A 72,089-nucleotide genomic window follows, 5' to 3' on the forward strand; every position below is an offset into this window, starting at 1 on the left:
TATTTTGAAGGGAAATTAATCATTAATTTACAGATCAGTGTAATACATTGTTTATCCCCCAATCTTTGTTGATGCAGCCTGACTAAACTTCATAAGTATGTAGAGCTGAATTAACAACTTTCTTCAAAGGGAAATGGGAAATCTACGGTCTTTGAACTTAAAAATCTATGGCTTTTGGAGTTTTTGCTCTAAATAAGGATGTGGGACCCAAGGGAACAAAAGTTCCTTTGTTTATCCAGCCCAAACTGCTACTTTAAACACTTGTGCAGAACACTTAAACCTTACTGTAGTTTTTAAAACCCATTTACAGTGGCTTCCTATTCTTGGCAGTGTTAAAAAAACTGCATGAAGCTTGACCTTAAACCTCAGCAGTTTCTCAAACCAGACCTGCTCTCACTCCACCTCTGGGGCTCTGTATAATAGGTATCTTCAGGCCCCAGCTGGCAAACAGCCATCCAAACTGGTTAAAATATGATTTTGGAGATTTTCTGGGTATGTGTCATGTTGGAAGTACAAGGATTGAAGGGCTGAGGCTTTGGGTTTGGGAAGCTGTGTTTTACATCCCTATGCTTGGACTTGAATTTTGTTTCACAAGCTGCTGCTACTGCACTGGTTTAAGAATGCCTTTCTTCCTGTTTTCATAAGAAGGGTCTGATTTAACTCAGGCTACTAACCCAGAAGATGATCAGTGGTTGAAGCACTCCACCTCAGCATAACATTCCTGTCTGACAAAAATTAAATCCTAGCACATACACTAGAAAACCAGCCCAGCTCTCTTCAGCAGCAGACTTTCAGCACAGCTTTAAAAGTGTATTTATTTTGTATTTCTCACACACTTCAAGAAAGGCTATGAATAAAACCTGCTGGGCTACTCTTTACTATAGCATCTGATTAAATCCTTCAACATTAATGGTACTACAGAGGACCGCAGAGGTTACCTCCAAAGACAGACACCAACTGGCTCACCTTCCAGACTTTCATATAAGCCAGGAAGGAGTCTGATCCCCATCCATGTCTGACTTGAAAGCCCAGGTCTTTAAAGTCATCTCCTGCTCTAACTGTTCTACCTCTAGCAGAGAGAAATGTCAAACACTTGCACTTGGGTTGTCTTCATCTTGTGACCTCAGAGGTTTCTGCTGCTGTGTAAAAATATTGTCTAAGTTGGCACGTTAAGCCCCCTTCTCAATTCTTCCTCTGGTATAAAGTTTTTTGGAAGAACTTGCAACTCCAACACGTCTGAGAATGTATCTGTGAGCATCACACTGATGCCCAGCTATATTACCTGAACCATGGCTCACACCATCATTTGGGTGGCAGCTGTACAACAGATAGGGCTGGAATTAAAGTCAAGTCCCAGTAATGTACATTCACACTTTAACTGCTGTCTTCAGAAAGTTCTGTCAAGCAGCTGTGTCTCATGATACAGAAGAATTGCAAACTTACTACTTTCTTCTACTTTCTCTTCCCACAAAAGTAAGGCAGAATCACTAATCCATTCATTGGGTAAAGATCACTTTTCCTAACAGACATTTTAAAAAGTAGCTTTAAGCACATATAAGTAAGGCAGATTAACATATGTATGTATGTACAAGACATTGTCAAACACTTCATGTTGCCCTTGTAATATGTTCTTTTGATTCTTTATCATCATCTATGATATATTTTATTTATATCTTTCTCAGTCTCTGCCAAGACCATGGGTTTTCTGAAGTAGTTTGGTCCCAGGCCATCTGACCACATGACAAGATTAAAGGCATGTGCGATTGAAACAGAAATTGGGAGTAACTCCTCATGACTGATTCCCTCTGGTGGAACAACAGACATCGATGCAACAACTTTCAAGTGCTAAAATGAATACACAAATACATGGTATATGATGAGTGATGGGTGGGATGTTAATCCTGATTTATTCATTAATGACATATAGATAATATACTACACCTTCTCCCATTTGCAGTACTTGTTGAAAAGTGGTTTGTCAGCTGGCAATTCATTTAAGGAGGAAGATGATCTCCTGGGAAGTTAATGAGGTTGCCATATTTTACATTATTTCTAATGTATTACACAAAATCACCAAACTTATGAATATTAAAAATACTAGGACTGGTAGCACAGCAGCTCTTCTACACCTCAATCCCACAATGTGTTGCTAGAAAAGTTAAATTGTTCCTCACAAACATAACAAAATGGGACTGTTGTTGAATGCACCAAAGCTCACAGATGTCCATGACCAATGTGAGTGTTTAACACATGCAACACTGTGCCCCAAGCAGACATGCCCCTACTTAACTTCCCATTCAGAGCAGAAAGAGCTGGTTTTGTGAGTCAAGAGACTGAAAATATGAGGTCAGAGCAGAATGAGGTCAGGAATGGAGAGGCAGCGAAACGGATATGAAAAGACCTAGTAAATTGAAGCTATTTTTAAAGAAGATTAAAGGAAAAACATATCATCTAGGAACATTTATTTAATATCTAGGAAATTTAAAGAAGTGATTTTTTTTTTAATAGTATGTCTGGAGATTTTATCTGTGAGATTCAACTTGAAGCTAATTTTATACTGATCAGCTCAACTCCAGTGGTAGGTGTGCCATAATGACTTTAGAAGAAAGATAGAAATTCTTTTTGCTTTCAGATGGATGAATATTTTGCTGTGTAGGAAATAAAGCCCGGTCTGCTCTTCAGCTTTACCTGTCAAAACAGTCATAAAGACTTCATATTTTAAGCCATGTAATCTATTCACTCCTTCTATCATGTTCATGATATTAATAGGTCATATTATTCTCTTTGTCTTTCTGTGTTTAGGATAGAAAATTTTCCCAGCCTCTCTCAAATCTGTAAATTGCCTTTCAAATAGGTGCATATGCTGTATTTTATAGGAAAATAAGAACGTGACTCTATTTTCTCACTGAAAGCTGAATTCTCACGCACTGCATAACAAGAGTAAGATTGAGTGAGAAAAGGCTAAAAACTGTAAGAAGAATTTGTGACAATCACAAAATGTATTAAGCAGACAGGTAGACTGTACCAGAACCAGGTTTAAAAGTTGAATTCCTATGCCCCAGGAAAGATTGGTATTAAAAAAAAGCCAGCAACACAACACTTCTTGACTTTGAACAAATGCCTTATATTTAGATATTTTTAATGTGACAAATTCTGGAAAGATCTGATTTTGAAAATAAACTATATCTTTGCTGTATGAATAGAGATTGATCTCATTCTGAAAGTATTTATTTCCACAGAGAGTTATAATGTTAACCTTGGTTTACTTTTTCAGATGTTCAAACCCACACTATAAGTCTGCTTCAAGCCCACATTATCTACAAGTGGGGTAGACAAATATCTGCCCAAGATAGTTAGCTTTGACTAGATGTTTAACTTCTAAAAAGCTAAAACTAGAAGAATTGAGTCCTCTTTAAAGTATCTTGATGTTATGACATGAAAAGGAGTATTGAAATACATCCACTGAAAACATCAGAATTTATAAGTCTAAAAAAAAATCTTTTATTTTTGCTAAACATATTTTTCAGTCTAAAATTTTTCTATTGATTTTTAACTAATATTAGTCTCTTTTAACATCGATAACCACTGTAAACAAGTTAATATAAAGGGAGACTTTCTATTAGTACTGTGTGGAAGCAGGTTTTTCTTTTTATATTTCAATTATGCAGTTGGATATTTAGAGAAGCTTCTCTCCAGCCATCCATTCCTTTAAGAATGAATTAAATATTGACTACAGAAAATTTTGCCTTTCCTTTCTGGACATTTTCTCTACAAAAAGGACAAGCAAACAAAAAAGTCGATGTAAGCATTTTGAAACATTCTCAATGAGTGACTTCAAAGTGAATTCTAATAATTTGTAAACAGTGAAATCCAAGTATCTGTAAGTACTATTCTAGTCCCCGAAAATAGCTTCCATTTTTTGCCACTTTAAAATTAATTTATTTTAGAAGTGTCCCTGTCCCTTTTTCTGGGGTGAAAGGTCTCCCACATCAACAGATGTTTGTTTCAGCAGTATAAATGACCGTGAGTATAGAGGAAGTGCTATGAAGTGGAGTATAAAAAAAATGTGAAAACAGAGAACAATTCTCTTTACTTTCAGTAATTCTATTCTAAGATTCTCCCCCCCCCCCCCCCCCCTCTAACAACTGACAGCTAATTGTGCTTTAGACTTTGGGGGCTATCACAAACCTCAAGAGATCATCTAGTCCAGCCTCCAGGATGGAGGAGTACTGAGGCTATTCTCACTGGATGTTTATCAAAACTCTACTTCAAAATTAACCATTATAATACTCCATAACCTGACTCATTAATCTATTCTGCATCTTAATTATGCTTAGCACCATCATAAATTGCAGATGAAATTTGGACCTTACTACTGAAGAAAAGGAAAGAACATTTATCCATGGTAACAATCTACATGCATTTAGGGACTGATATGATATTGGATAAGATGGGTATTGGATAAGTAGAAAAAAAATCTTTTCTTCCATTGAGACTGATGAGCTGCCAGGGTCCATAACAAAATACGGTGGAGAGCTACTTATACAACAAAATAGAGTGCAGCTGCATTGACCTGGCTTACGAAGCTGATGAAGAAAATAAGTATAAAGTTTTTACACAATTGTTTCAGCTAATTAATACAAGATATACTTTACAGGTCTATTTATTAGAACTGAGAAGAAATGAAAATGAACAACGAAACCTGCCTATATTGTAAATCTTTCTCTGCAAATTCATCTCTATTGAAACATCCAGGAAAATTTTTAGTAAAAATAAATTTCGGGAAAAAAAAAAAAATCAATTTTAGCCATCTGTTGTCTTACTGGAAAGCCTATGTGCAACTTGCAGTTATCTGTATTTAAACATGATGATTCAAATCATTTAACTCTTTAAACATCAGCAATTCTGTATTATTTTTTACTTCTGCAAAAATGTATAAAACCATAGGCCGAGCACTGTGTATCCTCTCCTTCCTTCAGTATTCTCTGCCCAGGGAGGCATGACACAAGCAGTTTGCCCTCGTAATGATGGGGATAGATTTTACCAGCTTGCGAGAGGTTGTCCTCCCAGCGTGACTGCTTACGCTGCACTGCCAACCCCACATTCTCACATTGGTGAGTCAGCACTTAAAGCAATTATAGCTGTTTTTTTAAAAAAAATCTTTAATATTTGTGCTTGCTTGTTTTTTAGTTAAAAGCATTCATTTTCTCTGCCTGTACAAGTCTTTTTGATTAACCCTTAGTGCTCTGGTTCTTAAAGCTAATTTTGGAAATAAACACTTAGATTTCTCTTGAGATCTAGTAGGGATCCAGGAGCTGGTTCTGTGAGAAACCTAACACATATAGTGACATGCACAAGACAGTCTTGTGAACGGTAACACTGTGTAGTGTGTTTTCCAGGGTTTTCAAATTTGATTTGTGGGTAGAATATTCTGGCTAACATTTCTCAGCTCGTTTCCTGATAGACAGACTACATTTTCCTTTCAACTTAATTATAGCCCCATGTATCACCCTAAGTAATCTTCTCAGTTGGTAACAATTTACATTTTACACACCTCTCCCTTTTAACTTCAGACTCCATTCAGTTCTGTGCCTGGAGTGACTACGATATCAAAGTCAGCCACATGTTCCACATTTTGAATGGAAAATAAATTAGCAATATCAAACCTGAAGGCAGCTTTGATTCTCTTTGCCACCACTGGTGCTTTTTGGCTTTACCACTTTGTTCCGGCACTGTACCCTTTACCCACTGTATGCTTTACCACACTGTACCCGCTCAGTTCCAGGGGTATCTTAGAGAAAAGAGAGGTTATAGAATCCAGACCTATTAAATAATTAAAAATGTGTTGTATGGGTAATTTTCATGGACACATGACACAGCCTTTAGAGAGGAAAACCAGTTCCTGTCTTCCTGGATCATGGAGCTCTGTTGGTCAGAAATGGGACCATAATAGAGACAGAAGGAAAGAGTTCATGATTATTGTTCTTTGAGAACTTTTACCACTGCCCATTTAAGCATCTTGAATATTTTTTTAAAAAAAAAATCTGACAGCAGCAGACTTTAGGGACCATCTGGCAATACCTGGTATCTCTCTTTCTGAGGAAAATTCTTGCTTGAGGCTTGGGGTTTTTTTGCTTGAGATTTCTTTAAAAAGTCTTTTATTTCTCACAGAAGAAACATATTTTTGAGGAGAAAGGTTATGTAAATTGTTCTATGGCTATGGACTCACTAGACTCCTTGGGACTTCAGCTGAATCTCCTGAAATAGGAAGCTGTTTAGCTAGAGGGGAATTTATGTGAATGCATGTGTATGAGGAACATGCAAAACTCACACAATACAGCTCCAGCTCATTGCTTTCCTGGGAAATAAAAATCTCAGGAAGTAGATCTTAATTTCTGGGAGTAGGTAAGATAGCTGTTTCTTTCTCCCCACAGTTACTGGCTGTGTCTTTATCCTTGCATCTCTTTTTATACCTATCTGAGAAAGATCTGGCATCTCTCTGACTCCATCCCAGCACTGCCACAATCCTAGATCCAAATCTACCTCTCCAATATAATTTGTGGAATTCCTAAAAAGCTTCAAGAATTGTTTGTCTTGCAATAACTCTACTCCCACAGGACCATCCCCATCTGCCACATTAGGGTCAGGCTGATTTCTTCATGAATAACCCATGCATCATTGTGGCTGTTCAAGCAGCAGGTAGAGATTTATGTGAACATGACTGCAGGATGAGCACGTTACAAACATTTCAATGTACTGAAATTTCTTGGCAAAAATTCAAGCCATGTCTTGGTCTAGTTATATGGCTTTGTGAGTGCTCACTTCTTGTACTTTTCTTCTCTTTACCAGAAGTATGTTTTTCTGTAGTACAACACACATTATGCACAGTACTATAGTGCAGAGAAAGGATCCATTAGTTTTATTCCTCTCAGCTTTTTACTGAAAGAAAAAGAAACACAGAAAGTAATTTCCTTCTAATACAGAAAAAGAAGCTACAAGAAAACAGTAAGATCTTTAGAGTTTCTTTCCCTGCTTTGCTACGGATCTTCTCCCTAGAACTTATTAGCTGCCCTGTAACCTGATTTCTTGCAGTGTTTCTGAGGAACTAGTACCTTTTATGGGGTTTATTGGGAAAATCCACAGGTAACATTAAAGATAAATGTACCTTAGTCCCTCCAGTGCTGTTTACAGAATCACAGAATCATCTAGGTTGGAAAGGACCTTGAAGATCATCTAGTCCAATCGTTAACCTAGCACTGACAGTTTCCAACTACACCAGATCCCTAAGTGCTATGTCGACCCTACTCTTAAACACCTCCAGGGATGGGGACTCCACCACCTCCCTGGGCAGCCCATTCCAACACCTAACAACCCGTTCTGTAAAGAAATACTTCCTAATATCTAGTTTAAACCTTCCCTGGCACAACTTGAGGCCATTACCTCTTGTCTTATCGCTTGTTACTTGGTTAAAGAGACTCATCCCCAGCTCTCTGCAACCTCCTTTCAGGTAGCTGTAAAGGGCGATGAGGTCTCCCCTCAGCCTCCTCTTCTCCAAACTAAACAACCCCAGTTCCCTCAGCCGCTCCTCATACAACATGTGCTCCAGACCCTGCACCAGCTTCATTGCCCTTCTCTGGACACGCTCGAGTAATTCAATGTCCTTTTTGTAGTGAGGGGCCCAAAACTGAACACAGTAATCGAGGTGCGGCCTCACCAGTGCTGAGTACAGGGGTAAGATCCCTTCCCTGTCCCTGCTGGCCACGCTATTTCTGATACAAGCCAGGATGCCATTGGCCTTCTTGGCCACCTGGGCACACTGCTGGCTCATGTTCAGCTGGCTGTCAATCACCACCCCCAGGTCCCTCTCTGACTGGCAGCTCTCCAGCCACTCCTCCCCAAGCCTGTAGCGCTGCTGGGGGTTGTTGTGGCCCAAGTGCAGCACCCGGCATTTGGCCTTATTGAAGCTCCTACAGTTGGCCTCAGCCCATCACTCCAGCCTGTCCAGGTGTCTCTGCAGAGCCTCCCTACCCTCGAGCAGATCAACACTCCCACCCAACTTGGTGTCATCTGCAAACTTACCGAGGGTGCACTCAGTCCCCTCGTCTAGATCATCAATAAAGATGTTAAACAGGAGTGGCCCTAAAACCGAGCCCTGGGGGACACCACTCGTGACCGGCCGCCAACTGGATTTAACTCCATTCACCACAACTCTCTGGGCCCGGCCATCCAGCCAGTTTTTTACCCAGCAAAGCGTGCGATCATCCAAGCCTCGAGCAGCCAGTTTTGCCAGGAGAATGCTGTGGGAAACGGTGTCAAAGGCCTTACTGAAGTCAGGGTAAACAATCCACAGCCTTTCCCTCATCCAATAAGCAGGTCACCCTGTCGTAGGAGGAGATCAGGTTTGTCAAGCAGGACCTGCCTTTCATAAACCCAATCTGACTGGGCCTGATCATCTGGTCGTCCCACATGTGTTGTAAGATGGTACTCTGGATGAGCTGCTCCATCAGCTTCCCAGGCACCGACGTCAAGCTGACAGGCCTGTAATTTCCCGTATCATCCCTCCTACCCTTCTTCTATATGGGCGTCACATTGGCTAGTTTCCAATCTGTCGGGACCTCCCCGGTCAGCCAGGACTGCTGGTAAATGATGGGAAGTGGCTTGGCCAGCACCCCAGCCAGCTCCTTCAGCACTCTTGGGTGTATCCCATCAGGTCCCATAGACTTGTGTGTGTCTATGTGATGCAGTAGCTCACTGACTGTCTCCTGGATTGCAGGGGGGTCGTTCTCCCAGTCTCTGTCCTCTGGCTGAGGAGGCTGGATTCCCTCAATACAACTAGTCTTGTTATTAAAGACTGAGGCAAAGAAGGCATTAAGCACCTCAGCCTTCTCCTCATCACTTCTTACCATGTTTCCTCCTGCATCTAGCAGGGGATGGATACTCTCCCTTGTCTTTCTTTTGCTACTGACATACTTATAGAAACATTTCTTGTTATCCTCGATTGCTGAAGCCAGGGTAAATTCCAGCTGGGCTTTAGACCTCCTGATTTCCACCCTGCATAGCTTCACAGCCTTTTGTAATCACTGTGAGTGGCTAGTCCCTTCTTCCAAAGGCTGTAAACATTCCTTTTCTCCCTGAGTTGCAGCCAAAGCTCCCTGTTCAGCCAGGGTGGTCTTCTCTGTTGCCGACTTCTCTTACAGCACCTGGGGACTGCCTGTTCCTGAGCCATTAACACTTCCTTCTTAAAGAGAGCCCAGCCTTCCTGGACCCCTATACCCTTCAGGATCGTCTCCCAAGGTATCCTTTCAAGCAGGTGCCTAAACAAGACAAAGTCAGCCCTTTGGAAGTCCAGGATGTCAGTTCTGCTTAGCCCTCTCCTGGCATCTCTAAGAATAGAGAACTCTATTATTCCATGATTTTATATTTAATTTCTGCTATTTAAAATTTCCCTTTGTTATTCAAGGAAAACCAAAGACATTTTTGTTATATCTGCATTTGATGCAGAGATCAGGGATTAAGGAAAAGTTCTACCAGTCATGCATTTTTTTATACGGTGGGCTTCAGACTACTTCACTGAAGCACCTAATGTATTCCTAATTCTAATATACCTGGCAAAATAATCCTTCCGAAGCACCTTACTTTCTTATGTAGACAGGGAAAATCTCTTCATGGGCAGCTAAACTTAAGCAAGAGAATCTTCCTCTATTACAAGAGAACAACTTCTCTTCATTGACTACCAGGGGACACTCACTTTAGGAAGATTGTTAAGAAGATATCTGACTCTGAAGTATAAGATATGGGCAGAGGGAATCCCATCTCCTGTGTTTCTCTGAAGGACTTCCAAAAGAATTCTCTTTGGGAATGTATCTGCCATAGGGAAATCTGGGTAAGCAGAACAAAAGAAAAAATAAACAATTTCCAAAATGAGATGAAGAATCCTACCTTAGGACATCATAGATGAAAAAGATGTAAAAGTGAGATTTTTATATGGAATTATAAAAATTTATTATGCATTATTAAAATTTCCCTATTCTTTATTATAAACACCTTCAAGACCTATAAAAGGGGAATAACTATTGAGTTTAGATCTTTTGAAAGGGAACAATCCTTTTTAGTCTATAATATAAAGGAAACCTTTTCAAAAGAGGCCTTGAGACAGGCAAAATAATGAAGATTAACAGTCATAAATTCAATTTAAGCATCACTACACTGCTATTCTCTTCAATTCATCATGATTAATCTATGTCCTCTTTCCAGGAACATAGAAACCACCCAATCTGGTTCTTACAAGGCAAGTTGTTGGTATTTTGAATGTCAATAGCATTTCAGTAACTCATTAATATTATTGCAGAGAAAACTGAAATCTGGACTGCTAGTGGTGCTTTTCCAAAATCCTTTTACCAAAGTTAAAGTCTTGTTAATGTAATGCTACAGAGTTAGCTCTGAGCTGTAATACCACTTCTTTGTATCCAGTTTTATAGCTTGTTCTTACTGTTGCGTTGCTGATGTTAGCTGATTTTGAAACGTTATTGGATTTTTCTTAGTAGAGGTGATAGGAGCACAGGCTGAGCAGGCTGGTTACTGCTGCTCCTAGTTCTGTGCTTGAAGAGCTTCATATGGCTCTCTGTGACCACAGTGATGACAGGGACACATCTCTTTCACTGGTTTGGTTTAAAATACTGGCTGCTGTTGACTGTAATTGAATAAGCAGCTCCATGGGATGCTCTTTGTATTCATGGGCTAAATATTCATTTGCTAATGCATATAAAACAGAGTTGTAATTGCTTTTGCCCTTGTGATAGAGAACCCTCCACCAGTGTCTTTAAGGGTAGTTTCAACCTTTTTTTATGCAATCCTTTTCCTCAGATGTTTTCTCAGTCCTTGGAGGGAGAAATAGGAACTGAAATTCCATTTTAAATGTGACCAAAAGTCAATAAAACAAAATGGAATGTGACAAGACAAAAGGAAGCTTATTTTACTTTTGAAAAAAAGCCTAAATATTTAAGAAAGTATCTCAAGTGACATCTGAGTGAATATTTATTGTATAATTGTAATATCTCATTCTTCAACTGGCAACATTATTACATGAAATTTTGAGTATTTATTTGATTTGCTAATATGCAAAGGCACATTTCTAATAACTTTAATAAGGACTGATGATTTGTTGTTAATGTATTTTTATAGCTACATTTTTTACTTTATCCCCACAGAAAGCAGATGTGCAGAGGTGGAAAATATGAGCAACAAATATCTCATTTCTATCCATATGGAAAATGATCTTAACAGAACTCAGTTTTCATGAGATTCCTATATGTGTACCTATATGACCTTCTTTATTCCTGAGGATGTCATGTTTGATCAGTTCTGGAAAGCATCTGTACTCATTTCAGAAAAAAAAAAAATCTTATTAATTGTCAACTCATACTTCTTAATTCAGTTATTTCTAGAGAAAATTCTTTCTCAAATGAAATTCAAGTGCATTAATTCAGAGCTACTTCTTTGTGTTGGGTTTGTGTGTGACAGGGTTTTTGGCAGTGGGGGAGCGGGCTACAGGAGTGACCCCTGGTGAGAAGCTTCTTGGAGCTCCCTCAGCTCCAAGCCAGACCCACCTCTGGCCAAGGCCAGGCCAATTAAAGACAGTGGTTGCACCTCTGTGATAGTATATTTAAGGGGAACATGGGAGGAGGAGGAGTTGTGAGGGAAATACTGTTACAGAGGCTCTCAAATAAACCACCAAAAATTAAAAATTTATTATTAACAGAATTAACTAGCTCTCCATAAGTTATAGGTTTGAATGTCTGTGAGAGGAGAGCAGAACAACTTCCTAGGGTTTAAGGGCAACCCAAAATGCATAACAAAGCACAACTCTATAGGGTTTAAGCAACCCAAAACACACAACAAAGCCCCACTCCCTAGGGTTTAACAGCTACCCAAAACGCTTTATCACTCACCTGACAAGTGAGGGCTCCCAACCTCAAGGATCTGCTCAGGGCAGCATCCCAACCCACACTGCCTCGAGGAGTTTCCTTGGACAGCACCCCAACCCAAGGGGAGAGTCCTTGACCACAGCATACTACTCCAGGGGATGAGCTCAAAATGGCTCCCCCAGGGGACTCCATTTATACCCAGGCCCAATCTGACTGTAGTCAATAGCAGCTCTTATTGGCCAAAGGCCCCAATTACCGCGTAGCCCTGAGAACGAAGGCAGTTAGGAGCTGCTGCACTTCAGCAGCCAAGAAGCTCTGCTTTCACTGGACAGATGCACCTGCCACAAATACCTATGCAAACATTAAGGTCGGTGGAAAAAAAGAAGGGAGTGGTGGGAGGTCCACTGGACCAGAGACCCCCCTGCAGCCCATGGGGAGAGGGCAGGCTGTCCCTCTGACACCCATGGAAGTCACCAGTGGAGCAGATGGCCACCTGCAGCCCGTTGAGGACCCCACACCAGAGCAGGTAGCTGTGCCCAAAGAAGGCATTGTTGAAACATTGTTGAAATTAGTGGTGTTGTCGTTAGTGTTTGAATTAAATTTATGTTCTTTTTCTTACCCTAATGAGTCTGTCTTTTGCCCATGACTGTACTGGGTGACTCATCCCTTTCTGTCCTTGTGTCTATGCCTAAGCCTTTTGTTTTATTTTCTTCTCCCCATCCTTGAGAGGGAAGGAGTGAATGACTGGCTGTGTGGTGCTGTTTCCCTCTGGGCTTAAACCATGATGTTCTTGAAGAATAACATTTCCTTGAGGAAGCTGATATGCAAGTAAAACTCTAAATAGCAGTAGAAGATGGATTGCATGAAATGTCAATTCACTTTATTAAATATGTGTAGTAGGTTACTTCCCCACAATTGTTCCCAAAGAGAGTCTTTCACATCATGTCTATGAGAAGCTGTTATTTCATATATGCTAACTGGATGTAAGATACCTTTGAAAAACAAACAGTTAATATATCTTCTATTTTTTAATATTGTATTTTTATTATTATATTATTCTATTTGTAGCTACCTGCTTTTCTATGTACAATCATTTTCTGAAGGAACTTGGGAAAGAAAAAAGCACAGAGGAAGGGATGGTAGCTAACAAGGTGGCAACTTTGTGGTTAGGGCAGTTGCTTGGAAAAAATGTGAATCTCATTTCTTTAAGGAGGGATTTGAATAAAAAACTCCCTTTATGTCTTGGTTGTCTACTGCATGCATTCAAATATTATATGGGAAAAATAAGAATCTTCTGTGGACTTGTTGAAAAAAAATATTTCAGCTGCAATAGCATTCTTGGAAATCCTCATGTGCCATGAACAGTGTTTATTTCATATGTCACATTGCTTTCTTCAGAGTGGTTCATTTTTTATCTCATTTGGATTTAGTAGTCCTAGACATGAGCAGGACTGAAACAATTGATGCTGAGGGACATTTCCAGTTAGACTGGGTTGTACCTGGTGAATTTAACTTCCCTCTAAATGATGCAAGAACTGAGCATGTGTTTTCTGGACCATGACTGTGGACAGAAGTAACCAAATTTTGTCTATGTCCTTTTTTTTTTTTTTTTGCTGCTGAACTTTTTTTTCACATCCAACCATTAAGTTCATGAAACATGTAATATCAAATACCTGAATTTAGAGGACATTAAGGTGGAAGATGAAGCTGCCTTTATGGTCAAGAGAAGTCTCTGGAAGACAAATCAGGGTGCCTAAATTTGGAAGTAGTTAGTTTTCTAATTTAGGAGCTCTAATTTCTGTGTGGAAGCACACACTTCTCTCTACTGACTGTAGAGGGAACCTGGGCACCAAAGGTAGGTGCTTGCAGAGGTGGTGTCAGTATTCTCCATTTTCTGTAGACTGTATGGAATGGCAATTAAAGTGTATGGTATATCTTTGTTTTCTGGGTTATTCTGAAGTGTGCAGCAGTAAGATCTTTCCTGTACCTTTTTCTGTCAGTTTACTTCAGAAGTAGAATTTGCATTACACACAAACAGGTACCCATGTGTGCTCATTGTTTGCAACTTTTAGAATGAAACATTCATCTTAGAAGCTAATTATTAAAATTATGTTTTAATATTATAAATTAGTGTAGCTTCTCTGTCTGCAGGTTTGTTTGGAAGGTTTGGCCCTTATTGTAAGTGGTAATAGAAAATGTATTTTTCTTAATTTATATTTCCAATACATGTGTACAGGCTAAAAATGTGCACAAATAAACTAAAAAAAAAAAAAAATAGTCTGACACTATTTATTTAGTGTTACAGCTACAAAAACTTTCCATGATATAGACATGTCATTAGTATGACTGTGGTCATATTAATCAGAGAAAGAATAACTTTTTCTTTTACCACTGAATAGGGAATTATTAAAAAGTAGCCTTTCCTCTAAAAATATTGCTTCCCTTTCATTTGCTGCATATGAACATGGATTTGCCTGGATTTTTGTTATAGATTTTTTTTTTTTAATTTACACATATTTCTTCCTATCTTCCACTTTTCTCTATGTACACAGCATTTCATGGAAATGGGTGAATCCAAGTCCCATTCCCCTAGATTTAGTTAGATTTGTGTCTTGAGGACAGATCTTGCCAGCTTATTCTCTTGGCTCCAGCAGTATTTTTCAGGTCAAAGTCAGCTTGCTGTGCTCATTTTTTGAGCCAACCAGAGTCTGTGAAGCAGCAATATTCTTGCACTGAACTGGAGCTAACAAATCCCATGTTTCAGCAGGATTTGTTTAGTCTGAGGGGTTTTACTCCCCACTAATGCAACTTCAGCCTTTGACTAGTCAGCAGGAGAGAACCAGAAAAAAAACAAGCCCATAAGCCTTAAGACATTCTTGCTGAATCTTGCTCAGCAACATGCAAGCTGATGTAGTGTCTTTGCCCCATGATTAGCTGAGTGGATCTCCCTCCTTAAAGAATTAAAAAGACTCTCTAGACATGATCCTGGGCAATTGGCTCTAGGTGACTGTGCTTGGGCAAGAAGGTTGGACAAGATGATCTCCAAAGGTCCCTTCCAACCTCAACCATTCTGTGAATATCATGTCAGTGCATTTTTTACTTTTTTTCATGGCATGAAAGATCTGTTTTCTTGATAGGTCAAGTGTAATAATAACGAAAAGGTGGCTTAATTATTTGCTAGGGGAATTAGTTATGCATGGTGTCTATATCTTGACCTTTGGTTTGAGCTACAGGAGCTTATACCTAGGGCAAAATGAAATTTACAGTTAACATCAAGAGTAACAGCCTTTGATAAAATGGAGAAGTAAGTCTTAATAATTAAGACCATGTACTTGTTTTGTTTTACTGTTACTTGTTCTTTCATAAATGTTAAAGAGTCATCTGAGAAACCTTCAGGTTCCCAGTTATCTCTAAATAACTGATGGAACACAAAATGATTTGAATAAGAACTGTCAAACTCAATTAATTGGACATGGCTAATATATAATGTAATACAACAGCAAAATATTTGCAGGCTATGCCAGATAGCTATCTAAAAGAGCCACTTACACAGAACTTCTTGGAGAAATGACAGTTTGGCCTTCCTCTTGTAAAGTCTTGCCAGTCTGCTTGGGTTTCAAAGCACACTTCTGAGTAGACCTGGATGTGACACCTTTGATGGGTAGAGCAAACATGCCTCCCAAACACCCAGAAAATGCAAGGATCTTTTGAATTTTAGTCACTCACAGAAAATGGTTTTGTGAAGGCCAGATGAAAGCCTTCATATTCAGAAGAGATTAGAAAGACCTGTGCTAATTTTCTGCAGATTCAAGACAGCAGCTAATGGACAAGGAGCAAGGAGTGTGTCAGAAATCAGGTAACTATCCAAGTGAGGTGGAGGGGTTGAGTGAGCAGTAATCTATAAGGGGATATACAGGTGCATCACAGTCTTTCTGTCATGTGCTTGCAGAACAGTTTGGGTGAGATTCAGTTCCTGATTCAGACAGCTAAATACAGGGGTCAACATGTAGGGGTTCACATCTAAGATGCTCATTCACCTGCAGTAGTAGGTGAATTTAATCTCGACTAGATCTCTGCTGACTGCAATGGCAGTTTAGGCACCAGTATGACCACAGATATTTACATTCAGCTCCAAACTTGAACTGAAATCTTGCCTTTTGTGTCTGAGATGCAGATGTCCCCAGCACTGGGAGAGGACAGCTGTATTTTGGTAGCTGTTATGGACTGCCCTTGTGCATCAGACATCTGTCAGTCATTACTCCCATAGCTACCTATGAAACCCGACATGGGGTGCTCAGTGTTGTCTGCAAGAGTCAATAGCAGCATCCTTCTTTGAAGAGCTTACTGCCATAGCTGTGAAGATTACACAACTTCTCAGTTTCTGACAACCCATCTCTTTTACTCTGGTTCATTGTGCTCCCGCTGGTGGCCTCTCTGCCAGCTCTGTTTCAGGGGAGTCTTCTGTCTGGCCCATGCTGTCCCCTTGGTTCTTTTTGCATTGGAACAGGAGGGAAAGGAGAGCATTGAGCAGTGGCCATGGGCCCCATAGTGACTTGGGGTTTCTTAAAATGCTGGTTTTCACTGGGAAGTTCAGCTCCAGCAAGGTGCCATCCTGCCTGTGAAGGAGAATGGCCTGGGGAACCTTGAGAGCAACTTGTGGGAGCTGGGAGCTGGCTGCAGCCCAAAGCCTGTGTATGACTCTCAGCACTGAAAAGGTTATTCCTGCTGTGGTTGGTTTGTAAAATGCTCTTGGAGATGATGGCTGCTATACAAATGGCAAGTAATAAAATACCGTTATAGTGTAATTAGCTATTATTACCTCAGATGGCTAAGATTTGCCTTCTTAATCCCTCCTGCCACAGCTTATTGTAGAATAGGAAAATACATGGAAGGAGAAAGTGGGAGACAACAACAGTGACAGAGCAGCATCACTGATAATATAATATTTCTAAAAAGAAGCAGGAGTTGAGGCAGCATCAAGACAGATACACCAGAAATGGCCAAGACTGTGCAGAAGAAACTTTGGGATTAAACTGTGAACAAACATATAATTTAATTGAGAACTTTCTATCCAATTCTTGAGAGGCCTTACTACCTCACTCAACTCATTCTGTAAAACGGTTGTATTTACTTCATTTTCTAGAAGAGTGACAACAACTTTATTTATTACAACAAGGAAGAAATCTAATGCAGCTTTGATTGATTTGTTCATGTGCTGTCTTTGGTCTACTAATTGTGACTGTACCAAGGAGGTGGGTACATGAGGCTCGCTGCTCCCTTTCTGAGGCCAGGACTGGAAGAAGGCACTTGTCTCATCGACATGTTTGTTCTTTGGCAGGCTTCTTTATTCTAGCAGCTTCAATCAGTGCTAGCTCACTGATTGGTGCTTTATATTGGGGCAATTTTTAAGCAGGTTACTATTAAAAGAATGGAGGATTATTTATTTGGCAGGTTCTTTGGAATAAGCACTATGTTATGGCCTGTTAATTTTCATTCTCTTCTCGTGCACATCAAATTGCAAAGTGCACTTGCAAGATGTAGTTCTCCTTCCATTGTTACTGAATCTAAAGATAAAAAATTTTCTGGCTTTGTTGGAAAAGATTGGGAACCATTCGAAATTTAACTCTACATACTATTATCATTCACAGGACAAGTTCCCGTTAGAGGTTATAGTCTGAGTGTGAAGATGAGTTCACCTGAAACTGAGTGTCTTACTGTATGCTATAAAATCTCTGAATATGGTGGGCAGCATGCATTTGAATATGTGGTTAAGTGCATAGAAAAAATGCCAGGTAGTAAGCAATCATAACTTGTTGTAGTTTTTGCTCCATGTGCCTAGATGATGCCCAGACTGATGCACAGCTCTATGTGCAGAGGCTAGAAGTCATCACAGTACTGAATACCTAGTATCTACCAGTATTTGGGGAACTTCCTTCGAGGAGAGCTGAATAGTGAACTTGTGCCATCTTTAGGGAAAGCTGAGGACAATCTGTGTAAAAGCAGTTTAAGAAAATGTTTCATGTTTTTCCCTTTGCCTCAGTTTCCCACTAAGGCTTGAGGGGAAGCAGATCTCCTTTTACTGTTCGCAAAGTTTAAATATTTACTTTCTAAAATGTGGCTGTGATGTTTCAGAGAGGTTGTAGCTGTCATTGTTGACCTCTTCAGGAGTTATTTCAAGGTGCACTAATTTGTGCCCTGACCATCCCTGGTGGTGTGCAGAAAGTGCATGTGGTGACCTAGCCAGGGTGTGTGAAAGGAATGTGCCTGAGCTAAACTTCACAGAGTCACCATAACAACTTCAGAGTTAACCTCATTCGATTTTCATTTCATTTTTCATTTTTAATTATTTTTTTTCTTTTCTTGAAAAGGTTGGTTGGAAAAGACCAGTAATTTAATGGAAAATTTTCAGCAGTCTCTGCTCAAACTCTCATGGTATCAGGCCTTAATTATTTCCAGTGCTATCTTTGCAGTGCCTTCTGAGTAACCAGATTTAATAAATTGCTATATTTTTAGGTGCATAATAACAGGTTACCTGTGATTCAACATCTGTGTGAATTATGTAAGTAAGAATAATACAAGTTAACCCAAGAACTCCATCTCATAGCCTGATCTTTCACAGACTACTTCTTTTTCCTAAAAAATCTTTGTTGTCTGGGAGCATTATCTACACAGTTTGACCTGACTATCTCTAGCTCATCCTGCCTTCACCAAGGTGTTGACTTTATGCTGATTACCTGATAATATGAACCAGGTGAAGACTAATTTTCTACTTTTAGTATTTTTAAAACAATATACATTAGCTGGTGCAGGTTGTAAACAAAATAACATAATAACATTGGTGTCCATCAGCAAAACAAAACTGATGGTCTAATGAAAAATTAAAAATAGAATCAATACAACAGAACATTTATTTATTCTTGCTTTTATTGCCTTTTATGTAAAAAGTATTGCTTAGCATACTATGGAATTAAAATATCAAAGTAGGAACACAATTTAAGGGATAGAAATTAAGATGTAGAGAAGAATGAAAATGGTTTTTTGAGGTTAGAAGAGAGCTAACAAATCAATGAACCTGTGAGATAAAGGAAAGTAGCTCCAAATGTCAGGAGCTACATTGACCTGTTTGAATGATGAATTGTAGCACAGAGACCGTTATGGCACAGGGCATGTAACAATATGCCAGTGCAAGAAAGGTTGCAGAAATGTCACCTGTCAACAAACCACATTACACACCTTTATTACTGGAGTCATCTAGTATCATGACCTTTTTGCATGCATTGTTAGCCACTGTGTTGAAAATACAAACTTAACATATGTGTTTTGGTTAATATTAATCTCTGAAAACATCATTTTAGCACAACAAATACAGTGACAAAAGTACAGAATGAATGATCATGAAGTGTCTGAGCAAACTGTGAGAGTGTGATATCGAAAAAAATCATGGTTTTGTTCGTGTGTTCTTCAAAATCTAAGAAAACTATCAACTTGGGAAAGTTTGAGTGTTGGGGTCCACTGGAAACATGTTTTTTTTAAATAATATTCTGATAATCTTAGCATTGCATGGTATTGCAAGTTAGCAGCATTTCGCCTGAGCGATGATGGAGCTTGTGCAGGTGTGACGCAGCCTAAGGAAAGCTTTGGGGCAGGTAACGTGTGTGGTACACACAGCTGCGTGTGTGTGGTCTTGATCTCTCTCCAGGAACCCATTTGCACAGGTATCCAGTGGTCACCAGCACAATCACAATCATAAATCACAGCTATTTTGAGAGGTGGTTTAAGTCCCACCAGGAAAAGTCTCAGGAGTCACACTGGAAAGCACATGCCAACTTTTCCAATTATTTTTGCCATGTAGCTGAACCAGAAAACCAGTAATAACCAATCTGCAGAAGAAAACAAAGTTAAATGAATTGTCAACTTTTCTTAGTTAAAGATTAATTTATCTGTACAATGTCATGGGACATGTTTTTTGTGATCAGACAAGCTCAAGGGCATCAGAGACTTCTGCTTCCTTTATTCTCTTCCCCTTTGACTGATTGTCGCCATTTCAAATCTTCTAGTAGATGTAGTCTGTGAGCAAGAACTGGGCTAGAAACATAAAGCTCTTGGCATCATCCTGCCAGCACTCCATTAGACAGCAGTAGTATGAGCAGTTGTGTCAGGAGATGACAGGGGAACAGCCACTTGGATGGCAGGGCATGGAGTGAACTGATGAGCAGTAATACTTCATGAAAGGCAGAGGGTGAACCCAGAAAATATCTGTTTACAGATGATGGTCTTACACCCGCCAGGGTTTTTATTTTATCACTTTACATTGAGTAGTCTCCTAGGGAATGGGAGTAAATAGTTCTATCCTGCTTCACTCATGGATGAAAATTCACAAATAAACAAACTTTGAAGCAAATTGCCTTCACAGTATGGTTCCCTTTTTCTGCCTAGCTTGCAGTTTCCCCAGTGCTCCTGTGGGTAATGTGGAACAATTCAGCCTCATTCTGCTAGGCGTGGAAGGTATCCACAAATATTACATGGAAAGACACACAAAATTTGATGAAAGAGCAAAAGCGTCTTGACCAATGTAAGACATGCAGACTAGATGTCTGAAAAGGCCAGTAACTTTCCTCTTCGCCCATAGCAGTTCTTAAACTGTCATCAATTTCCTTCTCCAGATAGCTGTTTATGTTATTCTTTAGATCCCTGTCTGAGGTGGAGCTCCTGAAAAGTAACAGATTAGAGAGTCTCGATGTCCTTAGGGACCATGGCGTTATTACTTACAGAGCTGCATAAGCTGGCAAGTGAATAAGGAAAGCTTTGCACTGCAGGTAGCTCTGCTGAACACTTTAAATATAGCCATGAGCATAAATCACACATGCTCAAGAATACTCCTGGGAAGCATAACTCAGACAATATGTGACATTATATGTAACACTATTTTTCTGTGAGTTCCTCCCTGCTTTCAAGGGGTGATGTTATATTTGCAATAGCAGAAAAATTGTTAAACAGCAATTCCCATCAAACATTTACTAAATTGCACTTGTCCAGCCTATCCTTACTTTCTGCTTTAGGGATCTGTTCCTGGCAAGCTGCAACAGGAATCAGAACAAAGATCCAGGTAACACATTTGAATGTGTAAGCAGCATGCTTGCTTCCCCATGTGGGCAGAGCAGCAGACCTCACAGGGATCAGGAGATCTCATTCTGACAAGCTAAGGCTTTCTCAGTAGTGAAAAGCAGCCAAACATCTGATCCAAAGTCCACAAAATCTTTTAGCTTATTTTTTCCTCTCCGAATCTCAGAAAAACAGGCTTACTTTGAGATGGAAGTTACATGCCTTGGAATAAAGAAAAATACTAAAAAATATTCTTGTCTTTCCATTTTCATTTTGCTAGAAAAAAAGGAGGTCTTGGTACATACTTGATATTCTTTCATTTCTCAGCTCTATCCTTTCCATCTCCACCTACCTCTGCTTAAGCTTTACTTCTTGATTTGAAAGAGAAATCATATTCAGAATGTGATAGCAGGGAAGTTATCTGTTGTGTTAAGACCTCTGCTTCTTCAGATTTGTTGGCTGTCATGCTCAGTAAGCTGTTATTCATTCCCAGCTTAGCCTGTACACTTTATTTGCAGTGTGTTAATTTGTCACTTGGTCAGAAGACACAGTTATCAGGTCCAGGCTTGTGAAAAAGAATAAATTTAAAGACCAAAGTGTAAGAAGGTGTTATTCTTTCAGAGCTCTTGTTTCCTAATCTGATCTGTGGATTCGCAAGTTTTTACAGGTATGCAATTGAAATCTTGGATAGTGAGGATAAAGAGAAAGAAGGCCAGATATTGTAAGTATTTAAAACATTGACTTCCCACTGAATTCAGTAGACATTATCTGCATTAAATTTTTGGACGTTTAGACCAGTGACTGCTGCAGAGATTCCCACTCAGTGTTTGTAAAGAAATGTCTGTTTCTGTAGATATGGAACTTGGGTCCCACAGGGGCAAGGCTGGTTTGGAAGTGAAAGTGAGCAGCTTTATTAGATGGAGGGAACAATTTTGTCCTTAAGTCCTGGGTTTCAGTTTGAGAAGAATTTGAACTTTCCATGACTCTTTAGTGTTTCCATGTACCATTTAAAAATGTTGACTAATTTCAAACCAAAGTCAATAAGATATGAAAACAATACCAAAATTTAATCCTTCATTAGACATGTGGCCTGGTAACCCAGCAGTCACTGGATCCCCACAGTGACTGGATAACCCCATAGGGAGTCGATACAACACCTCATCAAATTTGGGACCACTAGAAGCTTAACACAAAGCAACAAAAGTCAAACAATGTTCTATTTTTATTTTATTTAATTTTATCATCAATAAGATAGAGACTATGCAGCTTGGTGGCAGAAAAGCATCAAAACAAAAATGAGGATTTTATCTCTCAAGGAGTTCTATAAGAACAGGCATGCGGTTATGACCATGCATAATGTGAGAGTATGTGTGGGTTTTGTAAAGGACCCTGTATTGACACAGTATATTACTTCTAATAAGTATGAAGAGGAGTATTTTATATAAAGATCACCTTGTAACAGTGTTTTCAGTCGAAGTATCTGAAATAGCTGCATGTTATTTGAGCTACTTCTGGGTACTAACATTACAGTCTAGATGCTACTCTGAGCTTTCAGACCTGCAAGACAGGTAAAGAGACTATGAAAGCCCAGGGCTGCAAACAGATGAAGGTTTGCTAAGAAATCATTCACCTTTAAATATGATGCTGCAAACTCTGAGAGTCCTTGGAAGAAATGTAGCCGATGGAAGAAAAGGACAGCATGAGACAGGTCCAGTCTGCACAGTGACAGAAAACATGCAGTGTAGACATTTATATATTGAGACAAAGTTCCAAAGAATCTCCAAGAAGAGTGAAGGCTCTGTTTTCTAGAATTTGTACTTTACTTTTGTGAAGATATTTGGCTTGTTGATTCCTCAATATTGAAACTGCAGTGATAATGTCATATTTGCACATACCTACACTAAAACTATGTTTCAAGGGGTTGAATCCTGACTCTCCTGGCTAGGTAAGTGGTTTGGTAGCCATAGTTAGGAGAAACTTTAAGCTTACTGAAAATCAGTGCCCATTGTGTAATTTGACCATTCATAAAATTTATCTGGGCAAAATCCAACTTTCAGGCAACAGTTAGCCCAGTCTAGGTGAAGGTGTAAGGTGGGGATTTATCCACTGATGCAGCAAAGAAGAATGGTCAGGGGAAGAAAAATATTTGGATGAACACTGGAGTTTGGATGCATGCTCACCTGCTGGGTTTCCACAACAGTACAATCGTTTCTTGCTGCTGTAATGGAAGAGCAGAGTACTTGCCAGTCCCCAAGATAGAACTTCTGCTTTTCAGGACCTGCACCAGGTTACCTTCCCTTGCTTAAAGCTCATGTCATTCCTCTATCCGCCTCCTTTCTGACTTCCTGTCTTCTGTGGTAAGGCTGGAGACCTGGGACACCTCTATTTAGAAAATGCTGCTAATGCTTGTGGGCTCCTCTGTACATTACTGACCCGGATTCTGACATTCCCAAGGACTATTGCCAGACTGAGATAAGGGAACGTAATGTCCTTTCTCTAAGCAAGAATTTGCCCAACAATTTCACTATTGCTATTAACTCGAACTGAAGCTTTTTTAATAAAGAAAGTAAGGGACACCAGAAAAGGTTGTGGGAAATATATCTGCTGATTATTTTTTTTATCAGAATGAAAAGTGACTTGAGAAGAACCTTGCAAAAAGAAAGAAGAAAAGTTCATAACCGTCCTTTTTCCTTTATTCTGATACAGCTCCATGTTTGATACTAGGGGAAACCACCACTCTCTGTGATTTGTTTCTTACAGTTGTCGCATATGTGAGAAAAGATGATGACAGACATCTGAGGTGAGAAGAGCACAGCTCCTATAATTAGTGTTTGTGAAGACATCTCTGGTGTCTCTGATAAAGGGAGTCTTCTGTCCCAGACATATATCAGCATCCAAAACCCTGCAGAGCTAACATCTCATTTCTTTGCTACTACAGTTTGAGACCAAAAAAGTGGTATTATTGCTGCAATTCAAAGATTAGCTAATGATTTTTGTATTCTATCTATACCTTTTAGTAGAATATGATGTGTGTTTTTTTGATTGATGCTCATTCTGAATGCAGGCGAATCATCTGGCATAGAAAAAAATTACACAGTGACCTAATGTCCTGTCACTGATACACAACTAATTATATGAGCACTGATCCACATAACATCCGTTATGTGAATTTGAATGCCCATCTGTTCACTCCAGATTAATTGTGACACTGATAGTTCCACATTATGAAACTTATTTTTTTAAAACCTTCCACGAAAAGCAAAACCCCTTTCAATCCCCACAAATCCAACAAAACAAAACCCCAAACCCAAACAACCCTCCAAAATGACCCCTTCTCCAAAAAAATGCAGGTTCATAAGTTCAAATATTCTCTTCACTGCCAGATAAAGCACACCAGGACCCAAGGGAATAGGTCATAAAATAAAAGATGCCTAGCAGTTAGAATGAAGATATTATTCTTTACCCAACCTTTCGATCTTAAGTAAGGTTTAAAGAAACACTGAAAGATTCAATTCATCTTGTTTAACATTAGATATCAACAATTTAGATGCCTGTATCTGGGCTAATCACCCTTTCAGGGAATGATTCCTTTGACCTATTGTAGATGTCTACTTTAAGAAAAGACAGATTTCCTCCAGAAATGCTTATTTCTCTCTGCTTCTCCAGCTCTCTAAGGGAGCTTAGTAGTTGAGGTCTGATATAGATAGTACACTGCAGATGTCTATATTTGGTGAGATCAATTGCACTCTCAACTATTTGCAGGTAAATTGATTAATTTTGTATGCCATATCTCTTTTAACTGCATTTTCTCTTTGCTGCTACCTAATTCTCAGATATTTTGATTCTTTTATCTTTTGACAATTCCTCACAAATCTGTGTAATTACAATTTTTGCTAGCACTGTCCCTCTATTTGAGCCCGAGCAAATAATCCAAAGAATCAGAGTTAGTGTTTGTATCACTGTAAGTGATTTCACTTGCAACATATGTCCCAAGACCATTTTAGTGAACTCCACTAGCAATCTTCTCCCAGATCTTACAGATGTGCTCTTAAAAACATGTGGAATTTTTTTATATTTTACAGTGTATCTATTAATTTGTCGTGCACTTATTAAAATGGTGCCATTAATTTGTGTATATATGTAAATGTATATGTACTTGTGTTTTAATTGTCTTCCATCTAGCAAATTGAGCAACATATTTGGTCCATTTACCATCAGTTAGTGGCTTGTGTGAAGTCTATCAGTTGTATAGTAGCCACTGCACCAAAGTGAATGAATGAAGCCAATAAAGTCATATCAAGGACGCACCTTAGTTTTGATAAGAGCAAAACCTGAAACTGCACTGTTTCATATGAAGAATTCATAGTGCTATTTAATATTGGTATTATTTCAAATGATCCACAATGAACCTATTATTTAAACATATATTTAAATATTTAAATTATATATTTATCTATTTAAAATTAAATATTTATATATATATTTAAATATGTCTGATATATATATTTAAATATGTCTGTTCTCTGGACCATAATGCACAATTCATTATTTCCACACACAGTGTTTTTTTTATGGAGAGTAATGGGCAAACTTTAATTCTTGTTTTTTGCAAGGAAAAAAGTTGATAATATCTCACTTGGAGAAAGAGGTTGTGATAGCTGGACATGCACCTATGATACCATGCCTACAAAGAGGCTTACATTTTAGTTACACTTTCATACTCCAGCAATTTTCGGGTGCTCAATTGCATATTAAGGCTGGTATTTAATTTGCCTAATTTAAGAATTTTACCAAATTTTAGTATTCTTGGATTTATCCCACTCAATTCTAGATGTTTAAAATGCAGATTTTTTAACCTGGCCTAGTCATTCTGTAGTCCTTTATTGGCAATGGAGAGAAACAGGTAGTATTGTAGAACAATCTGTCTCATCCTGACTCAGACAGCAAGAACAGATGATATGTATCATTTACTGGTGTATTTATTTCTGCACAGACCATGATGGAGGTCCCACTCCTAATGAGTTGGTTTGCCAAAGGTAAGTACCTAATTCCTTGCATAGTTAACTGAGACAAATAGTTGTATTTGACAGTGCCTCAAGATCCGCAGAGGGAGAACTTAGCTGACTGTCGGTATACATCTGATGTAAATGTGCAGAAACTCCAGGAATACATGTAATACAGAAGACTGACTGCAAAGGAGCAGTCCATAGGATAAAGAGGTCTTACAGGACAGAAGAGAGATATTACTGTCTGGCCTTAAAATGGAGTCAAGTTTTGTATGCAAAACAACATTTATATATACATATAGGGCAAATACACAGTAAACATTTCAAAACTCCACTCATAATTATACTAAGGTGCCAGGTGCTATGGATGCAATTAATCTCATCTGTCATGTATAATATGTACAATGTTTAAAGATGAGCCATCAACTAGGTTGCCTTTATAATTAACCAAGAGAGGAAAGCACTTCTCTGCACACCTAAGCCTTCCTGCAGTTCATCTGATCTATTTAAATATCTATTTTAGCATGAAGTAAGCCATTGACTAGAAGCCCATTTTCTTCCTATGCAGCTCAGACATAGAGGTTTAAATTAGAGATATAAGATCCAGTGAATCCCACCCAATTCAACCCTAGAAGATGTCTCAGGCTATAAAGAATATACAATTTTACTTCTGTTCAAAAAATCTGAACCTCATTGAAGCTCACATGAAGTATGCTAGAGAAAGTCCGATAAAGCTTCATTGACTCCAGAACTGAGAAAAAAATTTGCCCCAACATATATTAGGGCACAGTATATCATTCCCTGCAGACCTACACATATTTTCATAGTGTAATCAGATTGATCACTCTATTCACAAAATTATTCCATTCACTGAAATCTGGTAAAATTTTGAAAATAGCTGGAAATCTTAGTACATAGCTTGTTTTTAGCCTAAATTACTGGAACAAATCTCAATTTGACTTTCATAGTTCGTGCAGACCATATGGTCTCATGACGTTGCCTGTCATATTTTTCTTTAAACATCTATATTCTTTGACATAGGGGAAATAATAGCAAATCTATATCCAAAATTAGATTATTTCACAGAGAAGAACCTGCATACCAATTTTTTGCATGATCAGGCACCGGAAAGACAAGTTATGACCATATCTTTTCAGAAAACTTGTATTATTGGAAAGCTTAATATTACTGCAATATTAAACCATAAATGTGTGTTTCCTTCTAGTTATACCTTATATAATTTTGAGTTTCTGTGATACAATGTATCTACACCATGGAGGTTTTTTTTCTGAGTATTGTTAGGACATTTTTGCTAGAGAAATAAACAGTATTTATACATAATAGGTATATTTGATTCAGTGAGGGTGCTTCTTAACAGCCATTGACATTAGCCATCTACTATTTCAAATTGTATGCAATAACTTGAAATAGTTATTGATACAAGAAATTAAATTGGGAGAATTAAAATAAGTATGTTTTTTTTACATAGTATTTTCTGTAAAAAACCAAAGAAGATAACAAAGTTGAGTTTTTCCCATGTTTATGACTCCATTAAATATAAGACAACCTATTTACTGCTGACAAACAGTTATACAGCATCATGTTCTTTCTTAATGGAATTCTATGTTCATAATTTATTATTGTAGAAAGTCATAGTGCTTAATTTCTTACAGAAATGAACTTTCATGTTTAATAGTGCTTCCTTTTCCCTGTTTGAAAGATTATTCAATTTACATATAGATAGAGCTCAACACTTCAGTGGGAAATCTTATTGTGGGAGCACAAATTAAAACAGCAATTTTAGGAAATTAGATAGGAAGTACACAAGCCAAGTAGTTTATGTTTTCATGTGTCATGTTGAAAGTTTAAGAGCTGTTTTGTAAATGAATTAAAAGCTGTAAGCATACTAAAAAGTATTTACACAACATTGTTTAAAATCACCCCTTATCGGTACTTTTTGGGAAAAGCAAGGAAACACCGCTATCAAAGCAAAGTGTAGTTTAAGTCCTAATATGATTTTGTCTTGAAATTTATATTTTGAAAAATGTAAATAATATTACTGATTAGAAGGCTTTTATTCTAAACAAAGTTGATGAGGAAAATTTTCACTTGAGTAAATTTTACAGACTTCATATCTAACATGAAAACCAGTTTAATTGCTAATAAAATCTGCGGCTCAAGCCACATCTTTGTAGATATACAAAGAACTAATGTACTGCAACTAATAAATCACAAATCTGTAAATGAAAAGCAGTATAAAAGACCTGTAATAAATGCTGTTATAACTATATCTTGGCTTTTCCAATAAAAATGGTGAATTTTTATTGTGATCATTATCTCAGCCAACCTGAAAAATAATGTCATTAAAACTTTGTGGAATGGCCTGCAGTCATCTTGTGTCTTGAACTGATTATTTTTATTATACTGTGCAGTATATTAGTTAAAGACAAAGCTGAAATTGTCATATAGAGGTGTATAAAGGTCAAAAGAAGAAAGCTGCCTTGCACAACAGACTTTCTGTATGGCTTTGGCAAGGAGTCTATCAACTGCTCACAAGAGATCAGATCAGTTAGACAGCAATGTAAGATTTATGTTCACTGATTTTAGATGAAATAGCAAATTTCAGCTCCAGAAATAAGAATTATATTTTAGTTTCAATTAAATATGTAACTAAAGAAATAGTAATTTAAAAAACTAGAAAGCATATTCTACCTAAGTTGGATTTGTCCTATACAGTAATTATTTGAACTAGACTAGTTTTAAGACTTCTTACTTTAAAAAAAAATTCAACACTTATTTTTTAATCAATACTTAACATAATGCCTCTGTTACAAAAGTAACAAATGTTCATCTTTTTGTGGTGGCATGAATAGCTTAACAAAATCTGACAACTTCCATTATTACTTCTGAATGATTTACTAATATTAGTTCATTCTGTGTGTAGGAGTTTATGAATAACCAAGTTGATGGAGAGCTAAAGTACAATATAGAATAAAATCATATAATGGAATCCTAATGCACCAATCAAATGAATGAGAATGACAATAATAAAAGAGAAATATTAAAAATATCCCTACCTGTTCAGAAAAAATTGACCCAAGGAAGTATTTCACAAGCTTTACTTATTATGGAAGGGACACAGTTATTCAGTGTTTTTTCAGGTGCTGTGGGTGCTTTGACATGGCCTCCAGCTGTCTCTCTAGGGAAGCACAGAGCTACTACAGGCTGTGTCCTCTCTGCAAGCCGTGTGGCGGCTATCCCGAGGGTGTCTCAAAAGTCAGCAGGATCTTACCTGTGGACAACTGGAGTGAGGCCGTTTTATCTAATAGGCTGAGATGAACGTCTGCCTACTTTTGTTAAATGTACTGTCTAGATCTCTGCAGAATGTAATGGGAGCTGGGATTGCTACTGCCCTGGCATATAACATAAATTTAGATGTTTTACATTTGAGCTGAATTCTGCTGTGTGTCTTATGTCATGTGCTGTATGTAGTGTAGGAGACAGGAGTGTAAATGCAGGTGTTAGTACCATCAAGGATACACTAGGGCGTGCATCTGGCTAAGAGAGAAACTGTGGGAGAGCTGTGCTCTTCTGGAGCAGAAGGTGACAGGTATGGGGGATGGCATTAGAGAGGAATCTGAATTTTTCCTGCAGACTGCAGAGTCTTCATCTCAAAGACAATCTCTGATTTTCTGTGTTCTCCGTGTTTAACACAATGGTACCCAGGTATTGAGTAGTTCACTGGTTCCCTTACACACTGTTGTCATGCAAACATATATTAAATATCCATTTTTCTATTTAAGAATGGGGCAGATTTTCTTAATCTCATGAAGCTAGGTAAGCAATATTCAAACATTTCAAAATTTGTTGTTGTTGTTTTTAAATGCAGAAGTATTGACAGGAAACAAAGATTATATATATAAAAAAATTGTCTCCTAAACCCTTCTAGAAAACTCTTCACCTATTGAAGCTCTGTGAATACCTCATCTGTCATATCTGTAGACCAAGAGGTATCATCTGTATTCACTAACATCCTGGGGAAAAAAGAAAGGAAACTTGTAGTCCTTAAAGATAGTACACTGTAGTGCCTAACACAGTATATCAACCAGTAAGATCATTCTGCAAAGAATAAATTGTATAATTTGTTTGATTTGAGTCTACCAAGTGATGGCAACTTGGATAATCTACTTGAGTTATATTGTTTACAAAACTATTAAGCTGCAAGTGCAATCATTGTTGTTTGATATACTTTTAGGTTGACAATAGAAAAATGCTTTTATCAGGAGAAAAAAATGACAGTGCTTGCTAGTGCTGATCACAACTTTTCCAATCAAATGTATTTCAGGGAGACAAATTCAGTTTTCCTGGATCCCTATACATACCAGGAGAAGGTGGAAAAGTGGGACAGAGTCAACAACTGAGGAACAGCAGTTTAGGGACCACCTAGAGAAGCTGTTTGTATTGTAATCCATGGGGCTGTAGGGGATTCCCCAAGGGTTCTGAAAGCACTGGCTGACATGATTGTGCAGCCTCTAACTATAATCTAAGCAAAATCACTGAGATTGAGGGAAGTCCCTTGAGGACTGTGAAATAGTCAAGGAAAGATTAGACTGTAGTGCTCCTTTTGACACACCCCTCCCACCACGGTATTGGGAAGGAATATCCAGGAAGTGGCTGGATTGATAGATAAATAGGTTTAAAACTGTCTGAACAGCTGTACCCAAAGGATATTAATCCATCACATGACATCTCTTTGAAAGTTGCTAACAAGAGGAGCATCCCAATGGTCTGTACTGGGGCTCATGTTGTTCAATAGCTTCATAAATGGCTTGGATGATGAGACAGAATATCCCTCAGCAGGTTACAGATGGTGGCTGGCACACCAGAGAGTAGATCTTCAGTTCAGAAGTTCATTGAGAAGCTTGAGGAGTGAGCTATAAAGTTCGACAGGGAGATGTATTCCTGTGGAGGAATAGTTGTATACATTAGGAACTGACTGGATGGGTGGCACCCTGCTGAAAAGCACCTGGAGCTTACAATGAAGCTCAGCATGAGCCAGCAGCGTGCTTTCACCAAAAACAAGTCAAACTACATATTGGGATTTATTAGGAAGATCATGGCAGGTAAGGCAGAAGAAGTTATTTTATGCCACAAAGTGTTGGTGAAGTCACACCTGAAAATCTATGTCCATTTTCTGGTCACCCCAGTTCAGGAGTGACTTGGAGAAAAAGGGAAGAGTCCAGGAAAGTGAGGTTGATCTGGGAGATGCAGTCTACTGGAATGCGACCTACAAGGCTGGGAGAGCTGCCCATGTCTAGTCAAGTGAAGATGAGGGTAAGGAAAGATCTAGTAGCAGCCAACAGCTACTTGAAGGGTACTTACTTCTTGGTAGTGGCAGGTGAAACAACATCCATTGAATCTAGTTAGCCTAAGACACCTAAATTTAGTGGTCTGAACCTGCCATTGAATGCCTTCATTGGAAAATGTATCAGTGAGCAATTGTTCTCATTCTCTGACTGTTCCAGTTTCCTTCTCACTTGGCTAAGATTGCTCTCTTGAGAGGAATTAATATGAAGTCAGTAAAGTTTAAACTAAAATTATGATATGCATTTTAACAATGACAGTAATTTTACAATGAGAATAAATAAACATTTGTACATCTCCCCAAAGGATGTAAACTTCATTTGAAATCATTATGATTCAATACCTGTCTATGAAAAAAATGCTCTAGTTTAATTAGAAGCAGCAGGTCCAATTCAGAGATTGCTTAACTGAAGTCTACGATTTTTTCTAGCCATGTTAAATGATCATCTTCATTCCAGCTGGCCCTAAAATGGAAGATTGATTCCCCTTTACAAAAAAGTCCTTTTGCAAAGTAATCTTAAAATGCAGGCATAAGGCTCTGAACATATGCAAATAGGCAGCATTTGTCAGCACATGTGGAAAATCAGCATTTTTAGGCTATTGAGTTTCAAATTTTTTTACAATATTCCAATCTGAGGTTCAATCTACAGCGTAGAAATTTCATAGTCTTCTGAGAAAGCAAAGAGTTTATCAGGAAATGTACAGTGTAAAAAAATAAGCAGAGACTTCAGAATAATATTTTATTTAGAAGAGAGAAAAAATATTAAGTAAAGCAAAACCAACCAACCAACCAACAAAACCCTAAAAAAAGTCAATGTAAATGATAGACAATTCAAAAACACCTACTCCCCTTGTGGTTAGTCTTCCAATGCTTTGAAGAATGATAAAGAATTGTTATGAGAAGTTTATTGTCTTCAGCCTGGAAAAAGGAAGTGGGAGGAAAATGCTGTCAAAGTAGATATAAGAAATATCTGGTAAATAAACAATGTCAAATATCTATATAGGTTGGAAAAAGCACATTGATTGGTTTCTTAAACACACTGTTCAGTGTAAACAGTCTGACTATGCAAAAATGTCATGGTGTCTGGCAGTGTCATGAACAAAGCAAGTCCCCAGGAAAAAACCCAGATGTCCTTCCCCAAAGGGTTCTCTGAATCTAAATGACACATGGGTGCAGGAGCGTTTCTTGGGGAATTCATAAAATGCTGCCACTCGTGCAGATGAGGGCATTTAAGTGACAAGGGATTCTGAGAACACAAACACATTAGTCAGCCCAGAGCAAACACCACCCCTGCAAACAAGTAGTTATGGGAATGACTAATGATGACATAAATATTTGGGACTACTGATAATCTCCAGAAATCACACTGTGAGTCTATAATTATACTATGTACTTATATGCACATCCAAACATATTTGTACCTAAGCATAGAATCAATCTGCAGCAAAAGTACTGCTGATCAAAATCTTTGTTGCATGAATACTATGACACTGTAATGGAGAAATAAGGGTTAATGTTTTGAGCAGTTAATTGTAAACTATTAGTATTTAAGTGATGTAGTTTGTTTTCTGAAATACAATTTAAAAAAGAGAACTTGAAGTTTTACAACAGTTACCTACTTCAGATGATGAAGTTAATCTCCGAAGTTTTACTTAAATATGTGAAAAATATGAAATGCTCCTAAAACTGTTTGCCAGAAAATGCAGACTGGTGTGTTCTGTCAGTGCAAACTAGGCAAAGCTAGGCAGACACTACCTTTCTGGGGTACATACCATGCTTTCAAAGCAACACATTTGGGAGTCACATAAGGATGCTGTGCAACTTTTCCTTGTTTTAAATATCTCACTGTAATTTTAGACAACATAGGTGGAAAGTGGAAATTACTATTAAATTACACCTTTTCTTTCCCTCTCCCACCTCAGGAAAGCATTGCCGTTTTGTTTGGTTTGGTTTGGTTTGGTGTTTTGGTTTCGTTTGGTTTGGTTTGGTTTGGTTTGGTTTGGTTTGTTTGTTATTGAGAGGAAGACAAGGCACTACAGAAAGGGCATAGGATGATTGGCAGAAAGCTTTCATACTGATACTTCCTCTAGGGCCTTACTCCAGACTCCAAGAATTAGGCCTCTTCCAAATTTCTTGTGTTCAAACAAAGAAATATAGTTCTTATATTTAATGAAGTTATGAATTTTCATCCTCAGAGAAGTGGATAGAAATAAGTTCTGGGTATGAAATTGAAACTGTAGACTCAATTGTGTGTTGTAATTTGTGAAGTAAGTTGACTAGAGAGCTTTTCACAAATGAGGTAGATCATCATAGATCCACATTTTGTGTGTATTTTCTGTGACTTCAGTTCTTAATAATTTTAATTCATCAAAACTTAGCTTTATTAGCAAATATCACAGATACTCATCATTATTGTCTGTGGTAAGAGCTTGTGAAGCCCGTTGCCTCCTTCTTCCTTCTCACTGCTAACAAGACTGTAAACCCTTAAGAATAAAAAACTTCTGCTGCACTTGCATAAAAGCCTGATACAATGATGTGTTTTAGAGCATGACTATACTGAATAATCCATTTAATTTAACTTTAAGTAGTTTAAATTAACCAGAATTGTTTATAGTGCATTGACTGGCTCAGATGATCTAAATCTGCATCTACTTGTCTCTTTTGCTCTGAAAAGAACTGGAAGCATTTCAAATAATAGAAAATAGATTTATAGAGCTTCTCTGACTTGCCTCATCATCTTAATTTATTGCACAACCTCCCCCCCCCACAAGCTTATTAACCATAGTTCGTATGAGACCTAATGAAAGGTGAATAAAATCAAGTGGTGGTTAGAGTCTGCAAAAGGTGGCATCTAACGGCAGAAATGACATGAAACATGGCTTGATTTACTAATTTGTTGACTATTTAAATGAGAATCTGCAGTGGCTCCCTTCATTACTAACATGAGCTTCTGATAAGAATGCACAATATGATTTCATTTTTCTCCTTTCCATTGTTCTTGAAAATTATACAAAAGCGCATGACAATGGTTAACCTGCCATTGTGCTGAGACTAAGGTCTGTCCCGCTGGTCAATATTGTCTCCTTGTTCTGTCTCAACTGCTTGTTTTCATCTGCTCTCAATTGCTGTTGGGGAAGAAGACAGATTTTTGTTCTGGGTTTGCAGAGTTTCTATCAGAATGCAGGCCTGCTATGCAGTCATGGCTCTTAGTTATAGAAATAATGCAAATTATCACCACAGCAAGAAGGAGGTTTTCCTCTTCCTCAGTGAATCATCACTAGATGCAGGAGAATGAATCTGTCTTGACATAGTTCAGTGTGTAAATGAAGATAATTGAGACAATCAGCATAGGAATTATGATAGTTGCCCTTAATCAATGTAAATAAGTCTGTAAGCAGATCCAGGGTGCATCTACATTAACATTGTCATTTGGGTCAGGAATGTGATTCTAAAGTGAATGTATTGATTATCATGCAAAGGCTGGAATCGTAGAGTGGTCTCAGAGGACAGGAACAGGATTTCTTTCAGGTGAAATTAAACTAGGAAAGGCACTCCAGGCGTAACTGTAGTCTGATATAAAACCCCCAAAACACATGTACTGTGGATGCTGAGTCCTTGCAACTATTTCACTCTGCAGACTTACTGCTATTAAACAGTAGTATTTTTTATTATATATGTAATTTCAGATAAAAAAACCTCGATAAACATCGGTGGAGGGAAAGGATGCCATTCAGAGGGACCTTGACAGACTTGAGAGGTGGGCCTGTGCAAACCTCAAGAAACTCAACAAGACAAGGTGCTGCACACGGGTCGAGGCAATCCCAAGCACAAATACAGGCTCAGTGAAGAGTGGATTGAGAGCAGCCTTAAAGAGAAGGACTTTGGGCTATTGGTGGATGGAAAACTGAATATGACCTAGCAATGTACACACACAGCCCAAAAATCCAACCGTATCCTGGGCTGCATCAAGAGAAGTGTGGCCAGCAGGTCAAGGGAGGGGATTCTCCCCATCTATTCTGCTCTCATGAGACCCCACCTGGAGTACTGTGTCCAGCTCTGGGGCCTCCAACATAAGAAGGACATAGACCCGCTCAAGCTCAAAGATGATCATGGAGCACTGCCCTTATGAGGACAGACTGAGAGAGTTGGGGTTGTTCAGCCTGAAGAAGAGAAGGCTCTGGGGAGACCTTATAGCAGCCTTCTAGTACTTAAAGGGGACCTACAGGAAAGATGGGGAGGGACCCTTTATCAGGGAGTGTAGGGATAGGATGAGGGGTAACATTTTTAAACTGAAAGAGGGTAGACTTAGATTAGATATAAGGAAGAAATTCTTCACTGTGAGGGTGACGAGGCACTGGAACAAGCTGTCCAGAGAGGTTGTTGATGTCCTCTCCCTGGCAGTGTTCAAGGCCAGGTTGGATGGGGCTTTGAGCAACCTGGTCTAGTGGAAAGTGTCCCTGCCCATGGCAGGGGGGTTGGAACTAGATGATCTTTAAGGTCGCTTCCAACCCAAACCATTCTATGACATATATGGACATGAAAAAATAGCTAGAGAAACTTCTAATCTTGCTATTGAGTAATTTAAAAGAAATAGGAATTGAATGTAGATTAAGTAAATTAGTCAATGATACTAAACTAGGAGGAGCTGTGGACTCCCTCAAGTGTAGAGAGCCTCCATGTGGATAGACTAGAGAGCTGATCAGTCACTAACTGTACGAAATTTAACAACAGCAAGTGCCAAATTCTCCACCTGAGATGGTTATCCTGGTTATACATACAAATTGGGGAATGAGTGGTTGGACACTAGCCCCACAGAAAGAGATCAGGGGGTTTGGGTTGATAGCAACTTGAATATGAGTCAACAGCGTGCTTTGGCAGCCAAAAGGACCAGTCGTGTCCTGGAATGCATCAAGCACAGCATAGCTAGCTGGTCGAAGGAGGTGATTGTCCCACTCTACACTGCTGGTGCGGTCCCACCTCAAGTACTGTGTGCAGATTTGTGTGCATCAGCATGAGAGGGACATCAAACTATTAGAGTGTGCCCTGAGGAGTGCAACTGAGATGGTGAAAGGCCTCGAGGGCAAGACTTACAAGGTCACTTGACTTGTTCATCCTGGAGAAGAGAAAGCTGAGAGCTGACCTCATCACAGTCTACAGCTTCCTCAAGGGGGGTAGTGGAGTGGGAAATGCTGATCTCCTCTCTCTGGTAACCAATGATGGGGCACAAGGAAATGGAATGAAGATGTGCCAGGAAAAGTTCAGACTAGACATTAGGAAAACGTTCTTCACTGGGAGGGTGGTCAGTCACCAGAACAGGCTCCCCAGGGGACTGGTGTAAGGAACTGAAGGAAGTAATGTCTCAAACATTCATCAACACAGAAAACCTCAAGGACAAGCTGTGGCCTTTGTGATTAGTCTAAGGAATGTCACCCAAGGAAGGGGTGTATCGAAGGATGCATCCCCCTCTCCCTTACAGTTGCATTGACAAACTCCTTAGATAAGCCTTAAAGGGAGAAACTGGACTGAGTGAAACCAAATGTTTGCCATCAAGCACAAGTACGGCTAATCACTGGCTCTCTTGTGAAAACCCGATACTTTGTGGCTCTATTGTGTAAATCAGACACCATGCTTGCCTTCCTAATAACTTCCCTGCCTTCGCCATTGAAGAAGTGACAAGAACTGATAAAAAGTGATCATTTCTGCCCAAGAGCGGGATGACTGCTCAAGAAGCATGAAGTCAGCAAAATTCTGGGGATTGAGAAAAAAACAAAGGTGAGCAGGGTGGGTACGACCACCGACTCAATTGGACAAGGGGTGGTGCACCCCATTTCCCCCTCAATGCATGTGCAAAACTCATGCTCCACCTTTTTCCTCATCTCTCATGGCAATAAGTTTGTGGAATATGTGCCCCTCCTCATCTAGTATGCTAATCAGCTGATAAAATGAATTTAAAAGACGACAGAAACTTTGCTGTGTCTGCACTCACCACCCAAGATTACTGGACCTGAGACAATGCTGGACCGAGGGGTGGTGATCTGGATTTCTTTGATGCCTTGCCTTGCTTTGCCTTGCCTTGCCTTGCCTTTGCCTTTGCCTTTGCCTTGCCTTGCCTTGCCTTGCCTTGCCTTTGCCTTTGCCTTGCCTTTGCCTTGCCTTTGCCTTTGCCTTTGCCTTGCCTTTGCCTTGCCTTGCCTTGCCCTGCCTTGCCTTTGCCTTTGCCTTGCCTTTGCCTTGCCTTTGCCTTTGCCTTTGCCTTGCCTTTGCCTTTGCATTTGCCTTGCCTTTGCCTTGCCTTTGCCTTTGCCTTGCCTTTGCCTTGCCTTTGCCTTTGCCTTTGCCTTGCCTTTGCCTTTGCCTTTGCCTTTGCCTTTGCCTTTGCCTTTGCCTTTGCCTTGCCTTTGCCTTTGCCTTTGCCTTGCCTTGCCTTGCCTTCCCTTGCCTTGCCTTGCCTTGCCTTGCCTTGCCTTGCCTTGCCTTGCCTTGCCTTGCCTTGCCTTGCCTTGCCTTGCCTTGCCTTGCCTTGCCTTGCCTTGCCTTGCCTTGCCTTGCCTTGCCTTGCCTTGCCTTGCCTTCCCTTCCCTTCCCTTCCCTTCCCTTCCCTTCCCTTCCCTTCCCTTCCCTTCGATTTTTTAAGAGACCTCATTGCTATTATCCTTTTCCAAGTTTAAATTGTTTCTTACCATAAGTAAAATATTTTAACCGGACATTTGGTGTCGTTTCATTTTAATTTAACCTGAGGAGATCACAGAACCGTTGCAATTCTCTGGGATTCTTATCCAGGTCATGACAAGCCTGTCAGAGTTCAAGGACTGTCTAGACGATGCTCTTAGTCATATGGTTTAGTTTTAGGTAGTCTTGTGAGGAGCAAGGAGTTGGAGTTGATGATCCTTATGGGTCCCTTCCAACTTAAGATAGTCTATGGTTCTATGATTCTATGATTTTGACCTAAACCATGCTGCTTCTTTTTGTCCTTATTCCTAGTCTGACAGTGTCATATGAATAGGGTAAGTCAGATATCTTCAGAAAACTGGTGTTTTTTTATTAATTCAGGTGATTTTGCAATATGTGCATAGCTTTAAAAATCAACTCCTTGCAAAAGGAAGGAGGGATAGGTTAATGCCAGAATTTAAGGATTTCTAACTTCTAACACCTACACTTTTTATTCAGTGTCATATCAATGAACAGAGATGCCCTCCCTTAGTTAAGTGTATTCTTGTCAGACTTCACCTTCTTTCCATCTATGCATTTATGTTAGGGTTTTTTGGTTTTTGGTTTTTTTTTCCCAGTATGATACTTTTGGTTCACCTATAGAACAGGTAGAACAGCATTAACAATACTTGAGCTTGCTGTATCTTAAATCTAATTTGGAAGGACTGACTTCAGAAGGATGAACATATTGTAAGGGCTGTATATAATTTTGATTCTTGGCATAAATCCTAATTTTGTAAGTATATATATTTATATGTGTCTCTATATAAGTCTTTCTAGGGATCAATATACATGTAAGTAGGAGGCCCTAGTCCCTAGTCCCTTTCTACTTTAAAACTGACCATCTGGGAGATCTTGTCCAGAGCAGATGCTGTGTCTCTTTTACATCAAAATTTTAATTACTGTGTGATCAAAGGACTGTCCTAGAACAAGAAATTTTGAAGTATTTCTAGCAGCATATTAATTATAATGTTGCTATACAGTAATGTTACTTTTTTATATACAACCATCCACTAGTCTATTGATTTTTATTCATAGTCCGTTCAGAAGGTTTTGTTGAACTTTTTATTGTCCTTTCAATGATCTATTCAAGATGAATTTGTTGTCCTCATCTTTTATCTCATTGATTGCTCTCTGCAAAGCGCTTCAAGAGAACAAGTCAAGAGGTTACAAAGAACTGCCCACAGTGCTTATTTGGGCCATGTGAATGCAATATCTTCTGTTCAATGGGTATTTTCTTTCCCCTGTAAAAGGAGACAAGAATGATAAGCTCCTTGTCCGAATAGGAAATTTTTGTGCTTACTGGAATACACATTCGACTAAAGTTCTGAAGCCATATACATTCAAAAACCCCCTTCCTGAAAGGGTGGCATAATTCTAGATTTAATATTTACTGCAGTGCAATATGTGTCTATAAACTTGCATGACCTTCTGAGCATGCTGAGCTCAGTTACCCTTACCTTGCATACAAATGCTTCCAGTGACAACTCTTTCCCAAGAAGGTCAGTTATCAGTCAGGGTAATTTGGAAATCTTACAGAAATCTGACCGGAAAGAACTTGCAAATTGGGTTATAGGCAGACTCAGTACAGGACTGCCAAGCAACAGTGATCAGAAACTAATTATCAGGCCCCCTTGACATAACCTTTACTCCTTCTGGATTTTGAACCTATGGGAAATGAATATTTACATTTTCTCCATGGCCATGATAGCTAAAAAAATGATGTACATGAAACATCTCTTTTTTTTTTTTTTTTTTTTTTTTTTTTTCATGTAAACTTGACCCAAGTACTGATCTGGAAAGAAAATACCAACTGCCCAAAAATTATGATTAAACTTTGACTGTTGAAAATAATAGTACAGGGATGAGGAAACTTCTACAGGGAGGTGATAAAGTCACAAAGAGGTTGCAATGTCACCGGCATCTATGGCAAGTATGGTAAGCACAGTGAAAAGAAGGTCAGACTGATTGAGAAGTGAGTAAAAGGATATAATAGCTCTTTCCTGTACATGTGCAACTCATAATAAGTCTCTGAGAGAGCTCCAACATGACATGGATGGACATGGATTGTCTGATCTCAAATATACCTAGCATCAAAGAGCTGAGTGACAAATACAAGGCAAGTATTTTAATAGAGGTGTTTGTCAAGAAATGTCCTGTATGTAAGAGAGGAGTGGATGATGGTTCTGTCCCCTTGGTGTGTGCTGCAGGAGTTGGAGAGCAAATCAGTCTAACTGTTGTGGTGTTGTCACTTTTGTATTGTATTTCCTTATTTGTCTGTAAAATTCCAGAGATAAATCCAGATGCACTAGTAACTTAAAAAATTAAAAAGGGTATTCGATAAGTGGGCAAGCTGAGGTCAGGATTTTCATCTTTTTTATACAGATGTGGTAAATAAAAAAGAATCTGTTCTGCCAAAAGGTCTTTTGTTGCAGCATTTCTGCATAAATGAACCTTTTTGAGTAAATGAAACATGCATAAATAAAAGGCTTTATAAACGCTTTTGCTGTCGCACTTAGATTTCCCAAACCCTCTGAGGGCAGAGATGTCCATTAACTTGGGGAAAGCCACTGGCTCTGCTGTTTTCCAGGAGCATACAGGAAACCTTCCCAGAGTGGCTGCTCTTCTCGTCATCTATGAAATGAAGAAATAGTCATTCTCTGTGAAGTCTGAAATGAAATCCTTTGGAAAGCATCCAAAAACTTTCTGGCCATTTCACTCTTCCTGGCTCCTGATTTTCAAGGTCTCTGGATACAATCCAATCTTTTCATCCTTAGATCCTACATAGTTCTTGTGTCCCTGTTATACTGAGTCAGGGATAAAGTCCAGGTGGAAGTCCTCCAAACCCTGTTATGTTGTTTATGCAGGCTGTTGCAGAAGGGATTTGTGGCTAAATGTCACTTCTGTTTAAAAGTACCAAGGGTTAAAGCTGGTATTATAAATGTCATTTTCAGGGGAAGCATGCCAGATAAATGCTAATCTGCTCCTTAAGCACTCTCCAGTGATTTTCATAAGCACTCTTCAAAGAGTAAAAATAAAAATATCATGGCACAATATAGGAATTACAGTGCAGGCACTCTTCAGCCAGTGTGATTGTAAACCTCCTGGCCTGAAGCTATAAAAACCAAGGGAGTTCCTGCCACCATCTATGGATAAACAGAAGAAAGAACAGATACTGAGAACTTTCTTTCTACCTAGAAATCCTCCAAGCAAAATTTTGAGAAGCTGGCAATTTTTACACAAGCTTGGAAATAGTAAGGTGTTGAATCTGAAGTGAGGCACAGAGAGAGAGAGAGAGAGAGAGAGATTTACCTAGGTAGAAAGGACTGTTCATTCCCTTTCACTGAGGACTTTGTAGAAATATGCTATAGAGAGATTTTGACTTGAAAGGGAGTTGTCACATGGCTCTTCGCTGAAGCTACAGATGGCAGCAATAGAAGTCAGGGATCTCAGATGAGGTCTCTGTCATAGCAGAGCCCCATGAGAGAGAAATTAAATGTGTAGCTGGTTTATGAGTGCAGTAAAAGTTGGATTTTTTCAGATTACAGCAGATAGTGTTTCCTACAAGGGAGTACACATTAACATTCAACTCTACCATAGGACTATGGCTCTCTATTGCTCACCAACAATTTCATGTTCAATTAAGTACTTGTTTGAAGTCCCTGTCTTGCTTTTCTCTGTGCAATATTTGTGGCCAACACATCAAAACAGCATAGAAAATTTGGTCAGTTGTACCTGTAAATAAAAGGAAACTTTGAGGGGCTCCTTGCATGCCACAGCTGTCTCAACACCCTGTACACACTCCCACTCCTCCCAATTTCTAAAGTGCTTTTGCTATTATAAATAAATACAATAAAAATGTAAGAGTTGGTGACAGGGTGCTGCTGAGGGGTCAGTGGACTATACCACAGCTGTGGTCCTTCATTTGTTGCACAGCCTAGGACAACCCTCCAAGTCACATCTGCATCTCCCACATGTCATCCCAGTGTCCTTCAAGAGCCCACATTACAATTATAGCAATCCAGCACACCAAGCAGTTGCGTGTGCCGCAAGACTTCTGAAGAGGATCAGAAACTACAATGCTTCTCAAGACCCAGGAACTAGCACTCTGGAGTCCAGTCTTGACTTGGCAAAGTCCTGCTAGAAAACAAACATTCTTTGATTTAAACCTTGTGCCTCAGAGACATATCTACAATATGAATGGATGCTCTGTCATATAACCTGATGTGAACACTCCCCTCATCATACAGTGAACCACTATATATCATTTCACAGTAGGTAGAAGAAGGATAAATACGACAAATGTTGAAAGGACACTTTGTAACTTCTGGTTCATATGAATAGACTCTGAGTACAGAGACTTTTGTCATTAAATAACATTGAATGTTATTCCCTCACTCATTGTGAAATAATTTGTGGTGTAGTAGCCAAAGTCACAGCTCTGATGGAGGGAAAGTGTTGCCTTGTCACGACTGCCTGACTTCTAGGTAAAGGTTTCTTCTGGAAGGGTCTGTGAATTTTCACGGATGCTTTAGCCATTTGAACTAAGTAATTGCCACAGATGAGATCATCTGCTTTCTGCAATAACAAGAGCAAGAAATCGTGGTTGAAGACAAACCCATAAATGATAAAATTTGCTGAACTGCCTGCCTACTTCTGTAACATCCATTAATCTAAATCTACTTTGAAGAAGATTGGATTTACCAGTCTGTTGTGATGTTACTTTCATTATGATATCAGATGCCTGGTTCTTTTCTCACCATGCCTGGGTGAGTCTTGACCTTGCCAGATCCCAAACCAAAGTTCTGATTTTGCATAGAAGAGCTGCAATAATCCATCAAATCATCAATATCCATCTTAGAAAACATAAATCCTTTGGCCATCAGCAGGATATTGTTCACCAACAGTTTTGCACCCCCATCAGTGCTACAGAAGTAATATCCAGAAGCACTTTAAGGTAAGGACAGCTGAAGGCCCACTTAGGAAAAGGTGACAAAATCTCACCTTTATAAAAGTTAGGTATCTAGTTAGATAAGGGTGATTGTCAAGACTTTCTGATTAACCAATATAAAAAAAGTAGATTTTTCAAGACAATTCAGCCTAACACAATCTGGGATGAGTCTTGCCCTAATGTAGATGCTACCTCTCCTCAAAGACAGAATTTAGACTTGACACCCAACTTTTAGACAAGTAACGACTTGCTCAATGTGACTGAAGAAGTTACGATTCACTGAGGTATACAATTCTTGCTTCTTTTTTCTTAACCACAGAATGTCTTATTGATAACATGCACATAAATGTCTTTTTTACTTCTATTTGCTTTATTTATCTGAAAATGTACCAATATTTTCTTAAATTAATTTACTGGTTTCAATAGCTGTCTATTTCTGTGACTAATTTGTCTTTTCAAAATTTTTTCTCATGGTTTTAGTAAGAATTGTAAGAATTTTCAAGGTTATAGAAAAATGTTCCTGTGCTGAAGTGAGATGAAAGATAAAATTCTCAAATGTGTTCAGTAGAGAAAACAGGAGAGTTTGAGTTGGTCAGTCAAAACATTTCAATTTGATTGTTTTGAACAATCCCATTTTGATTTTTAGCTTTTTCTTTTATTACTTCTTTGCACTATTTTAAATTGAAAAGTAATTTAAGAGCAAAATATCATAATTTTGATTTTGAAAGTGTAAATGCAGGCTGTTTGGTGCATTTAAAACTTCTAAAACATTTGATTTTCAACATTTTTCAGAATGTTGTTATGTCTGCTCATAGAAAACAGCTGTTATTAACAGTTTTGTTTTGATGAATCCCTCTTTTCCAATTAAAAATATTTTTACAAAGTTCATATTTAAGAGCAACTGTCAGCATAAAGTTTCTTTTTTGTATATACATCTTAAATTCACTTTGTAACTTTCTTTTTCATTTTTGAATATATATCAATCTTTCCATAAATGCCTTGATTCATAAATTAATACAGAAAAATACTCCTTAAAGGGGAAAACTTTAATTTTTATATTGAAATTGAACTATTGTTCTCTTTTAAAAATATTTTATTAATTTTAAACATTTGTTATATTCCAAAATATCTGTGGTAAGCAACAAAGTGTATTGCCATCATAAGCAGTATTAAAAAATGTCCAATTATCTTTGCAAAAAAAGTAAAGAAGAAAGAAAATTATAAAACAAATTAGAACAAGGGACATTTTAAAAAATATTAGCCTATTGTTTGTTAAAAGTACAAATAGCTCTTGGCAGTTTATTCATGGGTAAATATAAATTCCAGTATATTAAAAAAAATAATAATTAGAAGGTATAAAGGAAACCTCCACAAAGAAACATATTTAATTAATCTTTTAAAAGTTTACTGCTTATTCAAGAGTAACAATTAAAAATCTTGTCTTAAATTGAAAAATACCATAAATAATGACTGTAATTGAAAGAATATGAGCAAATAATATAATTTTATTGAAGATTTACATGCCATTTTTCCTAGGGTAGGCAAGACAAATGATCAGGTGAACAGGATGACCGAGCAGGTGAAGATGGGGTTTTTTTTACTAAAAGTAATATATTTCACAGAATATAAGGTTACTTTATTACCTTTTTATTATATTCTGGACATAATTCCATGGCTTCATACACTGGATAGTCATCTTCATGTAAGGAAACTTCAGTAGTGTGTTGCAGCTCCTCCTCAAGAGACAAGTGAGAACAGGAGGTAGATAATACAGGAACTCCTGCAGCTATGCCTGGAACCCTGCTAATGATAAATAATGATGATTAAATAGTAAGAGACTATTAAAAATGAGAAATGCTCCAAGGATCTGGTTTTTATGACCTGAAACATTGCATTAATCTCACCTAACTTTGGACTCAGGTAGTGTAACTACATTTAGTAGTACCTATGCTGCCTTTACAGTCAATGATAAATATGTCTATTTATGGCATAGTTCACCATACTTCTCCATTTCAGACATCTCGTCCAAGATGAGATGAAATCTTTGTTTGGAGAGTGTTTACTCTCCATTTAGGGAGCTAGGGACGACTAGCTCAGGTATAAAAGTCTTTGTTTGGTAAGATGAGTCCCATCGAAAACAGACGGTGACAAATTTTGAAAACATCAGCATCCATATAAATTTGTACTTTCATATAAAAGTTATGATTTTTGCATTTCAAGGAATATTCATGTACACAGACATTAGTCATGCACCTTCCAGTGCTCTGAGTCATTCTCTGGTGGCACTTACTGCATTTTTGGTCAGATTAGAAAAATTTTCTCAATCTGAGTGCTCTGATTTGCACTGTGGGTGACTGAGACAGGCTAAAGGAATTGGAGTGAGGTCTCATGAGTCCTCAGACTTACATCTATGTGCAATAGGTGAGATTTTGACAGAAACGGGCTCTTATTTCAGTTATATTTTCCTGTCTACTTTTTTACATGGGTGGGTGTAAATGAGATTAAGTACTAACCTAGGCTAGTGTCTGTAATTTATTTATTTGTGTAAGTCATGATAGGTAGTGATTTTCTTGTGTAAATCTGCTACTAAAAAAATATTATCAGTATTCTTCATTTATATCTCCACTGCAAACTAACAAAGAAGGATGAAGGTGGAAAAAAACAGACTGAGCTTACAATAACACAGGAAAAACAAACAGTTTGTGTGTAACCACAGGAAAAAGGATAGCAAGGGAGAAAAAAAGGGAACAAGGAAGAGATTACACTCAAAACTTTGCTGAATTCATAATATCCCCATTAAAAGCCAGAAGCAGAACCATGCAATCTGATACCTGTATAATAAATTAAAGAAACAGATGCAAAGCCTCCATAAAACATGGGCTCCCTACCCAACTGGAGACAACTGTAATTAGGGTGACCTCTTCCCTTTAGCTATTTCCTCTCACAGTTTCTTCAACATTTGTTTTTGTAAATATATTTACATACGTTGTGTCTTCTAATTTGTGAAACAGAGCACAGCAGACAGGAAAGTCTCATGGAATACCCTGATGTATCAATAATAATGAAAATAATATATGCAAATCAGACCTGCTAAGGCTGTTTTTTCTCCCACAGGGGGAAGCAGAGAGCTTCTGTTACTTTCCTGTTTTGGGGCTTGCACATACTCATCTTCCCGTCACTTTGGGAGCTCCCTTGTCATCTCTTTTCTCTTCCTTTTCTCTGTGTTTGGCTATTGACCATCTATATTGACTATTTCTGTAGTTAACTCTTTGAGACATATGTCTGCACATTTGCCTGTAAATGTTTAGCAAAATATGTCTCCTATAAATAAAATTTGCAATTTGTTCACTAAAAAGTAGGTCTGCTAGAGACTTCAGGAGATCAGCTGATCATATCTCCACTGTATGACTTGTTGCAATAATAAAGCATGAAAATAGCAACACAACAACAAAATGTTATCAGCAACTGTCTGCTTATGTATGTGTCTTTGTTGGCCCTGTTAAAACACATAAAACTTCTGTTTATTAATATTTACTTATGCATATGTATTTGTATATGCGTACATTATAAACACTATGTGCACATGGATAATGTGTGCCTAGTCAGTAGCTAATGCACTTATTTCTTTTCCATACAGCATCCATATACCAATCATTAAAAAAATCAAGTAATTCTGAGCAGTGAAAAAGCATCATAAAAACCTTCTTGGCTGCTATTATCAGTATAAAATCCAAAAAGTAGCAATCTAAATAAATGATGTGTAGCCCTTACTCTTTATGTAATCTCCATGCCTTATATCAGCACTGGTGTTGCCACCTACCTTTACCGTCCCTTTCCTTTACAAAGGAATTCTAATGACTAATTTCTCTATTCTCCTATGTGAAGCTTAAACTCTATTTTACTTCTCCAACCGTGATATTTTTTCAGAGAACCTTTCAAAACCTTCTTTTCAAAGTACAGGAGACCTTAAAAAACATGAGATATCACAAGCGTTTGGACTCTATGCTGCAGTCTCTGGGTCTGTATCTACTTAGCACTGTCCTTTACGAAATTTCTTGGAGAGTAAACAAAATACTGCATTGCAGCAAATCAAATTTAAAGAGACACGATAGGGCAGAGGTCTGGATAAGAAAGACTCAGTTTTGTTTGCCTCCTAGCAAAATATTAGAAGAAGCAAGAGACACAGAAAAGCAGTCTATTTGTTATTTATTCTCTTTCTTAGTTATCGACACTTAAATAGAGCCTGTTAGACGCATCATATATAACTGAGGAAGCCAGCATTATGCATTGTTGGAGGAATATCACAACACTGCCATTTAATATTGCTATAGTGAATACAGAAGGTATGAAAAACAGAGATGTATGTTAAAAAGGCAATAATTTATAACTGCTGCTTATAGGGTTTTTTTCTTAAAAGAAACAGAAGGTTTTAATACTTAAAAAGTAGGCAATATTCTCTACTCAAAAAAGAGCACTGGAAATTAGATGGATCATAGCTATCATATGAGAACTCTGGACAGATGTATAGCAAATACTTTAAAACTGAGGCTTTTATTGTGTTTTAGGTAATACTCAGAGGCACCACACACATTACTGAGGGAGTGAGAACACAAAAAAATTAAGTTAAATGAGAATTATCTCTACCTCAAGTTTACAACAGCTGTGGTCCAGTGGACAGGGGCATGATGGGGAAATAGGCCAGTGTTCTGCTTGTACAGAGGTTAGCTTTGTCTGCTTTTCTGCTTCTTTTGCATAGCAGCAGTGTGCAGAAAATGTAGTTTGGACTGACGGCTTCTCATACTGCTGTATACCATGATGGAGAAGATCTCCTCCTGAGACCTGATATTGTTATTAGGTCATGCAAGGCAAGGTTTGGGTCCAAGAAAGCACATCTTTTTCAAACTAACACAAGGACCAAAAGAGGTATCTCAAGCTATGTTTCTCCAACACACACTCAGAGAGCTTGGAGCAGCTGAGCCATTAGAGTCGCTAGTGACTCTCAATAGCAGTAAGACTTCCTTCATCCTGAAGTTTTTCTGCTTCTGTTAACCTCAACATAACATTGCATCGTGGTATCACAAAGGCACCAGTTTCCTTCAGAAGCACCTACAGACCCCATCTTCCAATGCACATCCTGAAAATGCCTGATTAGATGTGAGCTACTGCTGTTTCTCTAGCTTATTTGGAAGCCATTTGTGTTTTTAGCCCTCAGGATGAAAGTTTGATACCTTGTATGGTTCTTGTTCCTTATGAATTCACTTATATTTCCTTCCAAAAGCAACCGGCCTTTTCTGAATCCTGCCTCCTTCCGTCTCCTCTCCCATTCACATAGAAAATACACAAACGACCAGAGATAGTCTCTATTTTCACATTATTTTCCTCAGATTCTCACCACAGATAACACTATCGGATGAATCAAAAATACTCATTTGGGTCTGACCACTCTTGTCAGTACAAGGCAACACGAGGGCAGTCAGACAGACATTCTCATCCTTCTATGTTGCCCTGCGTGTTGAATATTCTGAGTTTTTTTTTCCAGTAACACAGAAATTGAACTGAAGCTTCTTAAAAGGAAGTTCTGCATATTGTACTTGAAATGGAAGTAGCGTTTACCCACATGCCATTCTGTTTGCATACCATGTACCTTCATTCCTGCACAGCTTAATGCATGTCTTTACATATCGGTTTCTTAATGACATGATTGCTTTTAAGGTTTTCTATTGCTTTTGGAGGCCAGACCTGCAGAGAGCTGAACCCTCACGTCCCACGGAAGTAGGTCTAGCACAATGGAAATTGCCTAATTTATTATCTTAGTATGTGGCAGTTATGTTTCTTGAAAAGCATGCTTTTGCACAGTTGATAAAAGGTTTAATCTAAACAGGTAGCAGGAATCCTGATCTGTAAATATAGCCTACACATTGTGGTGGCAGTTTTGTTGGTGTTTTGGTAGGGATTAAATAAAATTTTCTTTGGTGCTAGTATGTTGAATATCAGCCTTGCAGGCAGCCCAAATGTAAAAGCAATTAAACTCCTTTATGCAACTGAGGTTTATGAAACTATAAGAAAATCTGCCCAAAATACGAAGTGGAGTAGGAGTTAAGCCAAGTGTTGTCTCCAGAGTCTAAATCCAAATGACTGTTTATTTTTTGAGACCATAATACTTCCAAACTATATTTGCCTTAAAGTGAAGGATATGAAGTAATATGAAGTGAAGGATATATAGCATTTCACCACTTTGACTGGGGTGAATCTCCTCATCCACTAGGATGCAGATGGGGCCACTAGGCTTACGGCAGACCTGTGAGTATCAGGTATCAGCACAAAATCCAACCCCGTTTTAGCAGTCGGACTGTTTAATGATTATGACTTCCTCACATCAACCAGGCTTCTTTGTTTCCTGATAGAGCAGAGAAATATCTTTTTCGCTTCTCATACAGCTCTAGACATACACTCACATTATTTCTTTTCTGAAAAATTTCACATCCTAGAGTGATTTCTGTTTATGGGTAGGAATTTAGTATGATGTGCTCTGGATTTTTCTTACCTATTGTCACATACACAACCTCAGTACGAACCAATAGATAAGAAAATACTCTTCTGAAATCATGTGTAAAGCTTCTGCAACAGTGCAAAGATATGTCCAAACAAACATTTTCAATGGCAAATTGAAAAATTAATTGCAAAAGAGATGTATGAATTAGACATAGAAAAATGTACAAAATTTCTAATTACCTATTCTTACGATAAAAAAGTAACTGTCTCTTCAAATGGGCAATTCAGAATTTGAGGCCACTGAGATTCAATTTGTAGTTAGAAATATCTTGAGGTTTTCTATTAGATTGGGATTAGCTTTCTTGATTTTATGCTTGCTTTACACAGTCTTAACTGAGCTTTTGTGTATTGAATATTCTCACAATACTTGTTACAACTTTTTGATGTAATTCTTGTTACAGATGATTCAAAAGGCTTTTTAATATGCTTTGTAAATTGCAAATGATAAAAAATATTTTTAATTCCAGTGAAAAGGAGAAAAGGAAATTGGTTGAATGGAGATGATAACCTGGGTTGACTGAGACTAATAATTGCTTTCATTCTAAAGGGTAACAGCAGCAAGATTTGTAGTGAAAGACTTTTCTATAGTTCCTTTCTTGTCTCCTTTTGTTGTTGTTTTTTGTTTTCTATTATGAGTGCTTCAAAATTGTAATAATTTGTGCAGAGAGGAAAAGATAATGTGTCATAAGAGAAGCAGCAACTGAGGAGACAATGAGGGCCCAAAGATGAAGATGCTGTTTTGTGACTAAGACAACCCAAGACCACTTCCCTGTTCTGCAATAAATTCAGCGTACCGTGACCTTGAGCAAGACATTTCAGGCTATGTTCATAAAATAGCTTTTGGTGCCAATGATTGTTGCTTAAGTCCAAAATATTGATCCTCAAAATCCTGCTGCTGTCTAACTGCAGAGCCACCTGGATTTTCTTGGTCCCTGTAAATTATATTAGTGATGTTCCAAAGGCAACCACTTTCCTCTGGTCTCTGATCTACACTATGTTGAATATTGAAATAATCTTCGAGGCAGATGGTGAGCAGGAGACTGATTTTGCAGTCTGATGGTTATAGCGCTCAACAGAGGATTTAAAGAGACCTTGATTCTAGTCTCCATAGTCAGTTTAGTATTTACATGAACTAGAACAGTGTCAATAGCAAACTGAGGGAGTTACTCTTTCTCACCAATAAGATTTTGTGGTCTGAAGGTAGGAAAAGTCATGTGGGAGATGAGGAAGAAAGGGATTTAAAGTGTTTTCGCAGACCCAGCTGGTGTGCAAGTAATGTGCTTATCATGAGAACTGAAGGGAACAGAAGAGACTGTGTTTTGTGACCTATCTGCAGAGGGGACAAATTGATCCCTAGCAGTTCCAGCTTCACTTTCCAACTAAAAAAAGACCTAAGTTTTGGATGGTTACATTAAGTAACTCAACCCCTTTTCCTCAGTCTAGAAAACAGTATGCTTTTTGGGCTGCACACTAAGATATGCAATTTCTCACTGTGAGGACTATGTATTCCAGACCTTGTCCACTTTTAACAAAAGCATCAATGGGTTTCATATAAATTTATGTCAAACCTTGTGTCTCCTATATTCTGCCTTTTTATTCTACAGTGACAGTACAACTAAGTCTTCACACTCCTTGTATAGGACTCAGCCTATCTAAACTAGGGTTGTGGATTCCACAAGTTGGCTAGATAATTAGAAGTTTGCTGCTTCAATGCTAAATGTGTGCATCTAGATCCCTGGTTTTTAATCTGTGAAATGTGAGTAGTTACATTCCTCCAAAGGATGCTGTGACTTATGGGTAAATATTTTCATGACTGTGAGGCACTCCTGTATTAGGACAATGACAGTCACATGAATATCTTTAGAATAGAATTGCTACTGAATCAGTACACTAGCTTTTATTATTTTGCAGAAATATTTATATATTCTTAGAGCACTCCCTATCGCACTCTATTATTTATTCTCGCATAAAATATGCATTAAAATATAGAACGTTTCCATTTTGACTTTGAAAGCAGAAAATTTACCTTGAAGCAGAAAGCAAATAAAGTAACATGTCTCAGAAAGTCCAGTTAGACTACAGTGTCAATAGGTAATGGTCTGTTTTACTCTTAAAATGCTTTTGAAGTGAACTGTTTGAGGCTGAAAGATCTTACACAGACATTCCAAAAAAAGAAATTCAGCTTTTTACTGTTTTTTTTTCTAAAGTTCTGATCTGCCATGAAATTACTGTTGAGTGGGATATTCAATAAATTTGTTCAGATTTATGTTTAAATGAGAAGTTTTATGTTGAAAAATACCGGGCCATTAAAAACATGCTGACTCCAGTCTAGGATGGATTTTAAACCTTGATTTGTATTTGTTAAGATGAAATAGTAATAAAAGAACACAAAGCCTATTTGACATTCATTAAAGTTACTCAGTTGTCTCACATGTTTGAGAGATGCATGTGAGACTTCTGTGGACTCCAATCCTGATTTCTATGAGAAGAAAATTTTAAGGTTCAGTTTTATATATAGACAAGGTCAAATTGTACTGTCAGTGTTACTGCTTTCATAGTGTCAGGTAGAACCGCAGTCTAAGGTGTTTAAGCTAGAATGGGTTGTCTCCACAAAATCTATTATCAATCTCAATACACACATTTTGCCATATCTTATTGCTCCTCTTCCAACAGGGTAGCTGTTGGTATGCTTACTGGTATGCTTTCTAGTGTGGGAAGTTAAAGTGTGGAAGACAGGATATTCTGAGCAGTTTGTAATGGCAGCAGTAAAATTGCTCACTGAACAGTAAGTGTCATACAGGAATCCTCACTAGAATGTCTGTGTCTCACAGAAATCAAAGGAAACAGGACTGGAAGGGGCTCAGAGAGCCCTGCTACATTCCTCTGTCCCAGTGAGTTGCACCCTGACATGTTTGACTCACTGAAAGGCAAGGGCATTTCCATCCTATCCCAATGGGTACCGAGAACATTTCATAATTTTCCCCTTTCTAGCAACATTTGATATGTTTGTATGTTCTCCTATCATCTCCTTATCTTTCCTTTTCATATGGCTTTCACACTGTAATGTTTTCCAGATCTCTTCTCACTTTGTTTCTTTTTTCTGGATACCCCTGTGTCTGATTAGTTGTTCCCTGCTATGCATTCATGTTTTTAATCATTCCTCTGCTATTTCATTCAATTGCCTTGAATTGCACCATAATTTTTTACATTTTCCAGCTTAGTAAAATGATTGTGAAATGTAATTCTGCCTTCTGAAGTAGTGGCTTTCTCTCCATACTCAAAATGTCAGTATCATGAAGCCCATTAAGTAAAATACTACATAGTACTGGATCTAGGACAGACCCATGTCAAATCCTTCTTGCTACCTTCTTCCATTTTGTCAATAAACAAATGATATCTTCTTGTCAAGTAGCATTTTCAAGCCAGCTGCACACTGACCTTAAGCTGTCTCACCCATACTCTAGCGCTTTTGTTCTATTATGCAAATATCATGTCAGACAGTGTCAAAAGCCTTATTAAAGTCACGATATGTGACATCCACTGCTCTTCTACTATCCTCGAGGCCTGTTACCTTGTCATAGAAAGAGATTAGGTTGTTTTGATATGGTTTGTTTCTGACAGTTCCATGTTAGTTTTTAGCAGGTCCTTACAAATAGGCTGATTACTCCGTAGAGACATCCAGACTGCACGAATAAACTTTAATCAAGGAGATGAGGAAAAAGAAGACAGCCATTTACCTCTCACAGAGGCTATCCCATCCAGACTTTGTGTAACAACGAGGTAGTATTGCTTTGTGGCCCTGAACTTTACATCTCTTGTCACTCTCAGAAATAGATAGGAAGAATACAAGTTGAGGCTTTCCCTGTGTTGTTATCTTCTTTATCACATCCCTCTGAGCACCTCAGAAAAACAGACAGCACAGTGATAGAAGTGATTTCTGGACTAACTTGAGGATAACTAGAAAAGGACTGTTTTGCTAAGAGCTAAGAATTGTGCATCTGACCTAGCCTAAACGATATACTTATTTTTATTTCTCTTTCTTTTCAACTGTCTGTTCTAGATTCTTTGAGGGCAGAGTCTTATTTAGTACATATTTGACAGCTGCTGTTCCAGTGCATACTCAGCCCTGTAGCTAGATATTCTTTCCCTTCTTCACAGAGAACTGTCAGTATTAAGAACTCTAAACATCTTTCAAAATTAAGAGAGGCATTTACAATTTGTGGGATTTATATATATATATATAGACACAGTATTGTTTGGGGTTTTTTTCAACTTTTAATGTTCTTTAACAATAAGGACGTTGACTTACTTTATTTCTTAGTTAAGCAAAGGCTGAAAGAATTATTTTCAAGTCCTGGAGGTTGTATGGAAGATTCTGTGTGTGAATAAACCGTAAGAGCTGTTGATACTATGTTGAGGTGCTGCAGTAAGAATGGTTTTGCTCTTAAATATGACATTTATGTTCACAAAGCATCTAAAAATAGATATATTTTAAGTCATTAATGATTTTTTTTTTTTTTTTTCATATATGCACACAGGATTTTGGATGGCTGACCTTGAAGCACAAACTGCTGGTTTTGGGATCCAGAGTACAGATGAAAAAACATGAGGAAAATATTTATTTCATGCATATTGCAATAGATTTTAGTGTCTTCCCAAATGTAAGTGAATATTTATGGCATCTACATCTGTTCACAAACCCATATTTCTACCTGGTGAACTGGGAATGATGTCTGGTTAAGATGTTAGAAACTGGAAACTTTCATCTCCTGCTTTTACAACTGAGTATATTTGACTCCTTCCTCTGATGTGAAGATATACTGGACTTTATAAAATAGAATAACAAAAGTGAGAATAAATCTTATGATGTAATTATTCCAGGAGGAGGAGCAAACAAATAAATTCAGTAACTACTGAGATGTAATGACAGAAATGTGAAGGTTTTGACCTGTGCTTTGGAAAGCTCTTCTCTTACTGTTGCCAAGCAAGTGGAGGACAGAGTAAATGCCCCTTCAAATATCTCTTAAAAATGGGATATCAGCTTATAAACTGACCCTTCCTAAGAAAAAGAAAATACTCTAAAAGAGACCTGCTGTTTTAGAAATGTTTTACCAAAAAAATATTGGCTCCCTTTTCAGTGTCATTAAATCCTTTTTGCTGAGCCTTAGAGCTGCACTGTCCTGCGTACACAACATTGTCCCTTCCTAGAAACCCGAAGGCCTTAGAAAGTAAAAAAGATAGCAAACATTTCTCGTGAGTGCAGCCAGTGAGGATCAGGAAACTGCCCTGCCCTGTCTTAAATATCCACCTATTTTTACACAGGCATCTGCAGATTTCAGAGGAAAAACAATTCTTGTGCTTCCACTTCAAAAAAAAAAAAAAAAACCCAAAGCAAAACAAGACAAACAAAACCCTATTACCTTATACTGAATCTCCACTAGTCTTGAAATGTTTACCCTCTCTCTTCTGCAGAAACAAGATTTTAGGTTTTCAGCTGAACAGCATCAAGACAATATCTGAAACTCTTGAAGCTCTTCATGTTTTATAGAAAGGATAAAAATGTCATTAATCTCATTATCCCCGTCCCTAAAAACTTGATCCTGAAAAATCCATGACATGCCCTAAAACCCAAAATTATTATGCCTCCAAAGCTGTGCAACAAATTATCTTTAGCAGAGATGTGTCTATACATTCCCTACACAGCAATTTAATAAAATATGTCACAATTAAACACACATGTTTGAGGAAATAATCCTGTCTCAAAACAAACACTGAAAGAGAAACATGAGGAGATTTGAGTTTGTGGATTACTAGATCTGTATTTAGTTGAATAGAAAATAGGTTCATCTGAGTCCTTTTGGAGGAGGCTTGCAAATATACTTCAGATGTTTTTTATCTCTTATGGGAGTATAGACAACTTTGTAGTTCTAACAAAGAAGTCTGGAAATACAGTATATCAGATTTTATGATCTTGGCCTTGTAATTGCAGAAACAACAAATGAGGGATGAGACTAAACAGTGAAAACCACCACAACTCCATGTTCTCCCTGGTCCTGCAGCAGATGCTGAACCTTGCTGAACACTTGCCTTTAGATGGATCCTGCTTAGAGCTGAAGTGTCAGGTTAAATACATGATGCATGATTGTGGTTTTTCAGATATGATTTAGGTGAATTACCTACATGCTGTTTTTGTGGATTCAATCTGACTAATTTCCAAAGCCACATTGAATAGACTTTTTTAATCAAACTACTGTGCTGATTAAGTGCAACAACCCTTTCCAGAACCAAGTAAATTTCAGGCAGATACAACTCCATGATTCCTGGAGACAAAATAGCTAAACTTATCATGCATTGCAGAGGCCATTTCTTCAGACTTTTCAAAAAAATAAAGAGGTACAAAAGGACATAAAGCTTGTCTGTGCTCAACAAAGGGAGTTAAAGATTGCACTGCAAAGCCAGGCAAACTGGGACATTCATTCTTTTTATGCCCCTTGAACTGGGACATTGTGTTTCAACTAAGGATTTGTCACCAATGGTGGTCAACAAGTTTTCTAATGTATGACATCTATATTTAAGAAAGAGGTTGGAATAAAGGTTACTTGTTTGTTTTATATCTGAAAATATGAGAGCAGCCAAACTGCATTAAAAAATATAGACAATAAATAGATAAAATAATACATTAGAGCTTCACTGATCACGAGTTTATGAACTTTTAATAGATGCTGCATATAGACTGCTTGATAGCTTGGTGGTACAATCCTAGAACTATATTATAACACTTGATAGTATATATTATCTCTACTGCTGTGTGAAGAATCTCCTATGCTGTATAATACGTGTGTAACAAACTTGAGATCCATATCAGGACTTACAAACTTGTTATCCATTATTCTTGTAAAACTTAATATGAAACGCAACTGCAAATTTGTCATTAAAATAGGAGATGGGGCGTACATACAAAGTTGGGGGAATGGAGTGGGACGCTGAAGCTAGACTACCTGAAGATGTTCTGTCATGAATTTCTACCACTATAAATTATATGAAATATTTCTGGAAAAAAAAAAAAAGAAGTGCAGTATTTTTGGGGCTGTGAAAGATTTTGCAGATGAAAAGAAATTTTATGTTCTATTTCCCCAGAATGTTGAATTTACGTTTATTGCAAGCATATTGGATGGCCTAGGGCTACCCAAAACTGAAAGGTAAGTTTTGTTACCCAGCAAGATAGAGGGACAGAACCAGAAATGCATTGTTTATGTCTGTTACAAATATATAGAAGCAAACCAGGGCTGGTGATGAAGCAAAGTGGCATCATACACAAAACTGAGAGGTGGTCTGAGAAGTGAACATTTGTGGCAGGTGCACCCACCCAATTAAATTAGAGCTTCTTAGCTGCTGACGTGTAGCCGCTCCTGATTGCCTTAATTCTTGGGGCTTCACGGTAGTTGGGGCCTTTGTCCAATTGCAGCCGTTATTGAGCACAGATCAGATTTGGCCTGGGTATCAATGGAGTCCCCTGGGGGAGCCATTTTGAGCTTGTACCCTGGAGCAGTACGCTGCAGTCAAGGACTCTCCCCTTGGGTCGGGATGCCACCCAAGGAAACTCCTTGAGGTGGCTTGGGTCAGGACGCTGCCCTGAGCAGGTCCTTGAGGTTGAGAGCCCTCACTTTTTAGGTGAGTGATAGAGCATTTTGGGTTGTCATTAAACCCTGGGAAGTGGTGCTTTGTTCTGCGTTTTGGGTTGTTCTTAAACCCTAGGAAGTTGTTCTGTTCTCCTCTCACAGGCATTTGAATTTGTAATTTGCAGAGGGCTAGTTAGTTGTGTTGACAATAAATTTTTAATTTTTGGTGGTTGGTTGTTTTTTTGAGAGCCTCCGTAACAACATTGCATAGCACGTAGTGAACAGAAAAGCTCTGCCAAGAGATTGCCATCTGGGTGGGAGACAACGTGGGAGAAGAAATGTACCAGAACCCCAGTGGGAGATTCTGGGGCAACTACAACTTGCAGAAGTTGCTGTGTAAAGGGCAACACGTTCTTCTTCATGAACAGGAGGGCTAGAGAGGAATTTTGTGAATCATCTTCCGTACACCCATGTTCATAGTTCTCTGCAAGAGCTGTCATACTATGTTTCTGACAGCTAGTGGGATAAAACTGGTGTAAAAGTTGTCCCAGTAGGACTGCTTTTATTCCACTGTGGTCAGGTTGTTCAGCCCTGAGGACAGAGACAAGAAAGTAGTCCTCATGCTTGCAGATCTTCAGTCTGAGTGTTGAAGTTCAGACACTAACGGTGTTAAGAAACAAATTTAGGCAGCACATTGATAAAAGCTGTGTGGAAGGGAGGTTTGAGAGGAAAGAAAGGCTTGGTGACCAGTTCTGGAGGATCCAAGAGCTCTGTTCCTAACATTCTTCTCCATCCCATCAAGTTAAAAACTTTCATTCATTCTCTGAATTCCAGGAGACTGCTAGCAAAGAGAGTGAGAGGAATTCACAGCTGACAGTATGCAGACTGTGGAGTCCTGTGAGCAAAGACCAAAGCTTTTTTCATGAGACATGTTCTGAAAGGGAACAGAGGTCTCTTTCAATTGGTTATTTATGTTTCTGCTTTTTATATTGAAGAAAAGCATCTTTTTTTTTTTTTTTTTCCTAAGCTGCTGTCTGGGGGAGGGGAACTAAGCTGCAGTTATTTATTTGTGTCTTTGCTATGGTGGGAAAATGTCTTTTGTACCAAGTGCAAGCATTTCCTCTAGTCTCCAGAGAAGTTCAAAGCTAATTTGTTTTCTACATTACCAGAATTCATCAGGCAAGAGGAGGAGGGAGCAGGTTATAATACTTTCTACAAAATAATGTATGTTTGATCTACATCTACCTACGGTTTAAGACTATAGCTACAAATTTCAGTCAGATTATAGGAAAAGAAATAGTCTAACTGTTCTCTGCATCTGACACATCCTGGGTAGAAAAGCAGATAGGAGGCTCTGGCAGTGGTACACTTGGGAGCATTTTTATAGGGGTCCTGGAGGAAATCTCTCTCAAAGCCTTTCTGGGACCATCAATGCAGGCTGTAATCATGAATGCTCAATACTGCCTTTGTTTCTTCAGCTTCTCTATGATGTAGCTACCGTTACTGCTCTGCTTTGAGAGGATAGGAAGAGAAAGTGCAACAGTGGGTATTCTTTATGCTTTTATCCACTTCTTGGCCTTATGGACTATGGAGCATCATGCTATTGGCAGCTTTTCTCTGGACTGTAAAAGCATAAATATAGTTTCAGTGGAGGTGCTTTCTCAAGGTCAGCTGTATCAGGGAGATCTGAGACTCTGGAAATGGCAAACTCAGAACGGTGACTAGCAATAGCTGTAATTGTTTACAAGCAGAGGACAATATTTTTGCTTACAAGTAGGTTGCATGGTTTCCCAAAAAGCTCTTTGTCTGTGGTGGTCTGGTGAGAAACAAAATAGAATCTATGTGGTGTTTGACTTCGGTACAATTAAAGCTGTGATGAAATGTAACTGTGTAAAGGTGTAATGAAATGTAACTGCGGACATGCGTGAGAGAGAGTTCTTGGCAGCAAACCATGACCTGTACCCATGAGGGCATGCCATTCCTTTCACTTCGGGCGATGGGTAGAACAAGAGGAAAATACAATATATCACTTGTGACTTTAATAATTCTTAGGGGACATCATTGCAGTTTTTAAAGCTCATTCCTGACCAAATGGGCAAAAGCAGCCTGGGACAGTAATTCCTGCTCTGAGAAGATTGACTCTGACAATGGTGGTGAGCACCATGCTGCCATCATTCCTCATTGATATGTTCCCTTATGTTGACCTGATTTCAGTAGCTGATACGGAAGAGAGGGCAATTCTGGATTTTGGGAAAGGTATTCAGGAACATCTGGGACTTGCTTTTATGTTTTATATGCCAGTGGCTATACATGGCACTTACAAAATGCCTATATGGGATAGGGACAGTGTCTAAAAATGTCTTCAAACCTCTGCTCTTCAAGATTTGGACACTAATACTAGATTAAGCAGTCACAGGGAGTTTTTTCAGTGCTTTTTCAACCTGGCAAGGAAGCATACATTTCTGGGAACTTATTGCTGTCTTTTCTTATTTATTCCAGGTCAGTTCATTTATATTTACAAATTGTCATACTTAGCCTCTTGATGACTGTGTCTGTCTGATGGTGAAATTAGTTTGCAGAACTGGTTGGCTCAAGGCAAACTGAATTAATTAAAAAAAAAAAAATCTTGTTTCTGGAAACTTTCGCTATTGATAATTATTTTCTGTAGCTCTACTATGTTTAACACTCATTTAGAAACACATGATAAATGAGACCACATAAATTTTTACAGTTGTTATCTGGTAAAGAGACACTGAGACAGAACTATTGCATTCTAGACTCTGCAGAAACATTGGCCAGAGTTATGCACTAAACCTTGCAATGTTGTGTATAAAATATACATAAATAGATGTTAATTATTCTCAGTCAACTTTCTAAGATACAGCACCATACAATTTCTGAGTAAAACAAATATGTGATGCATGCAAAACTGAAGTAGTACTTAGAACTCTATGAATAGCTTTTAAACAAAAAACAATCACTTGAAATTTGCTAGTGTACCTTATGCAGATTTTCTCACACTGTTGCTGTTAATATATAATACAAACATCACATTTCAGCATAAGTACCCTCATTTTAGTATGTATTTATTAAGACTTACCCCTTAATTTTCTCACAGAAATGATCTGTCAGTGTGACTGCAATACCCAGTTCATGCTTTTGACCTCTCTAGAACATGATCAGTAATTTCTTTTCCCCAGGATTTCCATGACTTCTGTCAATGAAGAACTAAATGTTCCCCATAACTACCAATGGTTCAATCTTTGATAGTGGACTGATTTCAGGACCTGGCAACATGCATGCTCTGCAAACTATATCCAGACTGAATCCCAGTCTGTGGAGTAAGCATTTATTTAGGCCCTGGGTTTTGTAATGGTCTTCAGTTATACAATAAGCGCTTGCTGGAATGAAGAATTGTTTCAAAGCATCATTTTCCCTGTGCAAGAGGCACCTCTCTGGCTAAAAATAAATACACAAACCAGGAATTTTTAAATAGCTTGAAAATAACACTCTTCCATTTCTTCCAAGCAGAAAAATTATGTAAGAGCATTGCAACTGATGTAAGGTAGTGGTATCATGTAACAGCGGCCTGGAAGGTAGTCAGATGTCACAGTGATAAAGGCCATGCAAGAATAAAAATAGAACATTATAGAGACTGCTCTAAAGCTCTGGAAGAAGTGTTCCCTAGCTTCAGAGGATTTGAAAATGGCAAGACGCTGAACTAGCAGTAGGGGCACACTTCCGTTAAACTTTTCATTACACTTTCCAATTAGCCAGGAAAATTAGCCTAGAGATTTGTAATGTAAAAACTATTCCACAAATAGTGATTGGTCATAGCTGTGTGACTGATTTAACATGTCAAAATTAATAAAATATATACTTTAATACAGAGGGAAGATATCTTTTAAGAAACCATAAAAAGAAAATTCTGTGGTCTCCAGAAAGAAACTTTGTTGGCTTAGAAATGAAAATTATATCTTTGGAAATGATAAACCTGAGTTAAAACCAGCTTTCTTTTCTGCTACAAAATCTGATGTATTCTGTGATCTTCATATTAACTGCTGCATCCACACCCATCAGTTTTTCTGATCTCAAATATTGCTTTCGAAAAGACTTTATCACAGTTTGTTTGTATCATAGCAATATCAGGACATAAACCAAATCTCACAGCTTCCACTTCAGGTCTAATGCACCCCAATTCACTTTTTAAATGTTCCTGTAAGCAAACAAGGATGTGATGTGTCTTCTGTATGTTCCTATCTGTAAACTCTTTTTCTGTTGTCTCCCAGCTTGCAGCAGAGATTCAACACAGTTCTCACAAATTTTGCTGTCATATTCCTTGCCTGACATCCACATGGAGCTCAAGGCTTTAATTAACTCATAAAACTTAAATTGCTTGTGATGCCATCTTACTTCGTTGTGCTGTGCTCTCATCCAAACTGAGTATTTGCCTTGTAATTAGAAGTTAAACTGTTAAAAACACCAAAATGCTAGAGTAGGTGCACTGCACACGGCGGTAAGTAGATGCCTATGTTTTATTTCTCCTGAAAATAAATCTTACAAATGGCTTCAACATTTCACTTAAAATATTCAGTCAAGGCCCTATTTTATTTTCAATGTCTGTCTGATTAGCACTTTGACAGTGTCAAGAACAGAAAACTGAAGTGAAGTATGCACAATATTACAAACTACCTGATGCAATTCAGTTTATATACATTCTTTATTCTGTTTATTTTCTTCTACTTAAATTCCTTGAAAGGATTTAAATGGTACTTTAAATGGCTTCCTGCTTTTTTGCCAAGTGCCATATTAAGTCAGCTATATCGTAACAAATCTGTGTATCAGATGTGAAGCATGCAGCAGCTTTCCTGTGCATACTATAATATTTCTTCACAAGAAGTTCTAGTTAAATGACAGTTTACTGATTAATACAGTTTATCATTAAAATTCCCTTTCCTCATATGCCTCACTGCAGAGAATGGATAAATGTTTTAAGACATTTTCCTGTATCCACATTGATTCAGTTGATGTAGGAGTATTTAAATATGGATAGCCTACATTAATAAGTATCAATATATATCAGGCATTTTCTTTATAATCAACTGATTCTTTTCCAAGATATTGTAAAAAAGGTACTTCTTACCAAAGATGAGATAGCAGAGGTAAGAGGATAGAAAGAGACAAAGACAGATAGCAGATATTTAAGACATAGCAATGATTTAAAAGAAATATAACTAGGTGCCACTGATAATTCCATAAACAAATTTCATCCCTCTCCTTGTTTGAGTAAATGTCAAAGGGAAGAACTTTTTGAAAGGGAAAATACATAACAATTCCACACAGTCATTATTCACAAGTGCCTGCCAAAATCATAGGTAAACTTTGACATTTTCCTTGGTTAAGTTAACTTCATGATAATATCTGATTTTCCTTCAGTATTGCAGAAATAATATCTCCTGTGAATAATGCTGTTCTGCCCTTCTCACCCAAACATTTTTATGAAAGTAGGAAGGGCAAAATTATTTCATTTGCTGTTTTGATGAGAAGCAGTCTTCTGTCCTCAGGAAAAAAAAAAAAAAAAAGGAAAATAACAAGGAAATTCTGAGCTTTTTAGTAAGATGTCATCTGGCTGTTTTCAGAACAGTACAATTTTATCTTCAATAGGATTTAGAAATTTTTTTGTCTATGATTTTTAATGGACTCTATGGTTTCAAGAAATTTATAATCAGTAGGCCGGGTAGTAAGTGGCTTTTTGTTCCTTTCTATTTTTTCTTAAAGATCTTCCTTTTGTTCCACTCTCTTTGGCAGTGTCCTTGCATGACCTCACAGAGAAAGGAAGATATATCTGTCTTTTAGATCTGCCTACTCACAGTTGTGCTGTCAATGCACATCTCAAGTTCCTCCAGCCACAGTTTGATTTTTCCTTTTTCTGCATTAGCTACTGAGTTTTCATTGGCACTCTGACTCTGCACAGCTTGAGTGACTTATGTATTCTTTTCTCCTCTAAGCTTTTTTTCACCTGTGCCTTCTTGTATTAATTACCAGGATTGTGTTTTCATGCTCCAATTACCTTTTTTTCTTTCCCCAGAACCTTTCATCTTCTTTCTTTTGCTATCAAATTTCTTCCTCGTGGCATTCATTTGTACATTTTTCACAAGCTAAAGCACTAATGACAGAGTTAGTTCACTTTCCCCATCACAACTGATATATTGTTGATCTTTTTATTTTATTTTTAATGTCTGTGTTCTTAGAGACTGTCTTTTCCTACATTTGGTTGCATTGGAGATACCTAACAGACCACAATCTGTTTTTCAGTCTTTAAAAAGCTGCTTACCATAAATAGTAAATAACTGCTAGTAATAAAATTGTTACTCTTGAGACAGCTATTCAAGTTTTCTCGTAACACCCTATTTCTAGTCTCAGACTTACCTGGTGAAGAACCACTGCCTTTCCCCATCACTGGAATCCAAATGCCAGTGAGACATTTCCTTTCCTGGGTCTTCAGTTGCAAGCCACAGACTACATGATCACACTGAGCAGACTGCCCGCAGACCTTTCAGGCTCATGAGTCACAACGTCAGCTATATTCTATACTGGAGAATTATTATGTGGGAACCCATAACTCAGACTTATTGTTGATGGCTCTTGGACTCTTGACTGAGCAGGTCTGGTGGCAACACTTCTGCAGAAAGACTTTAACATGTTCATTGCAGAAGGCTAGCATAATGCTCATCTGATCTTTCAGTCTTAACACAACATTACGTAGAAATACTGATGATGGGCAGATATACCTTAAATGAGGCTATTCTTCAGGCATAGGTTTTTCCAGGCTGGTCAGAAAATAAGCTAACTTGAATACCCAATGACAAACTCCCCACCCTGTTGCTGGCCAACATCCCTGGATGATGAGGACTTTCTGGGCAGGTAGCTTATCGCAGCTCAGCATCAACACCCAAATGTCACTAGGTTAGTAAAGAGTCTCAACCTGGATGGTTTTGCCATGTGTTGTTGGCAAGATAAGGGAAGACACCTCCAAAATGTTAAGCAATAATGACTAATAAAGCAGCTGCTTCTGGACTCCTGAAAAAGCTGTTAAAATCCTTCAAGCACAGTAGTTCTGAAAGGCACCCAGTTTACACAGATGAGCAAAGCTGCATTCATATTCCTGCTAGCAGTGTGAATGGTGATTATTCTATTTCCTCTTGCTACTTTTAAAATCCACCTCCTCAGCTGTGGTATTACTTGTCTTGTGATTAGCACTATAATATTACAAAAACATGGATGTCCTAATTCCCTGGCACCAAACCAAACAATATTGATGGCATTTCTGAAATTCAGTGACTCTAGACTACTGCTTTCCATTATATATAACCACTTGCATGTTACCTTACAGTCTTTAAATAATAGGTAATCTCAAAATAAATGTGTAGTTTGCCATAATATTCCTTTGCTCAAATCTTTTAAGAAACTGTTGTAAAGACATATTTTTATAATGTCTCTGATTGTAAAGAAACAATGTAGTTCAGGAAAGTGGAAAACTTCTAAGAAATTAAAAATTACTACAGAAATTATCAGGGTATTGAGGTTCTGCAAACATTTTATTAAACATCACAAATATGAGGCTACTGCAAAGATAAACACAGTGATGTGTAACGACAGGAACAGAGTGACCCAAGAGCATGCTCACCTGTGTGAAGTGGGGCTATATCTACAAAATGATGTATTTATCCTGGAAAAAGAATGTTTCTAACTCAGACACCATAGTGAAGAAACAAGTCAACCAGAAACTCCTATTGCACCCCTCAGGCACTAGTGGAATAAACCCTTATTATGTAATGAATAATTATTCAGTATAAATGGGATTCAGGAAGTATAGTATTTCCTTTCTCCATAGTTTTGCTAATGTCTCGTGTTCTTACTAAGGAAAAAAAAAAAAAAAAATAGAGGGCAAGCAGAAGAATGAAACACAATTTTAGGTAGGTCTGAGAAAATACCTTATCAGAAGACTTAAAGACCTGGATCTATTTAATTTATCTGAAATAAGATTGAGATGGGAGCTGACTACATTAGATATTTATGGGAGAAAATAGCAAACATAATGCTCTGTTGTCTCTTGAAAACAATTGTAAATGAGAAATAAGTGGTATAGAGTCCATTTTTAGCACTGAAACTAAGTGGCAGAGTGTGGACAAGCCCATGCTATTAAACTCTTTAGGCTTTCATTATAGAAGGATCGCACCCAAACTGCCTGTTGTGAAAATACCTGGATTGTGCCTGGAAACTGCATGGTCATTGGTAGATTTAGTGAGAACTAACTAACACTCTGCCATTCTAACAAGTTAACCATGCAGGTGATGAAATTTCAGAACATGTATTCAGGTAGTAGCATCATTTAATTCACTAGTAAAGACAACTTTTTTCCCCAAAATTTGAACCCAAATGTATTTTGACTGTTTCTTGGGACTTAAAATATACTATCTTTTTTTTTATACTTACATATCTTGGTTTGGTGTTATTAAATACAGTCTCACCTCTTAATTGACAAGTCATATTGAAACTTTCAGGAGAACAAGTTTTCTGTAATTCTTGGTTTTAACCAGACTGAGGAAATATAACAGCGCTTTCATAAGCCTAAACTGGTACTTAGGAATCCATGAAATCATTTCATCCCCCTTTCCACTCAGGGAGCTCTTCCTGGGCACCAATAAAAAAGAGAAGAAACAGCATACCAGTCCTCCTATGGGAGTAATTTTGGATCATTTATAGCCTTCAAATATACCCACTATGTATTTGGTTAAAAAATGCAATTTATTTGGAAAGCGTTTTTAACCTGCAGACAAGGTCCTATGTGACTGCATCAGCTACTGGCTGTTGCTGAGTAACAGAGCAAGGAAAGCAGCTCACACTTCACTGCAGGATCCTGCATGGCACTGCTGAGCTATTTGCACTTCTGAGTTCAACGGGTCTAGAATACAATGTAAGTCTCTAGTGTACAAAGTCCAGTTTGTGTGTGTAAGGTAAAATGGAAAAGCTTTAGGGGTGTAAATAGTGTAGCTGCACTCCACAGTCCTTGATGATGATGCTGTGCTGCTCACAAGTGCAGCTTGCACTGGATTTGCACCAATATGGGTATTGTGGTGTTTGATATCTCGCTGTGTCTCATTAGTAAAGAGGCCGTTAAGAGAGAACAGGGACTGTTCTGCCAAGTGGCTCCAAAGCTGACAGATTTGCTTTATTCACTAAGTAGGAAAAATTACCTTTACTGTTCAGAGAATTAGAAAGGTAGAAATGAGGCTTCTTGCAGTTAGAGATGAGACACTTCTGTATTACAGTGTCCACTAAAGGCAAGGAAGAAAGTACTTAATGCAAAGCAGAGGTGCAGGGTTTTTGGCTACAGGGCATAAGTATGTGTTAAACATGAGAGACAGTCGACTTAAAAGAACAGGCAGAAATGCTAAAACAGAGGGAAAAGAAGGAACAACATCTAGAGGTGTTGAGAAAAAGAGACTGCAGCCACTTATCAGGGAAAGAGTTAAAAGTGAACCCATGGAGGGGAATGAACAATATATCATTTCTGAAACTTAGAAGTGTTGCTCAGTGCTTTAGGTGCCTTCACCTTTGTAATGCTAAGGCACTTTTAGCTGCAGTTCTGTAGCCTGCCTTTTCTTGAAGCTCTGCAATGTTTCACCCAGGCTGTTGTGGCAGTGATTTTCCCTTGTTATTCTCATGTTATTATCACAGAATCACAGAATCATCTGGGTTGGAAAGGACCTTGAAGATCATCTAGTCCAACCGTTAACCTAGCACTGACAGTTTCCAACTACACCATAGCACCTTAGTGTTATGTCGACCCTAATCTTGAACACCTCCAGGGATGGGGACTCCACCACCTCCCTGGGCAGCCCATTCCAACACCTAACAACCCGTTCTGTAAAGAAATACTTCCTAATATCCAGTCTAAACCTTCCCTGGTGCAACTTGAGGCCATTACCTCTTGTCCTATCGCTTATTACTTGGTTAAAGAGACTCATCCCCAGCTCTCTGCACCCTCCTTTCAGGTAGCTGTAGAGGGTGATGAGGTCTCCCCTCAGCCTCCTCTTCTCCAGACTAAACAACCCCAGTTCCCTCAGCCGCTCCTCGTACGACATGTGCTCCAGACCCTTCACCAGCTTCGTTGCCCTTCTCTGGACACGCTCGAGTAATTCAGTGTCCTTTTTGTAGTGAGGGGCCCAAAACTGAACACAGTAATCAAGGTGCGGCCTCACCAGTGCCGAGTACAGGGGTAAAATCCCTTCCCTGTCCCTGCTGGCCACGCTATTTCTGATACAAGCCAGGATGCCATTGGCCTTCTTGGCCACCTGGGCACACTGCTGGCTCATGTTCAGCTGGCTGTTGATCACCACCCCCAGGTCCCTCTCTGACTGGCAGCTCTCCAGCCACTCCTCCCCAAGCCTGTAGCGCTGCTGGGGGTTGTTGTGGTCCAAGTGCAGCACCCGGCATTTGGCCTTATTGAAGCTCATACAGTTGGCCTTAGCCCATCGCTCCAGCCTGTCCAGATCCCTCTGCAGAGCCTCCCTACCCTCGAGCAGATCAACACTCCCACCCAACTTGGTGTCATCTGTAAATATACTGGGGGTGCAGTGGATCCCCTCATTTAGATCATCAATAAAGATGTTAAACAGGAGTGGCCCCAAAACCGAGCCCTGGAGGACACCACTCATGACTGGCTGCCAACTGGATTTAACTCCGTTCACCACAACTCTTTGGGCCTGGCCATCGAGCCAGTTTTTTACCCAGCAAAGCGTGCGATCATCCAAGCCTCGAGCAGCCAGTTTTGCCAGGAGAATGCTGTGGGAAAGGGTGTCAAAGGCCTTACTGAAGTCAAGATAAACTACATTCACAGCCTTTCCCTCATTATTCTCAAGGCCTTACTCCTGCAAACCCTGACAGCACTCTTATGGTGGGTTCTCTTGGGAAACCAGTTGCTCCTAGAATAAGAATCACCCTTTTCCCTGCCCTTCGGCTGTAGCTTTTGTGTTATGTTATGGGTACCTAATAACATGCAAGGACATACCTTATCAATGTCCTAGTCTGCAGCACCAGCCCCAGGTGAAAGTGTGCTCCAGCCAGCACTAACAGCACCAGAAGCAAAAAACAATTGGAAGGTTGAGTGGGTCCTGATGAAAATTATATAGTCCCTATGGAAAGGTGTTGCGGGCGTTTGCCTGATGCACTGGAAAGGAGCCCAAGGGAGATGATCATTAGAGATGCCAATTGCTTCTCTTCCCAGATGGCCAGTGAGGAAAGTTTTCTTTTTCTTGTTTTCTTTATCTCTCCCCCTTAGTTTTTACTTTTCCCTGAAACTAACCTTATTATAGAGTTGATGTATGCCATCAGCTAAGGACCTGACTAATAAATCTTTGTGCACGAAAGCCTGTCTCACAACACAAGGCAAACATATATTTAACAAAGCTTTTCAAAGGAAAACAGCCCTGCTGTATTTTTAAAGAAGGTAAAGCCCAAGATGTTTCAAACACCATTTAAAGTCTCTCTCAACAGGAACCTCTTCTAGCAAGGCAAACAAAAGAGTCTTTCAAACCTGATACCTTTAGCAATATTAGAGTTTGCATCTAGCTTAAATACCTATGTTGAGTGGTACAGGCTTCTAGGAAACCTGAGGTTGGAAATGAATATTATGATGGCCATCCAGTCCCTGGTGGGGAAGATGGATCTGCTACATGTAAATAATGGGCTAGGAAAGCTTCCTGAAAAAAACAGAATCTAGCAGATGTAATTGGCTGTGGAATAAGATGCAACATCGTTAATGGAAGTGCTTATGAATAAGGAGCAACCACCAGGGAGGAAAGCTGCCTTCAGGAGTTCTTATAGCTTCTGCTAAATAACCTACTTGAGAAATGTGGAGTAGTTGGCATGGTACTGAGCTGTATTGCCCCTGAGATCTCAGATGAACACTAGGAGCTTGTTAATGATGAGAGGTTGATGATTGGATGATGTGGGGCCCTGTCCCACCTCCACATAGAGACTACTCTCTGTGAAACATTGAGGGGAGGAAGAAGTCCTGGAAGGTTCCTCTTGAGTCTTCCCTCTTCCTACTCTTCTTCCAGCCTTTTGTAGGCCCTGTCTGAGAAGCACGTCAAGAGGTATGGGCCCACATGTATTGGTAAAGGCATTCTGGAGTCCTGTGCTTAGTAAGACCATAGCTCCCTCAAGGGAGAAGCCCCCTGACAAAAACACTAGGGCAAGGAGTAGGAAATCTTCAGTAATATCTAGCCACCTGGTGCACTATAGGCACAGGTCTGGACAGCTACTGCTGGTACTGTTTCCAAGAAAGCCTATCATGTATGTATTCACAAAGGTGCCGTTTTGAAAGTGTCATTTATGGCAGTTGATCTGGCTAGGATGAAGATGCCAAAAAGTGAGGGCCAGGTCTGTGTCCATGCTTGGACATTAATGCAAAGGTGCTTGCAAAGCTGCTGTCAGCTTTGGGACCATTCAACATCTATCTGAATTTTGCCTTGCGCTTCCCTCATTTGCTGCTATCTTGGGAGCTGCTGTCTCACCAGTAGAATTAAACCAAGACCTGGCACATTTCTCATGCTTATGCAGAGTTGTTTTCAGTCACAGCATTTAAAAAATATTCTATAACAAAACTAACATTACGATGTCACTTATTGAAGTAATTTGGGTTTAGACCTGAATTCAACAAAATTCGATTCTTACTCAGCAATGTATGTCTAGGATAAATCACTATATATAAAGAAGCTTGTAAAAATCTCTCTTCTTTTTCACAGTCATTTCTCTGAGGAAGGCCAGACTGACCCTGCTTTCTGAAGAGGGACAGACCAAGCGTCCCTTCTGAGATTCTTCCTAGTTCCAGTTTCTGATTCTCATATTCAGCTCTCATGTTCAAAAGTTGAGGTCATGGTAAATAGTCTGAGTTGAGTCCCAGAGTTGAGGTCATGGTAAATAATCTGAGTTTTCAACATTTCTCCTAAAATCAAAACTCTGTGTTTTGTTTTGGTAAGAGTCTCATGCTATTCTAGAAGCCAGGTTGTCAAGAAAATAGTGGAAAAATTTCCTCCCTTTGGAACCTTGCATACACTATTTTCTATCGTTCACTTAAAACAAAGTATATTAAACTGCCAGCATCGACAGCAGCCTCATATTTTTTCTATATATGAATAAAATATGAAGAAGTGAAAAATAATATTTCCCATCATACTGTTGAAGGGCAAGAAGTGAAAAACCTGGCAAATGCTGAAGAGTTTTATAAAGTTATTGAATAACTGCTGAACAATAGGTCTGGAAAACAAAGGTAAATAGGTGCAATCATGTAAGATAGAGCTACATAAAATGAAGACTAAATAATATGCATTTCTTCTATCATGTGAGAAGTATTTTTAGTGACAAAAGTAAGCAGAACCATCAAACTGCAGTAGAATGACATACAATTATACTTCAAGACATACTTTCAGCAATGGAGAAAGAAGCCATTTTACAGCAAGAATTTCAATTTTTTATATTTTTTCTCTTTTGTAGAGGATCTTAACCTTACATTTGTTGTGCATTCCTATGAATCCTTTCCCTCTTATGAACTTCAGCAGCAGCTGGTGAAAACTGATGGTCCAGCACATCTTTCAGCTTTTTTACCAGCCAGTGTAGTCAGTCCCAATCTCTTTATTGACAGCGAATTAAAGAACTATTGTAGAAGAATAATAGCTTTGTGTCTGATGTCTGGGACAGCCTGCTCATAATCTGACTTTCTCACATTAGTGAGTTGTTGCTTCTGTCTGTGCTGTACCTCCCTGACAAATGGAGGAAAACATGTACTGGCTCTGATGCCGGATTTATTCTTCCTAGGTGTCTATAAAGCATAGGGATGAAAAACACTGCCCATATACAAAAAATGAGCTCAGAATAAATTTTCAATTGTTAATATGGACCCTGTTTTTCTCAGTTTTACTGCTCTGATGACAATGAAATTCATGTGAAAGTATATACAGGAGCAGCAGGAACATGTCAGTTCATTTAGTAGACTGAAAAAAACAAATCATGTTTTTCCCTGCTGTTTCTACAAACCATTTTAGGTTTTATTTTGATGACAGTACAACTGCATATGGCCAGATGGGATTCCATTTGTGGTTTGTCAATACACTTTAAAGTGAGAAGTTGAGGGCTAATTCAGTGCTTGTAAAAGGGGAATTCACATGTCTATAACAACTTTTATCAAAGAGCTTGTCATCATGGGACAGTTAATAAAGATCACTTAAAGGCTGGATGATCTTCAAGGTCTTTTCCAACCTAGACAATTTTGTGATTCTGTGATTCTGTGACTCTTCACATGACCCCTTTGAGACTGACATATTAATATGATAAGCCTTTGACAGATGAGGCAAGTAGGATGATAAAATTCATACATGCTGTGCAAAACCAGAGGTTCTGAAAGATTCAGTTTTATATTCTGTGTTCTCAAAACTGACTTAAACCAACTGACAAATGTGTTAATCTAGAACACTTTAGTGAGGAGTAGGTTTTGGCAACATCGCCTCTGGTACCATCTTTAAAAAATTCCTTTACCTCCATTCAGTCAGCTAATAAGTTGAAAAGTAATAAATCACAGCAGCTGAGGTGACATTCCTAAAAGTTACCACCTCTCTGCATATCAACTTCCCACTACATTCTCCAGGCTTCATATCTACAGGTATTAGTGAAAATAAAATCTTATGGATGGAGAGTGAGTATTCATTACATTTTCAGCTCTGAAAATGAAATGTCAGAGAGAGTTCTGTGGAAATGTCAAAAACACATGAGAAAAATTTAAGTGTGTTAAGAATTTGCATT

The 72,089-nt window shown here is 38.4% G+C and overlaps 1 long non-coding RNA gene across 1 annotated transcript; it reads left to right on the forward strand.

Moving 5' to 3' along the window:
* Positions 1-23,738: 23,738 nt before the first annotated feature.
* On the forward strand, positions 23,739-37,996 carry LOC141941721 (uncharacterized). The gene is made up of 3 exons (XR_012628396.1): positions 23,739-23,826; positions 26,020-26,062; positions 35,084-37,996. It is a non-coding gene; the product is annotated as an uncharacterized LOC141941721 (long non-coding RNA).
* Positions 37,997-72,089: the final 34,093 nt, after the last annotated feature.

This window comes from Strix uralensis, chromosome 3 (genome assembly GCF_047716275.1).
Source record: "Strix uralensis isolate ZFMK-TIS-50842 chromosome 3, bStrUra1, whole genome shotgun sequence".
In the NCBI taxonomy this organism is placed as follows: domain Eukaryota; kingdom Metazoa; phylum Chordata; class Aves; order Strigiformes; family Strigidae; genus Strix; species Strix uralensis.